The 68,002-nt window shown below is 39.9% G+C and overlaps 1 protein-coding gene across 1 annotated transcript; it reads right to left on the bottom strand.

The window, feature by feature from the left end:
- Positions 1–30,584: 30,584 nt before the first annotated feature.
- On the bottom strand, positions 30,585–53,974 carry GPI (glucose-6-phosphate isomerase; the record flags this gene model as incomplete). Its single annotated transcript, XM_082005505.1, has 18 exons — positions 53,750–53,974; positions 48,634–48,724; positions 47,662–47,730; positions 44,666–44,785; positions 42,521–42,604; positions 42,285–42,431; positions 40,484–40,555; positions 39,404–39,448; positions 38,521–38,574; positions 37,526–37,586; positions 35,813–35,856; positions 35,431–35,583; positions 34,942–35,071; positions 34,489–34,565; positions 33,018–33,146; positions 32,404–32,479; positions 32,255–32,321; positions 30,585–30,708 (listed from the first exon to the last, which is right to left on the bottom strand). Exons 1-18 carry the CDS (start codon positions 53,866–53,868, stop codon positions 30,585–30,587), a joined length of 1,662 nt encoding a protein of 553 aa, XP_081861631.1. The 5' UTR covers positions 53,869–53,974.
- Positions 53,975–68,002: the final 14,028 nt, after the last annotated feature.

The raw sequence follows: 68,002 nt of genomic DNA, 5'->3' as shown, positions 1-68,002 counted from the left end.
AGAACCAGTGGGGTATCAGCTCCAGCTGCCTCTGATTCCTTGGGCAGCCAGGCACCCTTCCACCAAATGAATCAAGCAGGGGTGGATTCAAGTTACTCCAGAGCAAGGCTCAAACTGCTCTATTCCACAGCGAAGGCACTGACCTACTCCAGCTGCTGTCCCAGGAGGATGTAATGCACAAGCTCCTGCTAACTTGAAAACTTGCCAGGCAGTAGTTGTTCAGCCTGATCAAGGAATGCAGTACATCACAGGGCAACTGGCAAACTGGAACATCTATTTATTGAATTAAGCCGCAAAACAGAGGAGATTTTGTTCACTTAATGTGAAATTTCAAACTGGCCTCAAGTCCAAGCTATTCAAGAAACAGTTCTCTGGATTTCAAACAGTAATCCAAACAAGGAGATGAAAACCATTTAGGTACCATTAGCTCTTTTCCCTCCATCACTCTGCCTGCAGGTAATTAAACAAGGGGAAGAGAGGGATGAAGAGAACAGAAAGAGTCAGGGCAGAGTCACTATAGATTTTTTTGTTTTAACCTAAGTTCTTACCAAACAACTCCACTGCAATGCTCCTGTTACACTAAAAGTACTTACTCGCCAAGAAACAAAGAAAAGCTGCATGGCTATGTTTGTCCCTGGGGAAAAAAGAAAGAAAAAAAAAAAAGACTGCTTCTCTTGCCCTACAAAGTTTTTCCCTTATACCTTCCCATGCCTTTATTTTCATTATAATCTTTGTCTTCCTACAATGTCTGAGATTTTTCTTAATCTTTCAACTACTCCCCAATATCCATTGTCCCAACTGTCTACAATTATCCTGCTTTACATGCAACCCATGCCCTGCAAGCATGTGAGGAGGCCAAATACCAAGCATCTTGGCACAAGCTAGTACTTTACACCTATTCACAAAGGGAAAACATTCCTCTTTTCTTAAGGAAAAAGAAAGAATAAAAAGAAGGGGAAGCAGAGCTCCACTGAGTACTCATAGCAAAGACATGAAGTAATGTTTACTCACCCTTTCTAAAACATGTCTAGTCCTTTAATAATGACCTGTCAAAGCTGAAAATTAAGAGCAGCCTCTGATACAGTGAATCTATTACTATTAATTATTATGCAGACTGTAGTTATTTCCTTAGGTGATAGCTGCTGCATATCTGCAGAACAAGAGGATTTCCACAGGCAAGGTACAGCCCAGTGCAGGAGACGGCTGCACCTGGGCTGGCCTGGTGTCTACAGCCATCAGTGCAGCACAGCGGCACCTGAGAGGCTCTCAAAGTTCTCCAGAAATTTAGTCCCTGACCCAAACCCCCAGAGCTGCCAGGGAAAGTGCAGAGGAGTCAGCAGATAGCACTGACGCAGCGTTGGAGAAAGGGTCTCCAACAGGGAAGGTTAGATGGGCAGCAGCAGCTCTGGGCCAGCCGGGAGGGGGTGATGCCAAGCACAGAGCAGGAGGAGCATTTGTTTCAAGTAAGGCTCAACTAATAAATGAGGTTGGTACCCTCCACCCTGGACTGTGGCTGACTGTTGGGTACAGACATCCTCTTTCAGACACTGACCTGAACACCATGCCCTGTAGAGAGCTGACAAACACAGGTCCCACACTGCTGCCCTCACCAGCAGGCAGCCCTCCAGAGAGAGGAGGGTGGAAAGCTCAGCTCAAGAAGCAGCACTGTGCAAAGGAGCACAGAGCAGCTCTGCCAGGCTTTGGCTTGGCATGCAACCGAGAGTTTTCTTCCTCTATCCTACTCCGCCAAAGAAGCTACCATGAGCAACAAGCCACAGCCACAGCAGAGGAAGATCTTTGACCCAAAGCGTGAGGGTTTTTACTGTCATAGCACCCTTTTATTTCAGAATTGCTTCTTATGAAAGAATTAGTTACTTGCTATGAAATCATGAGCTGTATTTGGAGAACAGTAAGCACTATGCTATTCCTCAAGATTTAACAGGTTATTTTTAACTTACACCAAATTCTCATTATAATCTTAATGTTTTATCATGCTTTTAAAAATCAGATACTTCACACACATGAACCTGGTTAAGGCCTCCTGTGGGCACAGACAGCATTAGCTCATTGACTTGCACAGCTGAGGATGATGTACTCTAGACATGATGGAAAGCAACTTATTAAGTGCAAGCTTTCTCAGGCAGGAAACCTGTGATAGAAATATTTACCAGTGTCTATTTGTCCTTTTTCAGCTCTGAATTTTCAAGCCACTAGGTCAACAAAAATTATAATATATGATATATTCTACTTCTCTTAGATCGCAAGACAGATCCAGCCTCTCGTCTGAAGAATTTACAATGTAATCATCTTATACCTTGGTTTTATTTTTTATCACCACCAAAACACACAACAATTACCATTTTGACATAAAGCACCATCCATGAACACAGATCAGTACAATTTATTTTTTTATGATCAAATTAATACCACATCAGAATAATTCCTCTTTACATATTTCCACAACTCCATCCTCCCAAGCAAACTTGTCCATTCTCATGGTTACTCAAACCAAAAGGAGAGTAATTTATTCTCAACAGAGAGAGGGGAAAAAAAAACCCAACAAGCCAAAAAAACGTACCTGGGAGCAACAAGATCTTTGCTCAAGGAGGCAAGCCAGGAGCCAGGGGCAAAGCAAGGCAGGCAGGGACCTCACAAGGAAGCAACACAGTCTCTGAGCAAGTAGAGCAGGTCCAGTGGCATTAACTGGGGTCAGCCACAGTCCTGCACTCACCAGACAAGTCTGCAGTGATGAAGCAGTTCCAAGGTCGAGCCAGGAAGGCAAGGTCAGGGTCAGCAAAGCACACAGCCAAGTACAGGTACATACACAGTGTAGCTCAGGCAGGGAACTGAGCTTAAATGGGACTCTTGAACAAAGGCAGAAAGCTCCCAACAAGCCCTCTCACAGCTTTTATTTCACACCAGCCTGATCCAAGGTTACACAGCTGCCCCATATCAAAGCTGGCCTTGATCATAGCGGGGGGGGGGGGGGGGGGGGGGGATGGGGATGGGGATGGGGATGGGGATGGGGATGGGGGGAAGGGAAGGGAAGGGAAGGGAAAAGAGGTTGCAGACCCTGCTGCCACACTCAACACCTGACATCCACCTCCTGAGCAGAGAAGCAAGCCCATTGCTGTACAGTTCTCTCATCCTTCTTTCCTGCTCCCATGATCACTACAACTGTGCTTCTCAAACAACCTCCTTCTGTATTGCATAGATTTTCAGTATGAAAATTTATTAAGCAGGATAGCTTTTGTATTTGTATTGCATACCTACTGGCTGAGTTTTTGAAAGCAGTGTGACTGGCGCAACAAATATGAATGTGAGTTTACCAATTACACTGAAGTGATTGCAGTGAAGGATTCTTATCCATATACTTTAAGTTAGGTATATGCTCAGGTTAATGGCAAATTTGTCAAAGCAAGAATTTGTCCAGCTGACATTCATGGGTATTTTGGGCAAATATAAATAGGATTAGCTACTCGCATATAAAAAATAAAGACAGAATTAATATTTAAATATGAAAGACATATTCTGAATATCAGCCTGATTTTATAAAAACCCTAACACTCTAGTTCACATATGCAAAATTCAGTTGTATTCTCCTGTAATAGCTACATGCAAGGGCCTATGGTCTGCAAATACACTGTGGTATCTGAGAAAGCCTGCAGTTACACATTTGACTTTTACAAAAAGCACAACCATATTCTCCAACATCTACTAGAAGAAAAGCAACACTGAGAACAAGCCAGGTTTTATTCTTGGGTCAGGCTAACTCGGCAGAGGAAGATGTCTCCTCCAGCACAGCCCCCAGGCAGGCACTGGCTGAGCACAGCTGCAAGAGAGCGAGGCAATGCTCAGGTGATGCAAACCAGCCAAAATGAGGGCACAGGCACCGGCCTGGTGTCTCCATTTGCCCTGGGCAGCAAATTGAAATTTGAAACATGCTACTTGGAAGAGATTTCTGCCTACTCCTATTTTCTAGTATTGAAGGAGGTTTTTTGTTCAAAGAACATGGACTTTGTTCAAACCTGACATTTCTGCAAAGCTGTACATTGTTGTGGTCTTGAAAATAAATAGCTTAAAAGGTTAAAAGAAGAGATTCCTTGCCAACTGGGATTTATTACTATGTGTTTTTAAAAATATTCTCTGAAAGCCTGCTGATAGACTTGTGGCTATGAGAACTGAATAGTTACTATAAACGATACAACTGACAGAGTGCACCGCTCCAGGACAGATACTAGTTTTGCATAGTCAGATGTCTGCAGACCTGTTTCAATTTATCCTCTCATTAAATTTTTTGTACTACTGTTCCCACCTTAACAGCTCTGTGTTATTGAAGTGAAAGTCAGTTGAGCACAATAAAGTAGTGAATTTTAAATATGTAGTGGATGTCATGTGTCACAGTCACAACAGCTTATTAGCTGACAGTCAAAAACCTCTCCTGGCTAGGCCTTTCCTCAGGATAAACTGGTGAGTCTTAAATTCCCTCATCGCTACATCTTGCGGTTAGAGCTTTCCTGCAAGCAGTGCAGAGGAGGAAAGGTCAGCATGAGAGGCTGTGCCAGCCCTTCTCCTCTGAACCTATCACTCAGATTAATGTTTTCTCTTCCTCTCCTGCCTGAATGAGCATACCTGGGCAAGGGTTTGCTCATTTCCAAATTGTTCACATTGGCCTCACTCATAGCCCCACTTGTAATGCACAGTTTGTATTGTTAACTACAGCCTCTTTCAATAAAGGTTTGGGGTTTTTGATTGTGCATGCGAACTAAAGAGCCCACCAAGATTTTAAGGACCAAATGTATCGAATTACCTAAGACAATTTCAGCAGACTTCAAGCAGTGGTGATACAAGTTTTCTCTTAAACTAAGCTCTTATAATTACAGCTAGCCAGATAAGGATCACAGAAAAAGCCTTCCTGCTGTTTCCGCCCTGTAAGATGTCAGGTTCAATACAGCTCTGGAGCTGCTGCTGCGCAAGTACAGCACACTCCTGAAACTTCGAAGCAAGCACTCATGAAATACCTCTTCCCAAAACAAGACCCATTCCTGCAGTTTGCACATACAGATACAATGGACAAAATGTCATAGAATACATGCAGTTTATCCTTAATAAAAAAATTGGTTTTTTGTTTTTTAAGCCCACCTACCTTGTATCAGTTTACAAGCAAAATGATCTCTACCAGCAAGTGTTTTTGTTAATACAGTTATGTCTGCAGTCTGACCTTTGCTTGCATAGAGCCTGACTTGAAGAGAACAATAAAAGCATTCTACAATCACCATTGCAGGGGGAGAACTCAAATTCAGTTGAATAATATAGAAGTTTGTATTTGTATTCTTTAATCATATGATCCAATACACAAAGCTGACCATATTTTAAAAAGCTACAGAACTGTAGAGGCCAAAACCAGAAAGCTAAAGTGGTCACATCTGATATTCTTTATGTTGATGTATGGTCACCTTCCAGCTGACAAACATTTACCGTTCATGTCTGCTGTGTCAGGAGCTAGCTGGCAGACGAAAAAACCCAGAAAATAAGCATCATGCTAGCCCAAAGGCAAAGACCTACAAGAACAAAAATTTAGTATATAGTCTTTGTCTGCCATTTTACTCCTGTGAAAGATTTCTAGTATGCACAAGTCAGCAAGATGTACAGACTGCTGCACCATGTTATACTTTAAAGAGTATTTGTCAGCTGGGGAAGGAGGAGGGTTTTTTAAAATTTTTTTGTTTTTTAGAAAAAGAGTAATTTCATTTTAATACAACAGTGTCTGAAAGATAATGAATATACAATTGCTAATAAAAAGCCTTTGTTCAAGGATTACAGCAAAAATGAGTCCCTAAACAACACCCTGTTTCTTCTAAAAGTTAATACTGTAGCAAAGCTGGATAGCATTTGTAATTTTTCTCAAATCTATTTCCCTGTGTGTTTGGGGAAAGAAAACCATTGGAAAAAGCATTAATAACATAGCCAAATGCACATTTGCACTGTAACAGTAAAACAACTATTTTAAGAAATGTTATGCTTTTTTCCTCCCAGAAAGTGTAAATCAAAATGATTTTTGGAAGAACTTGGTTTTGTGCTTCCAGGTACTTCATACACAAATACAGCTTAAAAAAAAAAAAAATATCCCTAAGTCCCTGCCAGATATTAAGTATATATTGTCAACAGATGGTTTTGATAAAACCAGACCCAGTCTCCATACACAGCACTTACACGCTCAGTACCAGCCTGGCTCCTAACGGATTTTTATCTTTAAAGTCTGAAAGTCTTTTGATGTGCATTTTGTACACAAGGAAGAGGATGGCTAAATGAGACATTCAAAGCCACAGGATAGTCATCCCACATTCCACCCAGCACTGTAACCACCCTGCTGGTCTGCTTTTCCATATAGGAACACCCCAGCATCGTTGTCACTAGTTTATTATAACTAGTCCACTTGTCACTACCAATCTCACAGGGCATGATTTCTAACCAGTCAGTGTAAATTAACATTTCCATTAACATTGCAGGTCCAGGACTCACTCATATAAAAACACCCATCCTGATATATATGCTCTGCTGTAAATGTCCTTTAATGCAGAACTCCTGGTACAGCAATACCAGGAGCAGAGCGCCCAGGCATCCTGAGAGGAGAAATACTGCAAAATGAGTTTTCCAGAGTGACTCCCATCAACCAAGACAAAGCTACTGATTAGCCTCTGCACAGCAATCAATGAAAACTTCCTTGTGGTAGAGAACTCAAGGCTGGCCTGACTTCACTTTGAAACACGAACATGCACATGTATACCCATCATAAGGGGCATGCACGTTGATGTTGCTGTTTTTTCAAGCACTTTTCAAGATACAGTCTGTGTACTCTTTTTGTGGAAAGATAAGTTTCTTTAGAGCTCCCTCTATTGTAAAACAGAAGAAAAAAATTAAATTTTAATTCTCAGAGCAATTTACCCAAGAACTGATCATTTTTATATAGCAGAGGAAAACAAATTATAAGAAACGTAAAAGTAAGAGTTAAATTAAATTGTCTCAGGAGCTACTAACCACAAGGGAATATGTAATTCTTGTGTTAAAAAAAAAAAAAGTTTCAAAGCTCTGAGCATTGGTTTGTTTGGGTTTTAATTTTAAATTTAGAAAATTGCAGTAGGAAAGTCAGAGGCATTTCAGCAGCTGTTTGAAGCTCTTTCCACAATTAAAAAAAAAACCCTTTTCTCAGTGGCAGACTGTCCATACTGAGATAAGCTCAGCTTTGGTTTTCCATTCATACTTTATGTAGGTCACAGCAGGGATGAATATGACCCTATGTTTGACGTAGATGACCAATTCAAATTAACAATTTGAGTGAAATATTAGCGAAGTCCTGAGAACACTACAAGTATGAGCAATGAGCGTATTGAAGTGGACTTAGTAAGCCAAACCAGAACAACATGACAAGTTGTGATAGTAACTGGTGAGACATTTTAAAAGGACCACAAGATACCCAGTTCTGTACTAAAGGCAACAGAACAGAGATGTCACCTTGAAGACAAAGTAGCTAAAGCATGCCTAGCAGTAGATGATAAAAAGTCAACTGGATTGGAGGAGATTTACTATGCAATATACCTTGATACCTAGCATTTTTAACCTTGGAACTTAAAAAAAAAATTTTTTATATGGATTTATGCTGTACACAGATATTGACCATATCTCATATACACAGAAGGTAGGCTCACTCAAGCCTACCTTCTGTGTCAGTATGTTTAAGTTTCACAAGCATGTAAGGAAACCCAGTTCAACTGTGCTCAGCTCTTGTTTCTCCCTCCTCTCATCAGGTAGACTTCCCTACCAAACAGAGACTTGCACCTATCCCATCCCAAATACTGCCTTCCACCCATTTTCTCTCCAGAAAAAAAAAAGACAACCAAGATCACCCCTATGAGTGGGACAAGGGACAGGCACACTTTCAATTTATAGTTGTTGAATTAGAAGCTTCTACCTCATATCTCTTCCCAGGATAAAAAAATAAATTATTTTTCTTCATCCAAAAGCCTTCTAGGACAGCCAAGGTCTGGCAACAGCTCCTACCCCATTCCCCAACCATGCACACACACAGATTGAACACCACCATGTACCCATACAAAACTTCAAGTTAGCTATTCCAGCTCAGTTTAATGTCTGGTAAACTGTTATAACAGTTATCACCCAGATTTATGAAGGTAAAAGGGGAAACCAAGAGATACTATCACTGACTAACACCTCATGGTCACAACAAAAAAAAAAAGGTGAAGGCATGACAGAAAACTTGTGTGACGCCTTGGAGCAGCACTGCCACCTCAGCCCTGTACCACGCAGGGCCATTGCACTTAAGATTTGAGTCCTGCAAGCACCGTCCTAAACGGCTGTCTGGTATAGGTGTTCTCAAGCACACTTCATTACATGGCAGATTCACTGTTCACAGATCACTTTTTCTTTCACCTTCCACCACAAGCTCAGGGTTCAAATACTCCTTGGTCATTCACTCAAACACCATACTTTTAATTTTCTGATTAGAGATCATTAGCTCAGACCCACTCTCGCTCTGGGAAACACTGGGGGCAGAGCCCAAAGAACCAGGGAAATGGGCTGCTGGGACCACACATGAACTATCCAAAAGGAAAACCAGAGGCCAAATTAGAATTAGTCTCTATTTCTCAAAAAAGGATGACTCTGGAGATTACAATGACTCTACCAGCTCCCTGAGCTTCTTGTGGTGGCCTAAGAGGCTGTGAGTGCCCCTCTCAGCAGTGGTGCATCGCCACTGCCACCCTACAAGCCAGGGAGAGCAAACAGAAACCCTCATTGTCACGGGGCCAAATTTTACTGGAAAAGCAGCATTAACATTTCTGCTATCCCCAGGGTAATGCAAGCATGTTTTTAACAGGCAAATAATTAGCAGATCAGAGCACACAGTGCAAATTATCATTCAGGTGCAGCTTGGTTAAAAACAGGAATCCAGTAACATTATATGGCAAGAGTCTCATCTCAAAGCCCACCCCACTTGATTAAGTTATAGGGATATTTGCAAGGGTGTAAACAAGCCAGCCAAATCTTTATTCTGAAAGCAGCTCATGCATCAGGTTCCACCACTGCTGTGAAATTTTGCTGCTGCTGCATCACTGCAGCTGAAGTATTTCAGTGCACCTCTGTAAACTTAGGTGAAAGACACAGGAAATGAGGTGAATGCAAACATTGTAGAGAGGCTTGAGATTCTTTCTCTCTGCTGTGGAAGAGGCACAAATAGCTGAAGGCTGGAGGTCACTGGAGCCCCCCAGCAAGTCTTTGGAATAATAGACAGCAATCTCCAGGTCTGCAGGTGATAAGCTATCATTTTTCAGAAATATTTTGTATACCTCCTGCTGAGCTTTTCTGGCATTCAAAGGACAGATCAATATTTGGTATTTTCACTGCGCTTGAGGTGCTATTGTTCTTTGTAACTGTTCAGATGTTTCTAAAGGTAGCCAGGGCTGCGTCAGAAGGAATGTGAACCAGAAAGAAACTAAAATATATTAAAACAAGTAAAAAAAATCTTCAAATTCAGGTTAGTCCAAAGGGTTCTACCAAATCAAAGAAACAATACAACATTTACCGGGCAACACATAGAGCAACTATCAAGTGGCCACAACTAGAAGCCAACATCTCCCTTAGTGAAATTATATCTAAAAAACTGAATACTCAAGTGAAGTCAAAACAAAGACCATGAAATAAGGGTGTTTATGTCTTCAGACACCATTATTAAAACGGTATTTTTATAAATAAAAGAACAAGTGTATTAGAAAGGCTTACATATTTCCCATATCCATGCTAATAGACTTTGGGAATTTCTCTCACTTTTGAATGAATTAAGGCTAAGCCTGTAACACAGGTTACATATCTGTGTGCATGAAGTGTGTTTAGGTGCAGTAGACAGAAGAAGGACCAACCATGCTTATCTGTGAGATCAGAAAATCAAAATAATTGCCAGTTCTACAGGATTTTTTCCTCTAAAAAAAAACCCAAGAGAAAAACAAAACGGTCAATTGCATAATTGCTTACTTTCTAAAATGTCTGTGTTGCCTGAAGAAATTTCAATCTACAAAAGTTAATTTTGCTCTATATCTGTTTTGGTCTGTCTTCAACCACTCAGCACTGGGCTGCATCACTCCAGAGTAAGAAGCTGAAAATGGAGATCGGGTATTTCTTTGGTGCAACTCTCCTTCTTTAAAAGGAACATACCCAAACGCTGCTCCTGTGAGATACATACCTGGTGCTAATAACAACAAACAGCCGCTTACCTTGCAAATCCGAAGTCCACCTTTTTAGTCAGGCCTGTGTCTCAGGAAATCCTATCTCTCCGCTTCTGCCCAGAATCTCTCCCCCTACCTCCTACCTCCTCTTCCCCTGCTGTGCACACTCACCACACAGCTGCAGCCCAGCAGTCCCTGACCCAGTATACTTTCCACCACTCCCAGAGAAATTCTGTAGCAACCCCCCAGCTTGACTTCAGCTCATCCCATTGCCTCCAGCTCCCTATTGCTTTCTGCTATGACTCTAGAAAAGACTTTTAATTTATTTTTCTGCTTGCTATGAAAGAAGGCATTTACCCTACTCACCAGCATTAACAAGGCCTATGATTGTCCACATATCAAACAGCTGTGGCTGCTATAGTCCTAAGGATACAAGAAGAGAATCAAAGTAAATGGAAAAAAATGGGATTCACAAAGTGTCTGTAGGCTGACTGCTCCATCACCATTCCCCACATGTCCTCTGCAAGCCTGCAAAATCAGATTCTGGCTGTAGACACACATGTGTTTGTTTTCTGCTGTACTAGGGAAGAAAAACACCTACCTGCCAGCCTGCTCCAGGCTCTTTGTTATCATACTTGATACTACATTTTCTTCACCTGCTTTTGACAAAAGCACCCACGTTTTCATTAATGTACAGTCAAAAGCTACACTGTTGGGAAAAAAACCCACCAAAAACCAAAACAAGCAAAGGGTTCTGCAGATCGCAGGCCAGTCATCGAACTATGTTGTACTGCCTGGGCTTTCTGCAGACAAAAATAGCACCAAAAATGTTTGTTTCTTTACTAATGTGTAGTTACCACAGCAACAATGCTATCACCTTGTCAGTCAGCAGCCACCACTCAGCCTCACAGTTTCACATGGCATCGATAACAATCTGGACTTGGCTCTAGTCAGCAGTAGCTTCAGTTGTTTTAAAGAAGTGGCAGGACTACATATAAAATATAACCATACATAAAAATGGTTACAGGCCTCTGTTACAGGTCTGAGGACTATAATGAGTATGTAACAGTACAGGTCAGCCTTTCGGTTCAGGATCCACTCTTGCTCAGTCTCCTGTCTCCTAGGCATCCTGTTCATTGTGGTAGCACAGGAATGATGCCAAAACCTCAGTTCTGAGGAGTACAGACTTCAATAGATGGTTAACAGAGAAGATAATATGTTAATTTTTCAGAAATTACCCTCATTTCAACAGTATTGTGTCATCCCATCCTTTCTTCTGTCTACATTCAGCTCTATAGAATATGCAAACACAAGGGTAAAACAAGGTATAAAGGGATTAAATGGCTTATCAGATGCTGCAGCAGAGCAGTAACCCAACCTGGTCACACCACAGTCCCCTAAAGTCTATGGTCTCTAGGGCTTTCTGGCCTTGACCCTGCATCTGACATGAGAGCTGCTCTTCTCTACAGCGAGTCAGCGAATAGTCCAGAGTCATTCCCCTCAGTTACACAGCCTAGATCTGCATTATGTGGCATGGGCCTCTCTGGAGGAAACCAGTATTTATTCTCTTGAGGTCTCTTGTGTGTTGAAGGTGATCAGTAAACCATACAGCACAATATCACTCTGCATTTGTCAGTCCACAGCTCTTCCCTAAGCACTGAAGAGATTTATGTCTTCAGCAACGTGCTAATTATACACTGACGAGGTAGGCTGAGTGACCTGGCTGGGTAAAAACACTTCACCTGCCTGTTAAGGACCGTGCAAACAACCTGAGCCAAAGGAACACAGTAATCCATTACCAGTGCTTGGTAATCAGTGGAACAGCTGATTCAAGCCATCCCAAGCACCGAGGAGAAATGGTTGTGTCTCACCAGGCCAAGGCAGGCACAGCACTTGCACTAGACTGGTTCTCTTGGTCATTTGAGAGGCCATGGAGATGGGTCAGCCTCTCCCTACTGTTTGGATGGGGGCTAGAGCCCAAGCCCCAAGAAGCAACAGAATTGGTAATGCAGCTGGTAACAAGCAGGAAGATTTTCACAAGGGTGAGAAGCAAACAGCTAAAATGACTTCCAGCAATGATGCAGCTGCAGCAACAGTCACTGACACTAACCTGACTGGAGTTCAGTCCTTTTAGCCACTTCACTGATGGGTCCACACAGACAATTGTAAATGGAGACTCATCATTAATTGACTGTATTTTTAATGGTGTAACACAGGGTTGGTTCTTTACACTGAGCTGCTTAGTATCTTTACCTATAAACTGTTTCCTATACCTGGAAAAAATATAAACTGTTTGGATATGAAATCCACAGATGACACATCTGTTTGAGAATGGTAAATGGTAATAACAGCAGGGCTCTGAGACAAAGCAATTGCTTGGTAAACTGTCTGTGTATACTGCAAGTAGTCAGATGTAAGTCTATGTGTTTAGCCTGAAAACTGCAGGCCATAACTCCCTCCATGACAGGGTGGTCTGCAGGGGAAGGAGGAATCAACTTTAGCACCACATGAAACACTATGGCCAAAAGGACTTACCCAATTCCCAGGTCGCTAAGTGGGAACACTGGATAAAAGCAGAGATGATACGTTCCTGCTGCATATTCTGTTGGTGTGAACCCTGATGGCCTCAATTCAAGAAGGAAATAGAAAAAAAGAAGATTCAAAAAGAATTATGAGACAATGTCATGTACCCATACAAGAGACCAAGTGAGAGGCTGAGGGAGGTTGGTCTGCTTAGTTTGCTCTTGTCTGATTTGAATGTGCTGTTTTAAACTTAAGGAGATTGTGCTTGTTGCACCATGTTTGTGCCATATACCTATTGTCCAAAATAGGCTAGGAAACTATAGATAGTTCTCCCTTTTATATATAACTTGACTTTTTAGGACTTGTGTTGGAAGAAGGAAAATTGATGCCTTTTCCCTGAAGTAGAAAACATTAGGTATAGCCATGGTATTCATGCTCTTTTTGGTATTAAACATCGTTGATGCGCAAAATCAGGAAAGCTTTTAATTCAGATCATATTGTTAAGGAACATGATAATAATTGTTTTGTCTTCTTGTGTACTGTAGAGCATAGTTTGCTTTCCAGATAACCTGGGAATGTCACTTAACAAGTTCCATGTTAATGTGAGGATCTAAGAGCAGAATGAAGTTCTTACTCCAGATCTCTTCCAGTGGGACATGGCAGTTTGTGGCTTTTGATCTTTTACATAAGATTAATAGTTTTAAGTTTTTTATAGGGTGTGTTTTGCAATGTGCGGTTTGTAGAAGCATGCGGAGTGGGTGTTGTGAAGACCATTCTGGACTTCCCAGACATACTACGACACAGTGGCAGCAGGCAAGGCTTGATGAAAAGGTGATTCCTTCTAATCTTATGGTCCTACCTACACGAGCAGAACAGAATTATGATGTTCATTGTAATAGCAAGTCCTCTGGAGGTTTTGAGCAAACTGCCTCATTTCACCCCTATTGTTTCTGCATCCAGTCAAATCAGGAAAAAATAGAGCTCCTTTATTCCACAGAAGAGAGTGGAATCAACGAATGCCAGTGAAGCTCCTGAAGATGGTATATGTTGGGTAATGAAGACACAGGCAAAGAATTTGATTCTCATAAAGGGAGTTCCCTTTGCAGCACTGTGAGAAACACAAAGAAATCCTGTTTTGACTAGTTAATTGAGCAAACATTCCATCCTGCCCTAAAATATGCTTGCTATGCTTTTTCAGATTTTTTTTTTTTTTGGAAGTGTATCATCCCTTAGCATGTTCATGTCTCCACCAGTCTGAAGAGCAACTGCCTGTTCCAGCCCCTGGGGCTCAGCTGCTGCTCCCCCACTCCTGTCAGGTTGGATTTCTTTAAAGAGCATGTTGGTTGCAGCAAATCGTTTCATGCACTGGGAAAGGGAAGACTTTTGTATTTACCACCAGATTGGTTGTGCTGTCTACTCCTCCACCAAGCTTCTACCTTCCTTGACCGTTCTCTGTAGTGCCATTTGTGGCACATTGTCAGCCCTACCTTTGCTTGCCCGCCTCTCCCAGAAACACTGGCTGAGCGCTTTTCCACTGGGTGCTGCTTCAGCTGTGCCAGACTACCCTCCTGCCCTCCTCCACACAAAATCCAAGTCTCTCCCGCCACTGGCAAAACTATTCTGAAGTCTCCCCTCATCTCTGTGATGCTCTGATTTCTCCCGCTCTCCTTGCTGTGCTTTTCCATTATATGCAAGCCCCCTTCACCAGCTCCCTGGCCTGGGCCCTCAGCCTGCTGTTCCCATGCCATGCCACCCCGTGTCTGCATTCCTGGCACCTCCCTGCAGCACTATATCCCAATAGACATGCCAGGCCTGGACCGTGTTGTCAGGCTCTCTTTTCTGTAATGCACTCTTGATGTGTTTTCAGCCTGATGCAAATCTCATTCAATCAACAGAAAGAGCTACTTTGACTTTAATGGATTTCAAATGAAGACTTTAGACTATGTCTCCACAGCAGCACAGAAATAACAACAGTGTTGTGTAGAGATACCCAAGCCAGCTTTAAACTAATTAGGTTGGATCCCAATATCCATCTAATCATAGAAACAGGGAGCTCAGTACTGGATAATTTACCCTAATGAGACTGTAAGCTTGTCAAAGGAGAAAGCCTGTGTTCGCTTTAGTCCAGGTCCAATTTAACATCATATGCCCATTGCCTTTTAAGAAACACCATTTTACTATGTAAAATCAAACAGCACATGCCAAGATAATCTCTCCTTTCATAGTAATGCAGATATACAGAGCAACTGTCTAAAAACATTCAATGTCTCGCGGTAGTTTTCTCCTCTCTCATCTGCCTGCTGCACGCTAAACAAACATCACATGTACCTACAAAAGTAATGTTTTACAAACATACAGGAAATGCAGAGTACAAGAGAATATGTGATTTATCAACTTGCTGGCGGGGGGGGAACAGTACATACAGAGATAGCTATACTTTTCCTTGTAAAAAATGTAAATGTTGGTGAGTATTATTGTATCCTTTCAAAATGCACAAACAAGATACAGGACTCTCCAGCCAGAAGCATAGGTTTTCCCTTGGAAACCAGAGGTAATCACACCTGCAGTCTTCAGACACAGGAAAATCTGCTAAATGCCACCTAAGAAGAAAAGCATGTTAAGTGGACAAATACAGTTTTTTTCGTATATTTCAGCATGTACTCCAAAGGCCAGTTATGCAAGACCTACAGCTTAGGCTTCACTTCAAAATTTCATTTTCTATCTTACATTTGAATATAATTTTCTGATTTTTCCCCATTCTGATTTAAGGAGAACTTTCATTCTGTTTTAAGTCCATAGACAAGCGTCATTGCCACATTCATTCTGCCAAAATTGTCTGAAACAAGCACCTACATTTCTGAAAGGAGACGTCTGACTTCTTATAGTGCTTTGCATTCAGCAGCCACCATTAAAGCCAAAGGTACCTCCATACTGTTGAAAACCAGCCAACATAAGCAGCAGCCTAAACATGTATTTGGGAGTTTAACATTGGGTTTCCAGCTTTGAAAGGTGTGATTTGACTTTTCTAAGTACTCCTTAAACCAAATACCATGTGTTCCCCACAAATGCCTTAATTCCTGAAAGCAAAGCAGAAGAGGAAGGCATAACATTAGAGGAATGTATATGAGCATCTTCCATATGATACTCTTAGGCCTGAGAAGGTTAGCAGCTATTCTTGCAAAAATCAAATTTCCTCTGAAATAGCAGGCTGTGGGCAAAGACAGACACAAGTATCAGTATGCTGGCAGAAGCTGGAGAGCTCTGGCTTGTATTGCCTTGTTTGATTTTGTTACCCAAAACCCTTTGGTGCCTTCCCAAAATTGATTCCTTTCCTTCAATGTGAAGTTAAGGGAAAGCTTTAAATGAAGAATATTTGTGAATTTTCCATGAGCTTTAGGAAGCGAAAGTTAAGCCTCTAGCTAGGCTACAAACAAGTTCCCTCTCATTCCCCCCCCAAAAATAGAGTTTGTAAGCAACTACAAGTTAAGACACTGTCCTTTGGAATTGATCCCTTTCCTCAAGGTGAGACCTATTAAAGGTTGCTGGTGGTTTTGGAGTTCCTGCTACTCATCAACTATAGCCTCTCTGATCAGTGAGAGCCAAAACTTGGGAAAATAAAAAATGGGGTGTGCTGAATAAATGCCTGCTAAACCCCAAATATTTCTCTAAACTTGTGCTTCTACAGTCTCACCGTCCCACAGAAAATTACTTCTACACAGGACCATGGCCAGCCTGCGACAGCAGCTGTACAACACCAAGTCAGCAGGACCTTATGGACACTGCCACATCTTCAGCGTGCCCTTCCAGGTCTTCATGCGCTGACACAGGTCAGGGAGTGGAGGGTTTCCCAAATGGCAGAGGCCAAATTCAGAGCTGCTCAGCTTTGTCCTCCTCGCATCTCCTCAGAGGGTTTGTGGCAGTCTTGTAGATCTGAATGCATTTAATGTTAATACCAGGTGTATTTTTTTGAACTATTAAAACTTCAATTTTTTTCCTGTTTGGGATTTTTTTTCCTCCCGATTGAAAATAATAAGGTTTTATTTAAAATTTTCTGGAGAAAACTGTTCAAATATTTTGGGAAGCTTATCCTAAAGAGTGAAATCCTGTATTTGTCAGAGCTGTACACATCTTCACAAAACTGAGACTGTTGCATCTATTTTTCAAATCCCCTTCACACACAAAGCACTTACGTATTTTTAAAATACAGAAATATATGCCAAAAAGATAAAATAATTAATTTTCCATAATCCTGAATCAGTCTCAAGAGCTTTAATAAAGTTAATTATTATCTCTCTCCATAATTAACCTATTAGGCAATGTGCCTCATTTCACCTAACGTTAATGTTTTACTTTTGAGGGAGAAGTGTAAGAATGCGAAAATATAACTGATTTCTTAAGGGACTTGTTTTTTTATTTTCCCTAGTGATACAAACATAAGGTATTAGAGATCAGTTTAAATTAGCAAATGACAATTACATCAAATACAGCTAATAAGAGACTTAAGTAAATACAGATAAGGGGAAAAAAGTATATAACAGTGATTTTTTGTGTTTTTTTTAAGCTGGGGAAAAAAAAGATTTCCCATGGAGAGATAAATTGTATTTTTCTTAGAGTCAAAATGCAGTTGGTTGGCTAGTGGGCAAGGCAAGGTATGTTATAGATCTGACAGACATATTTCCCACTCCAAGTGAATCCTAGCAAATACAGCCCTTGACCATGGCACTGATTTGCCCACTGAAACTATTATACAAAGAGATGCATTTAAAGTAGTGGGCTCTATGCCAACCCAAAATCCAATCTTTATGGGCAAGATTGCAGGATCAAGAACATGAAAACCAAGTGTTAGTGTTCTTGCTACAATGACAGGCTTAGTAAAATTAGATGTAGTTACATAGCACAGCTTGACAAGAAATATAATTGAGGAGGGCAGAAATTGCATGCATTTAACAGTTTGCTTCTGTAGAAATATAAAATCTGCTTCAAAACAGGAAATATGAGTCATCTCCATTGCAGCATTAAAATAGTAATATCTATTGTCCTAGTAAAGCCTTAATTTATGCCTGTGACATTACTGCATTGTTTTGAGTCTAGAGTTAATACTGAGTAAATGTACTTTGAACTATAATGACACTTGAAGGGAGATAAACAGCTGATTGAGAGAGAAAAGGCAAGGTGATGAAAGCAGCAATCACACAGCATGCCTCCAGACTGAGTTCAAGCTGTGGGGAAAAAATAAAATACAGCCAATCCCCCTGAAATGTATTGACATAGTGGGTCTCCCCCACCTCTTGCTTGCAATTTTGCTCATTACCTAGAACTGTGTCAGCCTCTATAGACTTATCATAACCTTAATTTTGGTATGACATAAGGCTATTTGGCTGCTTTACAGCTGAAAGATCACAGTGGCTGCAATACAAGAGCACAGCCTACCCACTGCCTCTCCTGCGGTGGCCACATGGCACCTGCAGACAGGACCTGGCACAGCTGCATTCCCTTCTCCAGCAACCCTGCCTACTCTCAAAGCTCAAGTGAAACCAGGGCTCCTACTGCAAGGCAGGGCTGCCCAGTGCCTGCTGTGCCCATCCATACTCTCCCAATATTGGAGGCAGAAGTTGCCTCCCCACTGCCCCAGTAAAGGTTGCTAATGTTTGGAAATCAGATACTCTTGTCTCTTCTTTCTCATCCTCTGTCCATCTCAAATGAATGCTACAGATTAACATGGAGACCACTCCTGAACTCCCTGAGCAAAACATGGACCAGATGACCCAGAATACAACGCTGAAATTTAGTATTTGTGAGTTGAAAGCTAATTTTTTTTTCATTATTAACTATTCATACCCAACTTCAAAATTAGAATTATTTTTCAGGTTGATACTCCCAAACTCATTGTTCAGAACTTTTTAAAATTCTGTCAAAATAATTCCAGAATTTTTACTTTGTACCCCAGTGTAAGTTGGGGTTGCAACCACTTCAGGGACAGACCTTCATAGTTTTGCCCTTGTGTATCTATTATCCTACTAGATATTGGCTTGTTTCATAGACATGCCAATGAAAAGTAGGATGAAACTGCTCTGTATTTGAGCAGGAGTTTTCTAGTGGGAACCTCTAGATTTTTCAGGAAGGAGTAATGGTACTCAGTTAATCTTTGAGTCCTGAAAGACCCAGTGTTTGATCTTGGTGCTACAAAATATTTTGCTTCTGGAAACTCTATCTTCTTGAAAAGGTATAGAAATGTAGCTGATTTCTAGAGTCAAGAGATTCAATGAAATTTTTCTTAACTCATTATCTCAAAATTCTAGACCAAATAATCATTCTTCCCTAAATTCCCTTTTCAGTTTGGGTTACTTTCTAGCCTGACACTGTTTCAGTCCTAGACACCATGATATACTGATAAACAAAGGCTACATCATACAGCTTGCTGTACTTAATTTTAAGTGCCTCTTGGCTTTTTTCCCCCTAAACTGCCTTGGGTGGCAAATTCACCTTCAAATTGAAGCCAATAACAACATTTTATCATCCAGTCATTCCTTCAGTTTCATATGTCGTTTGGGCCAAAGATTATAATTTACTATGATGAAGTTTTTTTAAATAACTAGAGATAGCAGGTGCTGAATGTGGTTATTGTAGAGTGGATGCTCAACAATTTCAGAAGTCATCCCAAAACTTACATAGAGACATTATAGACATGTACCCCTGGTTGAGGCACAGCTATACAAGGCTTTGGTGCCCTGCCACATTTTAAACCTTAAGCCTTACTAAGTCCTATTTTCCTTGAAAACCCTGTAGATTCTCAGATCTGAAGTTTCTCATTAATTAGTGTCCAAAGTTTCCTTCCAGATGAAAGGAGCAAGGAGGCCCCAGCAGGCCAGAGGGAGCCTGGCACTGCGTGAACAGGATCAGCAACCAGCATTACCACCTAGCTGAGACAGGCTGCTCCTCCTGCAGCTCCACTCCAGTCCTCTCATCTCCAGCCGCACGGGGTAACCTAATGTTGCCCTTTATTGATGTATTAATCAACAAGTAAACTGCTGTATCTGTGCTTGGATCATAATTGTTTGTTCTTAGTATACTACCACCACAGCCCCACATGTAATGAACCACAAAAAGACCCATTAAAACTTCAAGCACAGTATAACTCCAACCTCCCAAAGTTATTCAGTCTCAGCTTGACACTCCCTGTCATTTTTCAACCTTTTCTTAATGCTTTCTACTTCGTATTAAAACACTTGGCATTTCAGAACTCTGAAAAATCCCAAGATATCCTTCAAGACTCTTCATTTTATAAATATATTAAGGACACTATTAACATGCTTTGGTTCAAAGGAAATGAGTGCCCTGTTAAATTTAAAACCACACGAAGCCGAAAGGGAAAAGTCCAAAGTAAAGCATCTGGGACTAGACTGCAAAGCTATTCAGGTACCAGACTCCTGCTGATTTAGGAACCAACATACCTTGTAGGCTAAAGCTGATTTATGATTCCCTCAGGGAATTCTGCGTTTCATCACTGAATTTTCTGTTACCATAACACTTTGTCAACATCCTCATTCCCCCCTTTGCACCTCTCCCTGAATTGTTAATCTTCATTCTGCAAAGTCCATTAAAGGACCCTCTTTTTCTTCCATTTCCTTTCATACTGTTTGACTGCTTTGAGTACCTTGAATTTCTGCTACATTCCAATCCTATCACGCTCCTGCTATGTCTGTAGGATTATGGTGTTGTATATATTAAAGGATTACACAAATATCACTAAATCAATTTACAACTCCAGATTTTGCTGTTTTGGACGTGGCCTATTTTTTCCTGCACTTTTATAATGTAGGAACCTCTGTCCAGATGGACTCATTAGTATCCCTCACAACTTCAGCAGGATTTAGACATTTCTGTCTCCTATTGAGATCCCCAAAAATCCCTATTTTTCTACTACCCAATCACTACTCATTTTTCCAATCAGCATCTGCCTTTCTCCAATGACTGTATTTTATTGCAGAAGAGTAGCTCCATGCCATATCTAAAATTCAGCAAAAAATCCAGTGTTTTAACTAGACAGATAAATCTCATAGAGAACAACCTGCCCCTTCTAAATCTGAAAGTTGAGAGAAGCATATTAGGGCATATTTCCCAACTGAACCCAAGTCTAGCAAGGGAGTTAACAGGGCCTAAGTGGTTGCAGAAGTAGATGTCTCTGGGAGATGTGCTGTTACAATGACCACACAGAAGCACTTCAGGTATTTGAGGAGCCTTCAGTCTTTTTTCTGTCTGAATGCTGCACATTTCTGACTTAGAAGTAAGTTTACTTAGAGCCTACCAATCATGAAAACTAACAGACTGGCAGCCCAGGAGGCTCCATGGAATGCAACCAAATACAGAAAATGAGACAATGTTCAAAATCAATCCAGGTTGTCATCTTCCCATATGCTGTTCTCAGCTGTTGGCTTAATAGCACTGCACCCCCAGGGTCATCTATCCTGAAACTGTATCCTGACCGAAGTGATCCTCACTGCATCCAGAACAGCAGCCCTTCATACAATCTGCCATGTGGCTTTTAATCAGGAACCTTAGATAAGGCATGTGTACTAGCAGCAAACAACAGTGCAGTATGTAAAATTTTGGCTTAGAGCCACATGCACCAGGAGAGAGCAGCTCCGCTCAGACACAGCACAGGCAGTGAAAAGGAATGCTTTTTCCCACTGGTCCATGTTAGTCAAAGCCAGTGCTGTTTCTAACATGCCTTTGAGGCTCACAAACTTTCCTCAGTTTCCTAAATGCAAACTAACCTGCTCTTCCCATTTTTTTTACTTTGCCCCAATAGTTTAGGTAACTTTATTTTACTGAATACTTTGGTTTTGTAGAGTCATCACTCATTTACCTGACTGCAAGACAAGAATAAAAAAATACGATAAAAATACATTTCTCTAATGAAGTATGATTATTGCCTCTGTTGTAGTAATAAGCAAGGTGCTGAGCACAAGCTACTTCTGTTAAGGCCATACCAAAACCTGCTATTTTGATTTAACATGATTGTATTTAAAAAAAAAAATACAATTATTGCTTGCACCATGTTAAATAACATATCTAACTATCGGAGTGCTACTCTCCATTAAGGCTGCAGAAACCCCCAGTGCTGAAGGAGGACCTGTGTGCATACTTGTGTAGAGCAGAAAGCTAATGCTACTAGCCCTTTCATTTGCGGAACGAACCAAGTATTGTTTCTTTGGGCCCAATCCTGCACCTTTGCCTGAAAACATCCTTTCAGGCAGAGGAGGTTTCCTGCTAATGGAGACAAAGTCACACAAAATTCTCGCGAATTTGTTTGTTTTCTTCACCTGTGAAGATACATGGGGAGATCAAGCTCTGTGCAACTACAAAATCACCTATCATAGAAAGGAAATTGGCTTGTTTTCTTGTGACTGCCCTCAAATTAGCTTCTAGCTACGTCACGCAGAAGGGTGATTTCTTATTAGAAGAAGGGGGTATTTTATAAAGCACCTTACTTCTGATATATGTATGCCAAAGACTACCACGCATCCACCACAACCTGCATGCCAAAGATCGCAAGGAGGCCAGCGAGCCTGTTTCAGTTAGTGTTGTCACTCTAACGTCTCAAGGAAATAAACTCTATCCAATTATAGCAGCTTTGTACCAATAAAACTGCATCCAAACTGAAGGGGATATATTAATTTCATTGTACTGGTTTAATTACAGTGACACAACCTGTGAGCACGCAAGGCTTCAATATATATAAAGAAAATACGTTTCCTCTTGAGACAGTGGGGTAAGATTTAATTCCCTTAAAGTCAGCAAAATGACACTGGTGGTGATTGAGGCCCAGTGCCTCTGATAATTAATATTCCTGTAGCTGAATCCCCTTGCAGGCCAATTAATTACCTCCATACCCTGGCTGGTGCGCTCCAAATTTTATTTTTATTTCAAAATCAAAGCTAAATAACTAGAAAAATCATGTGGCTGAGCCAAACTGTGACTTTATAGGTTTTAATTTTTGAGATTAAAGTGAAGTACAAAGACACACCCAGTCAGCAAAGTCTGGAGACAATAAGATGTAAAGCAATCCTCCTTCTGACCTCACATTAACACAGAAATCACCCTACAGCATGCAAGTGTCAGCCAACAACGGCACCTACTTATTTCCTGTCAGCTTGTCCCTTTGATCTAACCTGATCCTTCTTCACTTTATTAAAAACGTTCTAATCTTTTGTCTTTGATCTCCCTGTAGGATTCTTCAAAGAGCTTCAAATTAGCAAACATGCAAACAACAAAAAAATTTACTCTGTATCTGTATCGTCAAGAAACAATGATGTGGGGAGCCGTTTCCTTCCTCAACACACAAGTTTAACGAGGGGCAGCATTTTAAAGCCAAAAGATGCCATAGTTATCTGTTGTTTATTGGCATTAGGGTGGATGACAGAGTCCAAGCTTTTTTACTGGGGGGTGGTTTGCTCTGAAGGTGTAACAAGGCAGCCCAGCAGGGGTAGCAAAAAAGCCATGTGCATACTTCATTCAGCATGCCAGATGAAAGGATTATGTCACATTCAAGAGCAACAAAGAGCTCTGTTTAAGTTTGTACCAGGCTGGAACTGTGGGGCAGCCGTTAAAGACCACCAAGGTTTTAAATAAAACCGGACACTTTTAAGTTTCCTCTAGCTTTCCTTGCAGTAAATCCACCCAATATGAAGGGGATGTCAGTATGTCCCAGGAGGAAGATCTCTGTGGCTTTAAAGAGAAAAACAAGTTTAATGTATTTTTATATACGTAAACCCCCTATGTATATTTTAAATATGTATCTATATATGCATATTTTTCTTATTAAAGGTACCATCAAATTTAAGGACATCACCATATTAATTTTGTTCCTGCTTAGACTTACTCAATGGCAAAATGTTTTTAGCAAGGATGAGTGCTGCTCTAGGATCTCTTCTACCACATCAAACAGCAAGCATGATTCCTCCCCTATAACTTTAATTTAGCCCCAAAAGTACAAGTTCCAAATAAAATTGGTGCTTTTTATTGTTCAATACTGCTCACCTCTGAAAAGAGTTATGAAGCCAGGTTAGAAAGATTCTATAGACTACACTGTTAAGTTCCTTGCACATGTGTCTGCCTCTTAGCATGGAGACTTGTTTTTAACTCTCACTCCATGGAAAAGTAGATCTGTATCCAGTCTAAAATAGCCCAAAATATCTTTGCCCAGTAACCCAGGTCACCCAAATCCCCTCATGATTGCAGTTGATAATCCAAGGCCCAGACCAATGTCTGATGAAGTCAATGAGACATTTTCAGTGTCCACGAAATCCTAGTTATGAATTGTGAGACTACAATTCTGCTCAGTAAAATCTCAATCCTGTGGAAATATAACTAAGCAGGATTTGACCCAAGCTGGTACACATGTACCTTGGCCAGTAGTCCTTATACCATGCTCCATACTTCTAAGATTAGAATAGATGAAGTCCCCATACCCATTCTTTTTTCACTTCTCCATCATCCTGAAGTCTACTATGATTACAGGTAGCAGGTATATATCCTGAGAATTAAACATGACTTAGGCAATAGATCATTATAACTCTTCCAACTCAAAATGATGTAATTTATGTTAAAAGGCTATTGAAGATCAACACTGATATAATTATTTATGGAGAACTCAGTGAGGCTCCAGATGATGCCCTGTTACTGTCTCTCGTAATACTGGTTTTCTTAAGTGGTTCAGGAAACACTGCTGCTAGAATACAGACTATCCAGCCACGAAGCTATGCCAACAGCCCTTTTGTTGTCTATGTTAATATCTAGAATGGATTGGAGAAAGTAAAGCAAACATTAAAAAGACATATTAGATAATAATGTATCAAGAGCAAAAAAGCAAAACTGCACAGAAATTTGTCTGTATAGTTAAAAAATGGTACATCTATACACATGTTTCTTGAAGAGGCTGGAAACACAGTCCTAAAATGAGCAGCCCTGCTAGCACAGCAAAGCACTTCAGTTAACCTAGGAGTCCCTGCGTAAAATTTAAGAATAAATTATGCCAACTGTAAATTGAAATCTTTATGAAAAGTCATATTCAAGGTTTGAACTTCTCAAACTCATTAAATGCTTCTAGAGATTGCTTACCCACTTTACTGACAAAGACAAAAGCAGTGTTTTTAATTAATCCAAAACCACAAAGGAATATTCAATAACAAACTATTAGAATTGTTACTCAAGTTTTTGGGTTTTTTTTACAATTCGCTAGCACTCAAAATCTAGCCAACAACAAATCATATGCTATGCTATGCTTTTATCCTGTGTAAGTGAGAGGGACCTTTCTACCAGATATTGCCCCTTGTATCTGTTGTTAATGATGAAAGGCAGAGCTCAGCCTTTCTAGGAATTGCTGTGTGCTTGAGAATGCTCCAGATGCATGGTCCCAGGCCAACTTCTTAGCAGGCTTCTTGACATCTAGCTCTTACCTCAGCTGAATCCACTGTGAAGGCTGCTTCCAGACTCTGCAAGGATTATCCATTCCCCAGCTCCTTTCATTTCTCACAGCCTGGGACAGCCCCATTCAGCAGGGACTAAATGGAAAGCCACACTGAGTGTCTTCTCCACATGAGACTCATTGGTTCACAAGTCTGGGCTTAACATTTCCTTAGATGAAACATTACATAAATCTCAAAAAATACACTTCAGAGAAATAGCGAGGAACATATGTACTTGTGAAACCATCAAGTAAAATCCAGATACCATGACTCTGACAACCTGAATACAAAATACTTTTGAGAGTATACTTTTTGAAATTCCACATACATTCAGCAGGTTTGGAAACTGTTTTGTTTTGTTTTACGAGAACCTCAGAATTTTGTATTTGTCTTCTGTCAGAAAACTCAAGATGAGAAAGAACACAGAAGAGAAAAATTGAGGGCACAAAAAAGTTATCTGGACATTACCAGCCTTCTGGAAATATTTAGCTCTGGGACTATTTTTTATCTGATCTGTTTTGACAATCTCCACATGCCACAAAACTAACAAGAACTTGAAAAGCCTCTCTCAAAGAGGGTAGAGCAATACAGTTACTAGCATTCAAGTTTGACTGAGACAGCAGCTAAAAAGTGTGCTCTTCTCTGCTGAATTTTCATTAATAATCTAAGTTGCTCATCACAACTCTGGAAGCCAAACTGCTTTCTATTTATCACACTTTGTAGTCCCTAAAATAGTGTTATTAACATAGCCTGCAAGCCAGTTCACTTTTATCTACATAAGAGTTGACAGGATACACACCCTGTCAATATCTACCGAAACTTCACAAAACCAGATTTCTGCAAAACTTTAATGCTCTAGACTTCGCTACTCTATTGTACGTTGTACTTATGAACCTAACTCTCCAAAATCCATTTCCTTTTAACAAAAACTAACAGCAGGAATTGCTAAAGCAGAATATTTTTAATAACATCTAAATATAAGCACTTTGCCTGGAAGAATGTAAAGATAAAAATGAATGAATGAGGTAAAACTATCTTCTTTTTACTTGACTGATCTATACAGACTCATTGCCTGGCTGCTTCAGCACTGATGCTGCAGATCTGTAAGTGCTTTTAGCTCCCTCAAAACAGCAACAGGTTCAACTGAAGCTCTTAGTGTGACTTGGGAAATTTTGCTCATCTTATCCTCCTTCAAGCAGCCTAAACCCAAACTGTTACCATCGAGTCTGCAGGAACTCTGCATGTAGTGCTGGATAGTTTGGAAATTAGAACAATCCTAACAGATCAGATCACTGTGAATTGGGCCAACTTATTGATTATTCCTGCCAAATTCTCTTTAAACAAAGGAACTGGAAGACATCTTCACCGCAATTGTAGCTCTCAAGAGACAGTGTTTTTAGACCAGCTACAATACAAACATATTGCTTGTTTAATCTCATACCCATACAGCCTATATTAAAGTGCATGTCCAGTAGGAATACAGTATGAATTTAACACAGTTTTCTTTAAAAAATTGGATTTTTTTCTTGAACACAGTAATTACCTTCTCAAGAACTCTTAAGATATATTCATAATTTTTATTTTGAAAAGTTATCACGATTATAGAGCCAAATTGGTATTGCAAGTTCAAACATGGTATTTTATATACGTATATCATCAACTTTACTTACACTGACTGAAGCATCCCCACACTTGTATTTCCTCAGGGGCCTTGAACAGGAACGTGTGTCTTGTGGCTAACGCACTGGGCTGAGGATCAGGGATCTTGTTCCAGCTCAAGGGGCTGACAAGTTTCTGCTTATTTTAGGCACATTACTACCTTTTTATTCTCTCTTGTAGTATGACAATACAGTTTCATCAGGGAGTTCAGCCATGCCCGTTACACTTGCCCAATTAGAACTGACTACATTGGACCTTCTCATTACTAAAGCACTATTTATGAAGAAATCTGTTTTATTCTTGCAGGAGTTGGCTGGCTTGATATCATACAGAAGGATTTACAATGATTCACTGGAGCTCAAGTATGAGAAACTTGAGTCAAAAACTTCTGGTTTTTTATTCAACAGGATGTACGTCATGGCTGAAGGTAAGAAGAGCAGTACTGGGTCAGCACAAGGACCTAGCTGGGTCACTATCCACCTTTAACATGGCTGTAAGGAAAGACTCAGGGAAGAGTGAGACCTGGGCAGGCATACAATTTATTTTCTTGGCTCTTAGCCTCCACCTCTTGTCACTGAAAATGGCTTCCTGAACCATGTGTCGTTTTCATGCCATCTCATCTTCAAAACGTAGCCACAGTCTTTTCCCTTGCGTGTTATTTGTGACCTTTCTGATCATGCCCTCTTCAACTGCTGCAGTAGGAAAAAAATCACCTTTAAAGCTTCTTCACCATTTTTACCTCATGTTTGACTACAGCCATAAGCTGTTATGCCATGGAGCACACTCCGTAAATCCTAAAATAATAATTTTGGCATCCAGGTTGATGAACCGGCAAGATGATGATAAGTGGTGCTTCACCTGTCCCAGCAATTTCACCATCAATTAGCAAATAACATCTGCACCTAAGGGGCAGTCTGAGAGCTCTTACACGGGCAAAGGACTTGCTGGAGTGAGGGAAGACTTGTAAAAATCAAGCCCTGAGGGCACCTCTGAGGAGGCCGAGGCCTGCCCACCCGCCCATCCAGAGCAGGCCGTTACCTGAGAGAAGACCCGGACCTCGCGCCGCCAGGGGGCGTCCCGCCCGCCCGGCGCGCGGCTGAAGCGTGCTGGGTACAGAGGCAGCGCGGGTCTCCGCGGGCGCGGGCCGGCTGGCAGCGGCGCTGAGCCCTCCGTGGCGGAGAGCAGCCTTTGCCGTCGGCGCTGGGGGACTGCTGTCGACAAGTGACGTTACACACTCAGACCCACAGAATCATTAAGGTTGGAAAAGACCTTTAAGATCAAGTCCAACCGTTAACCCAACACCACCGTGCCCCCTAAACCATGTCCTGAAGCGCCACGTCCACACGTTTTTTGAACACTTCCAGAGATGGTGACTCCACCACCTCCCTGGGCAGTCTGTGCCAATGCTTGACCACTCCCTCTCAGTGAAGAAATTTTTCCTAATATCCAATCTAAACCTCCCCTGGCGCAACTTGAGGCCATCCCCTCTTGTCCTATCACTAGTTACTTGGGAGAAGAGACCAACACCCTCGTCACCACAACGCCCTTTGAGGTAGTTGTAGAGCGATAAGGTCTCCCCTCAGCCTCCTCTTCTCCAGACTAAACCACCCCAGTTCCCTCAGCCGCTCCTCATAAGACTGTGCTCCAGCCCCCTCACCAGCTTTGTTGCCCTTCTCTGGACACGCTCCAGCACCTCAACATCCTTCTTGTAGTGAGGGGCCCAAAACAGAACACAGTATTCAAGCTGCGGCCTCACCAGTGCCGAGTACAGGGGCACAATCACTGCCAGCCACACTATTGCTGATACAGGCCAGGACGCTGTTGGCCTTCTTGGCCACCTGGGCACACTGCCGGCTCCTATTCAGCCGGCTGTCAACCAGCACCCCCAGGTCCTTTTCCCCCAAGCAGCTCTCCAGCTACTACTGCCCTAGGGAGCTGAGGGCCATCCAGTGCCTGTTTTGCTTTTCTCTGCATAGAAATGGTGTATGTTATTTATTTTTTTGTAAAGCCTTGAGGACTGGGTCTGAAAACCCCTCTGGAGGAATAGTTTCATTACACAGAAACAGTGCCTTGATCCTTCTACATTGCTGTCCGGCTTTGTGTTTTGAGTTAAAGGGCACAGGCAAGAACACCTGACATGTTATTATCAGGTGTTAAATTTCACATCAGTAAACACACTGCAAGAAAAAGATGTTTTGGGAACAATAACCAAGGTTAGAGAATAACCAAACAGTTACAATACATATTGCTTCCTTTCTGCTCCAAGAAAAGTTGCTGGGGTCTAATGTGCAAGTGAAGAACAGACTAAAAGGTGAAACAATAGCACTGAGACAAAACAGTGGGCTTTACCCCTCAAACCATGATAGGCATCTACACACAGATATGTTGCTATTAGAGAGAGGATGAAGTTGCACTTTAGCAGATGCTTTTACACAGCTGGATGAAAGATTTAAAACCTCATATGAAAATACAATGCCTCCCTCTAGTGGGTTCTCTCTTTGTGACCATGTTTTATGCAAAGAAATTGCTTTATATAGCTGATCAAAGCCAAAGCATCTGAGCACTATGTATACTTTGTCTGGGTTTAACAGCTCAAATCCATGCAGCCAGATTGTCAAGCAGTATAGAGTTCTTAGTGTGCCACATCTGAGATCAAGCTTTTGATCCTGCCAGTGAATCTGTGCAAACGTGCATTAAAAGCTACCAGCTCAGACTTTGTAGCCACATTGGCATCTGTCATGATGACTTTGGGGCATGAGAACCACAGTTAACATCTTATTTTTCCTTTCAATGCTTGTGTCTTGCCTTTATTCAAGGTGTTACAGAACAATAGCCACAGCATGCCAGTCTGCTAGCAGAGAGGGGTTAACAGTGGTAGAGAATGAAAGAAGATATAAGCAACTTGTTTACAAATAGTTAAGTTCTTTTTTTTGTTGCAACAGTGATGCTCATTTAAGAGTAAAACTGCCTCTGGAGGATACCAAAAAATACATTTCTTCTGCAAGTGATCCAAAGCTTTTGCTTCAAACATTCTTGAAAACTGTTTGGAAAATTAGGATACCACTGTCACTCCAGGAACTTCCTTCCTTTTTGGGTAACGGTCCACAAAGGGCTTCCATAGCTTACGGAGAGGTCAGGAAATCTTTTACCTAACATTCCTTTTCACAGTAGCATTGGAAAAAATCTGTATCTTACTCAAATACAGATTATGCAATCTGAACAACCTATAGCTGTAGAGTCAAGTCTTTGAACACATTCTAGTTTCCCCCTTACAGCACAACCAGTCCAAAAAGACAGAAGTTAGTTTACTTGGCTTCAGAGGACCTTACACAGTGAGGCAAGTGTTACTAGGTCTGCATGTTAAAGATAGAGTGAAGAACTTTTACTCATCCATTTTACTTTTTATTTTCTAATATCTGTATGTGATCACCTTTAAGGAAGTTGAGGGATAAGAACTCAGGAACATACCAGCTGCACTTTACAGATTAACAGCCACAAAAATAGAAAGCAACTATACAATCTCTGGGTTTCACAAAACTAGTTTTCATCTGTAACACTTGACACAACAAGACTAACTGCAACAAGTGAAAAAGCTACATCTGTAAAGTGCTGTTTTTGTTAGAAGTGGCTAAAAAAGCACAACTACAACAGATTTGGGTATTCGGTGGCTAGATTGTCGATGTCCTCCAAAACTTGCATTTCAGGCTCTGTGTTTTTTGATGAAATTGATGAGCCCATTTGTTGAGCTATCATGAGATGTCACTGGAGCATCTGACTCCAGTTCAGGCTCAATTTTCTTGGCAAGTTGTTTTCCAAGTTCAACTCTGCATTTATAAAAGCAGAAGAAAGAAAAACATTAGTGCTAACAACTTACAGTATTTACTACAATCCATTGATGTTAAAAATAGGTGCCAGTAAAAAGCAACTTGACAGTGACCGTTACAATGAATGTTTATCCCTTCACAAATTACTGACAAAGGTAATGTTATTCAACTCAGTGCCATTCATGAACAACTGGAGTTCTCACAGCTGCTTAGCTGAACAGTCAGCTCTCAAATTACAGGATGTCTAAAGAGAGGAAGTTTTGTTTTAGAAGTTAAGAGGAGTCTTTTCCCCTTCACTACTCATTTGTGTTATGCAGCCTGCCCCAATGCAGAATGCATTCAGCTTGCTGCTGTTCACTGTTGAACATGACATCACTCATAACACTGATTTGTAGCACCAAGACAAGGAAACCACAGCTGAGGTGCAGGCCTGGAAGCCTTTCCTTACACTACAGCATGCTATCCAGGAGTTACAGCCACAGACAGGATAAGAATCTAGGATATTCCAACAGCTGCAAGAAACTAGCCTGGTCCTGCACCATCCCCACATTCCATAGTTAGTTTTAGATACCATTCTAGATTTTCGTGTGTTGCAGTAAAAGCTGTACTTACTCCTATTCCACTCCTGATTTCAGAGTTTATAGCAGACAGCTTTTATTAGCTAGTCTTCCATCTTCAGTTTCTACTACAAAATTTTAGTTAAACAGTGTGCTGTGGTAGCACAGCTCTAAGAAAACACACACAAAGACCTATCCTTCAGCCTTTGAGAGCTTCATATAAACTGCTATTCTAGACCTGTAGAGCAAACTTGCTCTTCAAAATAACCCCTCACAGCATAAGTAGGTTTCACATGAGAAATCTTACTCATTTCCATTCCCTCTCCCCTGCATACGTCTTCATATATTATGTAGTACAGTTAACATTACTACAGATTAAAAAGAATCTCATTAGCTCCTAATTGTCTTCCATTTTTAAAAGTAAAAAAAGACAAACTCCTCATAAGGCTGCTGTTCTCCACATGGAGCTCTACCATGAGTCTTGGTCACACGTGCAGCCTTGTGTTAGACCTAGGGCTCGTATATATAAAGACATCTGCCAAGAATGTTCTTGCATCTCCAGCATAACAAAAGAGGTGGTCAGCCTTTTGCTTAACAGATGCCATTCAAACTGCCTACTTAATGTCTCTAGAGGAAAAATAATTATTTTTCCTCTTCCATATGGGAAATTTTCCCTTTCTAATTCTCAGAACATGTATTCAGCCTGCTTGACTATTTTACTCATTACTACTGCCTCTATTCTGCATTCATAGAATTTTTTATCAAACTAAACACAACTTTAAGGAGTTATCTTTATCTACAGAGTCATCATGCATGGCTGAACAAGGATACATGGTGACTTATCCCCCCCCAAATCTGTTTTCATTTAAAGCAAATTATTATATGATCATTTTAAGTATAACACTTTTTTCATTGTCTCCTCCAAGTCATGACAGATTAACAAATACCACAGTCAATAAGTATACAAGAAACAGATCAAGGAGACTTACCCCCACTGGTCATAACTGTTAATATCCCAGACAATTCCTTGAACAAATATCTTGTGCTCATACATGGCTGTAAGCAGAAAGAGATTTATCAGTAAGCTTTATCAGAAAGTCTTAATAAACATTCACAGATGAGAGATCAATCTACTTACCAATGATGGCTCCCAGAGTGAAAGGGTTGAGTTTTGTAAACACAATGGAATTGGTTGGTCGATTTCCCTCAAAGACCTTTCAAAACAAGAGTTCCATTGTTACCCAGTACATGGTAAAACTCACATCAGAAACTTGCAGTTAATATTCCTTATAGCTCACATTGAATTATCTGTATTAGCAGCAAATACAAAATCCTGAAAGCTTTAAAGGCTAACGACTTCAACAATAAAAACATTTTCATGTTTTATTACAAACACAATGGCAAAATTTTGTCTCCAAGCACTGTTACTGGCTACTATAGGCTACAGGAAGGAGTAAAATACAAGTCAGTATCCCAGGGGCAGGGATACAATAGCTCATCTTTTCTGAAATGCCGCAAAAGGCTTCCAGATCAGCATGCTTTAGCAAGAGCGCCATTCACAGACCGCTCCACTAGACCTGACAAGGCAAAACCTGTAACACAACCTTCAGGGCTGTCAAGACAGTAGCACTTGACAGCCACCGGAGGGCACTGCCCCACTGGCAAACTCCGTCGAGCAGCAGACCAACACAATGCCCTCACCACCGCTGTATCTAACTAGAGCAAAGCTGTCAAGTGCCGAAAACTGGTTACCTTATGGGGAAGAAGCTTCTCCAGAGCATCTCCGCTCAGTCCTGCCGCTTGAAGTTCCTTACGAGCTTCATCAGCAGTCTTTCCTTTCATCAAGGCCTCAGTCTGAGCAAGGAAATTGGCCAAAAGGATCTAGCAAGTAGAAATAAAAACCATCAACTGAAGCTACTGTTTCCTTAGCTGGAATAGTGATACCCAGGTGCTTGAATCTAGACCGAGAACAAGTCCAGAGTTACAACCCTTGTTCTTAACACTATGGCAGTAAAATGTGCAGTAGTTTTAAACTGTATATTGCCCACTACTGCTTTTTACCTCAGTGCTGGAAGACTCTATTACTATTTTAATAGTGCATGTATCCACAGCCAGCCAGGATGGTTTTGCAGAATCCTGTCCCTGCTGAAACCGAGAGCATGCCTCCCAGTGACCACAAAGGAGTTGGGGTTTCACACACCCCTTTCATCCACTATAGTCTGTACTTTCATCCCATGCTACACCATATACGTGGAAAGCAAAGATTAGTCAAAAGTAACCAGCTAAGATCTACCTACTCTATATGAAGGTAAACCCCCCCAGCATACCATATACCAATCCCTACCAATACAGTAGTTTAGTTTCCTATTCCCTGCCTCATGTTAGCTTGCAAAATCATATGTGGTTTTGTCCTACCAGTTACACTGAAGATAAACTTCTACTGTATTGACACTTGAATGAAACCTTTTCTCCCCTTCTTTTGCAAAAAGTCATCTAAAACTTTCACCTGTACTTGGTGTTACTTGACAAAAAATTACTATTACACCATTTAAATAGCACTTGCAATCTGAAATCATGACAAGATTGATATGTAGTTAGGAAAGACACTTTTTCTGAAGTATGCAGTAAGTAGTAGTAAGAGATTTTTTCTACCTATGGAACTTAAAAAACTGTTAGACACAGTTCATTGGAAATCCTTAGCTGGATGATACGTTACATGTAATAATTTGATATTAATTGGATATTTTTAAAGAAAATATCTGTGTACAGATGGCTATTACCCTAACCATGCTAGCATACTCACTAAATTTTGTCCTAGATTTTAAGACTTGCAACAGCACCTCTGAGGAAGTTTTTGTAAGCTCCGAGAACTTGCTGCTTCCTACTCTGCAAGAATTACACTCCTTACAATTCTTCTTACAAGGAATTTTCTTTCCAAACACCTAATTGCTCAACTCTTCCCAGCCTCAGCAGGCCAACAGGCCACACCATTGATCTGCCTCAAGAGCTGTGGCTGCAATTTCTTCAAGAACAAAAATATCACTGTATTACATATAAAATGTAACTATAATTTAGATATTTTCAAACCTATTGTGAATGCGCACAGAGTCTATGTGCATAGTTTCAAATGGACATTGAGAAATCTCACACATTGCAATACTGAATAAGCTTCAGTGCCTTCACCCACAAGAAAATATGGGTGCCCTGACAAAGGACTTATTACCTTGTGATGCAAGCCATTTCTGACTGGATGCTGGGTCTGGACTGGGATCAAAAAGTCACAGGGAATCATGCGAGTTCCTGTAAGAAAAGCCATGTTAATAAGCCTGCAACAGGAAAGTCTTAAAACAACCTTCAATTCTCACCCCACTTTCAGAGTTACTGGAAGATTCAGCCACTTTAAAAAGCTTTTTAAAAAAGCTTTTTTTGTTAACAGCAGGGGGAAGTGGCAACACAGCTCTGTAGTTTCAGCTTTAGTCGACCCTCCTTATCGTAGGGTTAAAACCTGCATCTTGTAGCCTTCTAAAGGCACTAATTAAGAGCACCATAGCAAAGTGATGCTACTTTAGGCAAGAGTCCAATGTCTAAACCAATGTCAATTCTGTAGGCTCTTTTGCAGCTTTGTAGCCATTCAGAATTTAATTCCAAAAGAAGGTATAGAATAGTTTCAGTTTACCTTGATGAATGAGCTGGTAAAAAGCATGCTGCCCATTGGTGCCAGGCTCTCCCCACACAATAGGGCCAGTACTGTAGTCCACACGAGAGCCTTTCTTGGTAATGTATTTGCCATTAGATTCCATATCACCCTAGAAAAGGGAATGTCAGTATCACTGTTCTTGCAGAAGCACACAGTATCAGTAGAAGTTTCCATACATACTTCAACTATAATGAAATTTCTATAAACAAGCAGCACTCATAAGTATCAGTGATATAGCTGCTTAATTTATGGACACCAAGATAATGGACATTTTATAAAACAAAATCTGTAGATTAACTGAGCAAATAAGCCGATATCAACCTTGGCACCAGTCTCTTTAGGCCCTTGATTACATGAATTTATGTGATTGCAATTTTAACCTAGAAACATCCATTCAGGTCCTAGAACCAGGGCAGATGCATATCTACAAATTTGCTTCTTGAAATCTTTACTCTGTCTGACTCTTACCTGCTGGAAGTAGGCAGCAAAGCGGTGCATGTATTGGTCATAGGGCAGGAGGGCATGGGTTTCACATCCATAGCAATTTATATACCAGACCCCTAGCATGGCCAACAGAACAGGCATGTTCTTCTCCAGTGGGGCAGTGTGGAAATGATTATCCTATATGACACAAAGGAAAAGAATTACCCTTTCGATAAAGCAATTGTCACCCTTCCCAACTCTTAAATTGTTTTTGTTGTTGTTTTGATCCAGAGAGAGCATCCTAAGCGGTCATTTTAGAAACACTGAGAAGACACGGGGAGCTGAACTTTAGAAACCAACCTGCTTTCAGTTATCTTACTAACAACTCTTAAAAGGAACAAATCTGAAATAGGCATCTATCACTCACCATCCAGTGGGCTCCTGCAAGCAGGCTTTCAAAGTTGTCAAAACCTAACAATAGAAAAAGTCAGTTTGTATTTACTATTATAACTCAAACTTGATTATTCTCAGACACAATCATAAAACAGTTGAGATTCCTCATATGCAGCAAGGCTCCCAACTACTAGTTGCATTTAAAGTTGCACTTTAACTTCTCCTGAAATTTGCATCCCACAGCCAGATATATTTAGCTATGATTAAAGCCTGGACTTCAGAGCAAGTCCAACTTCATGAAACAAACTTTTACTTAAAATCCCCATTGAAACAGAATGAGCAACTGGAAGACAGAGGCGTTAAAACCAGGCTCTGTATTAAAGGCTACATAGTTTCCAGCAAGTCTGAACACCTAGTCACTTCACAGCCAGTGGGAGACATGCCCTCAAATAACAGTGTAAAGTTAGTACACCAGGGATTTCTGTGTTCGTCTGAGGAGAAACAACTGTAATAAGGTCTTCTCAAAGAAAAAGGTCCCCCCCTTCCCTGTTGTCTTCACAATTAATCTGATTTTTCTTTGCTCTGTAATTAGGGTATTTAAATCACCATTTGTTTTCACTAATGAGTAGTTTAACTAGTACCATCCTTTCCTGCAAAGCCAGAAATCTCAATTCTGATATGGAAAAGTGGACATGAAGTGTTTGGCAATCCAGGCAGCATCTCTACCTGTGGTCAGAAGCCAGCTTTGGGAGACAAAGACATAAGAGCAAAAAGCACAGATACACTGGCATGTCAGCAGTCAGCACTAAATCTGTGTGACAGCAGAGATGAGTAGTTTATTGCAGACAAAACAGTAAGTGCCTAACTGAAGTTTATTTTGCTGTTCACATAGCTTTTTCTACACATAACTCCTATTCGTATTACAAAAACATCAAATCCAATGTTTTTCTAACCTCAGCCTAAGGGAATTCTAGCTTTTATTTAGAAAAATAAGTGACATTATGGTTTCACACTAAGTATCTGAAAGAAATGATGAGGCAACAAATGCAAGGCTGCTGAACAGTCTGCTCACCAAGAAACAGCAGTTCTTAGAGCTCTTTGACATTCACTGTGTAGTCTCCACCTGCACTTGAGATCAGAAATGCCAATGCTACCCCATAACAATACAAGTGGGTGGGGATCAATGTGGAGGGTCTATGTTTGCTCTATGATCAACTGCAGACAGAAACAGCATTCCTGTATCATTAGGCTCTACAGCCTAGAAGAACAAGTACTGTGGACAAAAAGTATTAACAGGGGAAGGAGATAGCAAACTGCTAAACAGAGCTTGTATGCAGAACTGGAGACATAGATTTTGATGTGTTGTGTGTATGTATTCACAGAAACTAAATACCCTACTCAAATAGTTTAGTTATGTCAAGCTGCAAGGTCTAGTTTTCAACACTACACAGCTTTATATAAATCAAGTACTTCTGGCTATGCAAGTGACTATGCCAGAGATGCAATTTGACTATTTTTACCTAAGTATGAGTAATTTCCAAAACCGCATTTACAGTACTAAAATTCCAACATTTCCACTGCATTAGAGATAGCTTTTTAGCACAAACATCCAACCACAGTAGGCTGGTTAAAAATAGTATTTGTCCCAAATCTGATCCACAGTCCACTATTGTTAATCCATTCCATAATTATATTCCTGAAGCAAACAGATTAATTCTTGACATTGTTACGCCATAGGGATACCTACCAATATGCAGGGCAATGGAGAGACCAATAGCAGACCACAGAGAGTAGCGACCACCAACCCACTGAAAACAAGAGATTGGTTTAGACAGGACAAATGCAAGGCTTTTAAATTCAAACTATTAGAAAATAGCACCATGTATTTAGACCACTGTCAGCAAAATCAATATTCCTTCTAGTGATAATTCACTATGTATTATATGGCATGGTTAAGGGAACCTGCACCTTACAGTAGCCCCCTAATGAATCCTCAAGTATGCATTTTTTGAGACTTCAGAGTTATCCTACTTGTCCAATTTATATAACATCTGTTGAAGCAGATCCCTTGATGATTCCAGTTCACTTCCAAATACTGAATTTGCAGCTTGTATTAACCGCTTTCTTAATATCACTCCTCTATAGGTAAAGCCTGCTTCAGCAAGATTATGATACTAAGGAAAGGTAATGCTCTAGGTTATTTCTAAACAGCAGCTTTAAGATCTAGTTTGTCAGGCATATAGTCAATGAGACCTAAAGCAACCTGTTTCTGATTAAGTATAAGGGCCAGGACTAAAGGCAGTATACTTACAATATGCATCTGCTATAAAATATCCAATTAGGCTCCTGTTTCTGACTGTTGACCTTTACAGGCCTAGGTTATATACAGTAGACTCAACCAGTCAAATGTCACAGCTTATAATAACTACTTACACAGCGAAATAAGCTAAGATTTGTATCTCCTGTTACCCAACAGCTGATTAGACAGCCAAGAATATAGAGGGCTCCTCTTCAGACCTTTGACTACAAGTTTTTAATGGAATGGCCAAGAGAAAGACTGTCTTGCTTGCCTGTTCTCAGTTTGCCTTTAGTTATGAGTCTTCAGGTGTTTCAGTACAGAGAATGTAACTACTACAGTTTAGGGGTTTTGGCAGTTTCTTCACATCTTGTTAACATTTTCTGAAGCAAGTTAGATTATTCTAATACTTAACATCTACCACAGAAAATTAGACATTTACTTACATCCCAAAACTCAAACATGTTCTCTGGGTCAATTCCAAAATCTTTAACTTTAGGCTAGAATAAAAACGTACGTAAGAACGTCATAAGCAAACCCAACATTCTTAAAAAGCTTTATGTCTAGCAAGTTAAAAAATTCAGTACCTATTAATACACAATTCCCCAATTACAGCCTCTATTTTAAAAATACATAGCATACATCAGAAAACAGTATACCTTCATTTCCAGAGATCACTATCACTATTCAGTATTCTCAAATAAAATCACTGACATACACTCATTTTCTGATCAATCTAAGTGGCAATATAGTTAAGAGTTGGACTGACATTCAGTTTACATTTAACAGAACCAGAATGGAAGGGAGGAACTTCACACCACAGTACCTGACAGCCCCTCAATTATTGCAGAGTCTTCTTCTAATTGCTATTGGTCTTTCTACTTCATATGTTTGAAAGAAACACCATACCAAGGTACATTATGATCATATGGTACAGATTATTCACACCTGCATCACTTCAGCACTTCCTTGGAGTCTAGGAGAGTAGTATTTATTTACATAATAACTACATTCACTCACACTTAAGCAGGTAACACTCATTAATAACAGGATAGTCATTTCAAGTATAAGAGATCTTGATTTCACATTTAAAGCTCTAACAGAAAAAGCACAAATCTATAATGAAGGTCCTATCTTGCTACAGTTCATTACTCTAGAAATGTTTCAGTTATTTCTTTAGCAGAAAAAAATATGCTTCCTTTCAAGAGGAAGGTTTACTATTGGTATTCAAGTAATGGTGTCTTAAAAGATAGGCTTCCTTACTGGATTTTAAAATGAGACCATCTTAAAAGGTACACAGGAAAAATAAAATAGATTTGTTATACTTACACCATTGGTAGACAAGGCAACAAAATGCTTGGCCACAGCTGAAGGCTTAATAAAAATAAACAGATTGTTAGATCTAGAATGCTAATTATTTGATTTCTAGTCATAAAGTTGACCTGCTACCATATACATTTAAAGAAAATACTGTTGACTATCAGTTATTTTTGCCCTCATTCACATCATTCACATTCAGTGTGGTATCTAGCAGCATGCTTGTCTGAAGATAACATTCTGATAACATTCTCAGGAAGCCCTCTGGAAGCAGTCACTGCTTGGAGCAGCACACTATTTCCTTAAGAGTATGTTATCAGTTTGGAACATCACTACCACCACTTTGGAGCAGATGGAGTTTGTTGTACATGCACTACCCTTCCGGCTAGAGTCAAAAGATCAAGATAACTGGAGTTACTGATAAGTCTCCATTTCCAGATTTAGACTTTGGTCTTTCAGTAAGTGTTCTGGTGAACAAAGACGAGTTGTCTGCAACAGTAGTGTAAAGAGGAATTTCAAAGCCCAGCTTTCAAACCAAGCACAGCTACCCTGACTACAACAGGTTAAAGACCATCTTAGTTACCTCAGCAGGCAGTATCTGCTTTTTTCTTAGAAATAAGAGAGAATGATCCAAATACAAGGTTTCTATTTATATCATAGCCATCTGCCATAGAAGTATCATTATATCCCTCCAACCATAGCTTCATTTCTAGTTTTTAAAGATTTGCCAAGAATTGGAAGGTAATATCACACAGACACCATATTCTTGGATTTCTGTATCAGTGGTTCCACCAAATTAAGCCAGCTCCAAGGCAAATGGTACACTATTACTGAACAGGCAGGATTTGGGAGAATAATGCATGACAACCATTTATAATGAAAAACTAGTGGTTTTATCACTTTGATCAGACATAACAGCCTGTCACTAACCATGAAGTACTGAAATGTCATATCTATAGCATTTGCTGAACTATACAGCTTACGTTTGGGCAGCTATTGGCTCTGCTCCAAAGCACACAGAATGACCAGGGAGAAACCACACAATGGAAAGCTGTTGCATTCTGTTACGTAACCTAAAAATATCAGACTTACATCATTAGCAGCATGTAAGAACCACTCTTTAGCTGTTTCTGCATTGGTGATAGTTTCTTGCGTGGTGAAAGTCTGCACATTGGAAAACAAGGAAGTATGTAAAACACTGTACTTAAACCTGAAAGAAGCTCAGGCTACTGAAATGTATGTTCCAGATAATCAGAGCAGAATTATTCTACATGTTCATAATAGGCAGCTGCTTGCAAAAATGCAAGCTTATAAATCCAGTGAAGACTATTGTTTCTGAATTTATCTATCTAGCTTTAAACTAGCATATATCTGGAATTCAAATAATTATTCCCTAGTTCCTACCGTCCCTCCCCTAAACTGTTATGCAAAACCTTGAGACTAAAATTTTCTACTTTAGTCTTTCACTAAATACGAAGTTTTACCATTCAACTAAAAAGGAACTAATTGAGTATCAACCTATCTGGATTGTCCTCTTGTTCAACTCCTACTTTTTCATGTAGGAACACTCATTTCTGCTAAGCTTCATTTTGCTGATTAGAGGAAAACATTTTCCTGCTTCATGAAGTGTGCACAGAAGTTCAGTCATGCAGTTTTGCAAGTATCTACAACCATTCTGATTTACTCAACCATCAAAATTTAGCTTTAAGGGGGAACACTAGATTCAACCTAGTCTCATCCATCTCCAGAAATATTTCATTATGAAACACAGGTCTGTTATGGAAAACAAAAAAACACCATTCATCCTCTTCCAAATATATCCAATTATCTAACTACAGTCTGGCAAACAGAAATTGAAGTGTTACTCTTTCAATTTGGCAGTCTTCCAAGCCTTTGAACCGTGATCCTTGAACTCAATTATTCAAAGTGGCCATTAGTATTACTTTGTGAAGTTTCCTTATTATTCCATAAGCTGTTGCTCAGCTGCAGTATTGCCAAGATAAGATAATGAGCACCACTGCAGAGCATGGCCAGCATTACACACATGTTCATTTGTTGCAGATTTTCAACAGCAAAAAGGTTCTACTGTGCTTTACAAATGAAGGCAACCCAAGTTACATAACTATGAAGTTTCCTCTGCTGAGACAGAAGCATTCTTCAAAGGAAGATGGCAGCTAGCAGTTACACTTACAGAATAAGTTATTAACAAGGCAAGACTTAAAAAAGGCAGCTATTAAATCTGCATTCAGAAATGTGTCATCTTATAAACTACCAGCAGACTATCTTTACCTCTTTAACTACAGAATTTTAGTATTTATAGTGCTCAAGGAACTCAGCATTTAAGTTACTTAGGTGAAGATACTTTGCTACTACCCTAAAACAGACTGAAGATTCCCAAACTACATACAATTCATTAATTCAAAACATTAATGCAAAAACCAGAACACTTAACAAGTAACACTGTACTTTATCTAAAGGACGAAAAGTAACTTCAAATAAAAGGAAGGAATGAAACAACAGGATCTTGAATTTCAAAGAATTAACTACATAGGATCCTACCTTCCACCCAGAGAGAAGTACAGTAAAATAAACTTTTGTGAATAATACTTAAACTTGTGTTGACTGAGAAATACACACTAGACAACATGAAATTGCTCATGTGTCTTACTTGTTTAGGTTAAGTAATTTTCAGCACTTGACTTCTGGATTCCTACGTCTTTCTGTAGCAACACAAGCTTGTACTGCAAGTTTAGGATGAATCACAACAGGTCTGTTTAGAAATATTCTATACTAGAAGTCCCTAATCTAGATCTTCCTGTGGATAGATCTCTATTCTGACTCAGTCCTTTACAGTTAGAGAAAGTCACAACCCCAGTGCTTGTATTAGACATACCTTTGATGCAATGATGAAGAGCGTTGTGTCTGGTTTAAGCTCAGCCAGGGTTTTGGCTATATGAGTACCATCAATGTTGGATACAAACCAAACACGAGGGCCTCCCTTGGAATATGGTTTCAGGGCTTCAGTTACCATCAGAGGGCCCTGGATAGAAGCAACAATTATATTTTATCTTCATTGCAAGCATGTAAACACAAAAAGATGTTGGAGATGTATGGAATTCAGGAGCTTACCAGGTCAGAGCCACCAATCCCAATATTGACCACATCAGTGATAGCCTTTCCAGTGTAGCCTTTCCATTCACCGCTACGGACTCTCTGCAGCAAAAAAAAACCTGCCATGACTATTTTATACTTACAGTAAAATTAGTGATTCTAACATTGGAAATAGGTTGTGTTTTCAGGCATTGATGTAGAAAGTCTCCAAAGACAACTTTCAAACTTCTAGATTTTAAAGCCCACACTCAAAGCTACCTTCTCAGCTAGACATTTGGTTATGTCTAAGACGACACTTCATTAAGTGTTAGAAGTCTAATGCACAAATCTAGAAAACACACTGCAAGATCAAACTCTCCTTCTCTGTGGACTGCTATAGCATTCACAACAGAGTTTTGGCAAAGGCAAAAGAAATCAAGCTAAAAATGAAAAAATCTTGGGTATTAAACTATTTGTGACAAATACTTGAACCTTAAAGGGTTCTTTAATTAGAAGCAACATCACTAACTAAACCGGAAGACATTAAGATATGAATAAAGCCATGCAGGTAGATATTTATTGGCAATCCAAACATTCAAAAAGCTTTCCTATTGCACGTATGTTTTGCACTAAGATTTATTTCTGGGCTTCACCTTTAACAGCACATAGCAAGAATAGAGCAGAAACCTGTACTGTTTTAACAGTCACTGATACTTCTAACAAACAAAATTACAATCATTAAGTAATACCAAAAGACTGCATTGAATTTTGTCTATTATGTACCACCATTTAATTGGAACATTAAATTTGTTCCAATCACAAAAGGAATCTTTCTATTATCATGCACACTTCTACATACATTCCCCAATCCTAAAGCAGTTTTTCTACAACAAATCACCTGGTTATGCTGATAATTGCTCTCCTTCCCTACAGATGTTTAAATTAAAGCTTTCTATTTTTCTAAACAGAAAATCCATTCCTGTAGCCGTAGATGATGTTGCCATAGTTTTAAAGTCTCATCTGTCTTAGTGAGTCGACTGAAACAAGCATCTTGTTAGTCTTTCCAAAGGAACTGCTTAACATGATTTTTGTTTTGCAGAGAAGATACATCTGCATGTAAAGTGATATTCACAGGCTCTGATGATTGAAACCATCTAGCAATGGAGAGAGTGGCAGCAGTGAAAACTCTTGTTTTGCACTACCAAATCTTAATCAGCTAAAAACTCTACAGCAGAAAACAGACCATTGAATCCCTGTGGCAATTCAATTCTTTCTGAAGAAACTACCAAATTCAGACCAATTAGTGTCAGTTATTGTGGTTTTGGCATTTATCCATTAGGAAATGGACATAATCCAGGCTCATTTTGTATAGGTTAACAAGTATGAGTTGGCAGTGATACTGGCCACTACCACCTGGATAAGACTCACAATAGCAACCAAGCAGGTCCAGTTCCTCACGGACATGTTTAAAATATACTAAAACTATTTGGTGAGCTTTTACCGATTTGTTTTATCACACAAATTTGACATTGTTAGAGGGCTCTAAGTTCTTTAGAGCATTTCCTTGACTAATCTGACAGATGTCTATTTTAAAGACGTACAGAATCAAAGAACAATTAATGATCTTTGAAGATAATGGTTAATTGCTGTATCTAACTAGGGAACAAAAAAAACTTTCATGCTGCTAAAGCTGCAAACAGAATAGAATCATAAAGCAATCTGACCTAAATGCACAAGATATTTAGGAAACTATTGAAGTAGACCATAATCAAGTTGCAAGTGATCTGTGAGCTTCCACCTCTCTCTTGATTTCACACAAATTTTAAGATGGAGTTTCTACTTGACAGAGTCTTGTTGTTGAAAAATTAGCAAGAAGAATTAAGACAATATTTGAATGGTACTTAATGATTTACAAGACTTCTGAAGTAAATACAAGGTTACTGCTAAAAGAGCAAGGTCCAGAGATTCCATTAAAGAAAAATCCAACTGGCAACGAAGAGAAAAGCCAACATACTAAAACCAGCTCTAACTCCATGCTTGAGCCATAACTATTATAACCCTCAAACAAGGACATTAATAATTCATGTCAACCAGCCTACCATCAATGCTTCACAATACACATGTCAGAACCTGGCTGAGTATAGAACAAATACATCAAAAATAAGCTATGGTGCTACTTTATACCTGGCAGAAGTGTTTCATTTTGTCCAACACTTTGTTTACTTCTGGAACAACATCCTTCCCATCTACAAGTATTGGCACATTGGAACGATTTCTTAGAGCAATATGAAGCACAGCTCGGTTCTGAAACAAGAAGAGGAAAAAAATAGATGAAGCTAGTCCCAAATTATACTCAGGGGCCTCAGGTGCCTCATCCAGAGGGCAGTACAATCTTCAAGACTTAGAAGTCCTTTAGATTAACTGGAATTAGCAGAGCAGTAGTTTGTGTGCGTACGTGTATACAAACACACTCATCACCAGCTAAGTCACCCTCTCACTTCACAGAATCAATGGAGAGGGCTTAAAAAGCATATAATATGCACAGAAAACAAATAGCTTATTTGTTTACTTCAAAAAGAAAACTCAAGATCCCTTGAAAAGCATTTAATGATTGAGGTTCAGAGTTCTGCAATATTCAGTGTTCTGATCTTAATCAATTTGGCATGCTTCAGGTATACAAGGATGAAGTTGTTTCCTATTAATGATGATACTGAAAATCAATTATAACAAGCAAAGTTATTTTCTCTAGTATTTTCTCAATTGTCCCCAGTACTTCATTTCCTATAGGAAGAGAAAAAAATATGTATTTAAAACATTTGACAAAGGAATACAATAGCCACGTTTTTCTATCCACTGCCCACACTTAAAAGTTCCCTGAATATTTGCACACCAGGTATGTAGGTGATAGTTGTGTTATGAGAAAAAAATCTGTTAGCATGTACCATCTTATACAGTTATACACAAGCCAAAAGCACTGAAATTTGGCCTGTGATTTGCCTGTTCAGGAGCTTAACAGCTTTAATCTAGAATGAAGGAGTTATTCAATACTAATGAACAAATTAAAAAATTAGTCTGCTCTACCTCATTGTTCCTCGCTACAATGAGAGGCATTGTGAGACAAAGACAACACAGACAATATGCACTGCCAAGTTATGATTTAAATACCAAATGCTAATTCAAAAATCATTGAGTTTGTGGTTACTGACTTGGAATATGAAAAAGCCCATTCAGCTGGTAATTGTCAAAGTGTACCCACTTAAGTTTGGGGTGAACAGAGGCAATTTTTTTGCAACACTCAGCCATGGAACACTATTATTTGGTAAATAATGCTCACTATCAGGCTTGAAGGAAGCTTTGTCTTGATCAAGAGAAGCAATCGTATTTGACCTGATGTCTACTGTTAAACCAAAGTATTTTCTAAATATGGGCTGGGCTATGAAGATTGTCCCCATAACGAGTGGTCAGATATGAGTTACCTTGTAATGCACTGTCTTTGTGCCATATCAAGCTGCAAGTTTTAACTCAGCTGGGACAAACACCTGGCAATGACACACTTGGGTGTACTATAAAGAATTTCCACATAAGCACACCTCCATGCAGCCAATGCCTGCAGCATCAAATACAGACAAGTCTTAAATACTTAAGACAAATAGGTAAAAAATGTTCTAAATCAGAACAAGAGTAGTGGACAAGTCAGTTCTTGCCATTAAGCAGTTCCCTTCTGTCTTACTGCTTTAGGTTTATTCATTCGTGCTGTTTGATAGCATCCTGTTTTTAAGGTCTCATGATAATTTCACATTGTCCACAGTCATATCCCAGAGTCAAACCAACATGATTTGATATTCTATACAAACAGAAAAATTAAACAAACCAAATCTAATTTCAAGTCAACTTCTGAATGTAAATGAGAAACAGCCTGATAATGAAACAGAGGTTTCTAGACTCATCATGCAGGTAATAGCTACATGAAGTTGCCGTATCAAGACAGCAGGAAAATGAGCAAGCAGGAAAAACCAAACACATCACAGTTTAATATTGTCTTTAAGTGCTTTCTGTGAAAACTGCACCCTTCTGAGAAGACTTCAGCTGCTATGTTTGCTCTCATGTAGACAATGAAGAGTAGCTCCATAACATATGGCCAGAGATGGGCTAACCCTGTAATAATTTGTGTTACGTGGGGCTAGTAAGAGGCAGTATCTGAGAAAACAATCCTCCAGGTAGATTTAAGACTTATTGCCCTCTTTTCCCACTAGCTAGAATTACATCTGTGAATTGAAGGCATTAATACAGAAGGAAGAGGAATCATTTTTCCAGTGAAGCTTTGTCTGTTTCTGCCCGTGCATTTTTACAAACACATAGCATTCAAACAATACAATGTCCAACTGCTGAGTTGCTTTAAGCAAACAGCTTGTGCAACAGCTAAATCAGTCAATAACCAAGCCAAAGGAAATACTGAGCTCTGATTTTACCTCAAACATACTAAATAGTCTTTAATGTTTAAGGCAGGCTAATAAATCACATTATACTGTTGAGTTTACAGTTTTCATCCTATTTTTAATTTCAGGGAAGAGGTACAGTTGGTTTTCTGTATGTTTTAGTGAAGATTTAACCATAATTACAACCTTCAGATCTACAAAAAGAGCAAGATATTCATCCTCTTACTGAAATTGGTGGCTAATTTCCCAAGACTGTTTATAGTCTCTACTGTTAAACGTACACAAAGAGAAGCAGCATCAAAAACCCAAAGCAGAAAGTCTTATACAATCCTCACTAAAACTTTGCAGGCAGTTTACTAAGCTTTATGAACATTGACATTAGGCAAAAGCAGCATGTAAGGGACACCTGGAATGCAATACTCTGCTCCACGCCCTTTGCAAGATCTAACTCATCTTCCCATCTACAAAAAAGGGAAGAGAAGATAAATTTTTTTTTAGAGATTTTGGTGGTATTTTTTAAGATGTGTGTTGAAGGGAGGATTGAATAGCTTTATTCACACACACTTTCTTTTGTCTGTCAAAGCTGTAAGAATTCCTCATGTAAGTAGTTCAACAAACATTGCAACCACTCACTATTTCAGAGTAACAATTAGAACAAGTTTTTTCAAGACTTAGAGATGCGTGAACATCTATAATATATAGGCACAACTGAGGGGAAAGAAGCATGGACAGAAATAGCCTTACCTCAGTGAAGTTGATCTTCTCTCCACTGAACATGCACTCTCTGGCACTCTCCACACCCCTTGACTTTGCCTGAGAAATGTAAAAATAGATTCCTCTTAAAAATAGTAGGAAGTCAACATGCACTACAAAGGTCCAGCTACACTGAAGAGTATGAACATCCACCACAAGACAGTGAAACAAGAATCATTGTATTGGATTAAAAGACTAGATTCCAGATTTAAAATTTATTCTCTTATTTTAAAGCAAGTATTTTTATGCAGGCTGTTTATTTCCTTAAGAGGTTACACAGTAACATGCACTGAATGACCAAGATGCAATGAATCCTTCTCAATTACTCAGTTTCATCTTGTCATACTGCTACAGGATTCATTAATGATTCTTTGTACCAGCTTAATTTTTTTTTCAACTGAAATGTAGCAGAAGTAATTTTGCTATAGCCATTTTTGCTAGTTCTTCCCATTTTAAAAATCTGTCCCCTACCTGGTCTAAGCTGTTGGCTGATCCAATAGTTAAGGAAGGGTTGTAAATACGGATACCATGCTAAATTGAAGTTAGTGACACAAACTACTTCCTTAAAATACATCCAACTGCAAATGAATCTCAAAACTAAGACTACATGACATATGAAGCATTGTTTCAACTGCAGGTATAGAAGACATGACTTTCTCTTACAACTTCATATGAATCTCTCCTATTTTACTGCAGACCTCAATAATAGAGCCATATGCCAGCTGGTCCATTACACAGACAAAAATCTTTTCAGTGAGCACAAGAAACAGATCTGCACATTGAAAAATTGCTTTGTACCTTGTGGCTAAAGGAAAATGCAAGACTTTGAACAGTGCCAAGATTTGTAAACAGATGCCTTTTAACTTTGATGGTCTCTCAGAGCTAAATGTATAAGCAATGCCGGAATAATCAGTTGCAGGTAAAAGTTAACTTTAAAAAAATTTTTATTAATTCAAGAGTTACCAGTTCCATCAGCATTTTCATCACTTCTTCTGTAACAAGGTTCTTTGAATAATCCAGTAAGATATCCCCATGATCAGTATTCAAAGTCAAGCTGTCAAAACAAACAGGTTGTTTAATTGCACATTCCTAAAGAGTGACTCTTTCAAACAAGACAATGATAACTCCTCTACAGATTACAAAATAATTGGAATCCTAATTATACTAAGTTAGCAAAGATGACCCGAGGGACCAATTTGCCCCACAAGTTTCATAAAATGACTTAGTGTGTTGTTTTAATTAAAGACCATGGTTTTCAACAAGCTAAATTACAGTGTCCACTTTCTACTTGTGAAAGTCCAAATACAATGAAGTATATTTAATGCACAGTTGGACAACCACATTCTGTTTTCACTGAGCAATTGCATTATTGCATTCTGTAGCAATAATTGGCCTTCTCCTAATATATCATAGATAAAAAGCTTACCACATTATTTTGTTGCTAAAAAATTAAACTTTCTTCCTAACAGGTCTTCTCAACAAAGAGTCATTCTTTTATATGGAAACTTGAACAAGCCTGATTTAAAAATCTATACAGCTTCACGTACAGAAGCATTCTGTCAACTACTATGCAGAATTAAACCCTATTTGTGCATGGTGTAGTCTCACTGTCCTCACTGACTCAGTGGAAGTGTCCAAATGATTTAACTAATCCTCATCTGAAGGTTATAGCCTAAGACTTCAAAATACAAGCACTTTTAGATTTACAATGGAGCTGGAACATGAAAATGGTAGCACAATATAAAGCAAGTGAGTCCGTTTGTATTCATTAGCCTGGTATTTATGTGAAAAGTTCTACAGTCCCTCTAGTCCTTTACTACCCATTTCTTTGCGCTAATTGACAGCCAAATATACACATTTACTCTAAACTGACAAATTGAAGTTCTGTTTCAGTAGTCCTTCTCTAAAAGCACAGAAGGCCTTTTACATCTTACTCTCACTTTTGCTTCACATACAAAAGCCACAGGAAATTGCATGCATCTACATTCTCAATGTTTCCACATTGTTCATTATCTCCCCTGCTTTTTCTTTCCCAATACTTGAGCACAGAAGTACGCGCTGTTATTTTAGTGACCACATATACCAGAGACTTCACAGGGACAAACCATGGCGTAATTGCTATTCCAAACAGATATAATATGACAGTATAGGCAAGATTCTATGAAGGAAGAATGGAGCTGACCTTGCAATAACAGTAATAATCAGCGAGGCCTAGACATTTGGGTGGTTTCATTAACTTGAGGAAAAACACAGTAACATGTCCTTTTTCTGGTCTTAAAATACAAGAGACACTAAATAAGGAAAGAAAGGTGTCTTCAAGCACAATCTTAGAAGAGTGTTTCTTTTATAGGCAAGAACATGAGGCAAGTAAGAAAAAACAGTATCAACACTGTTAATCGCCCTTCTCTTCAGTGGGCAGCAAACAGTAATCCTGAAATCCTGACCATCCAGCACAAGGATACCTGGAATACGGCTAGCTAAGGGAAGGACTGTTACCTCTCACCTGCCAAATTTGCTATTTATTGACACATTACAGAAGAATAATAAGAACAAATCCTTAGTCTTTCTATTTGAGATTTCAAGTCTTTTTATTTGAGATTTGACACAATTTATTTACAGACAGGTCTCAGATTTGAACACATTTTACTAATGATACAAGGCCATTGGTATACTAATACTTCTTCAGTTTAGAGAAACAGAACTCTTAAAATCCTCATCTACAGTTTAATATAGAACACTGGGAAAGACTATCTTTCTACTTCACGAACATGAAATCCTTACAATCTTTTCTTTATGTTTACCTGACCTATGCCTTACTTCTACAATTCACTGTTACTTTACTTACATCAATTAAAAAAAAAAAAAAAAATCAATCTCATTAGACCCAGAAGGCAAAATATCCCATTGAATTCTGGCTGGAATTAAATCACTACTTATCTGAAAAAACTGCAGAAAGACAGCCTCCCAAGACATGTCATGCGAAAAAGCAAGCAATAGCTACCAGATATAACTTGACACACACAAGGTTGAACACACAGCATGCAATGTAATCTCATCTTAAACCCCTAAACCAAGGGATCCATGCTTCAAACAGAAGCCCCAAACGCTGCAGCTCGGTTGCTTTCTGCTACACTACCCATTCTGCAATGCAGCAGCTAATGGTAGTGCTACCCAGGTGGAACAAGAGCCTTGTCACGTAAGCCACATCCACATTTCAGTAATGCAGCCCTTGACTGGAAGGTCACCTGCAGCATCTCAGAATTATTTTATCTCCCATCCAAATACAAACTAACACAACTGTATACAACCCCTATATGTATTATTACACACAGATTCCCCCATGGTAAGTTTTCCATTTAGTTTTCCATTTAGACTGGAGGCTCTTTCTGATCCTGCATAATGGACAAGCCAACTAGCAGGAATGTAACACTAGTGCTTTATATCTTGCACTAGCTATTTACATCAAGAGTACCTTCACCAGCATCCAGGTATCTATTATCTGATGAGTTTTATCATGGCTGCACCAGATCAGTTCTAACCCCTTCAAAACTAGTATAGAGTTTTTCTAGTGAACAACCAAGTTGTTAAGACCCACTGTTCCTACCAGACCTTGCATCTGGGTGGCAAAGCAAGCCAAAAGTGTGCCCTACAGGTTTGACTACACTCCCAATCAGGAAAACAGGATATACACATTCTGAGGAATAAAAGGACAAAAGGAAGAAAGGATTTTCTATTGATATCTGTAGGACACAATCAGTGAGTGTAAGGTTCTTATAACATTAAATACATACTTGTGCTCAGAGAGAAAATACTCAGATTAAAAATTTTTCACACCAGTCTGAAATTTCTCCAGAACCAGTATCAGGAATCACTTTTACATGGATATGAATTTCCCTTTTCCTTCTAAGAGAGATAGTCAATGATTTTATAACACCACCTAGCAAAATTAACTGAAATTTGTTCATAAAGATTAATTTCACATGAGTAGGGAGTGCAAACTAGAGAGGACCTTATGGCTAAGCCTCCAGACTGCTTAGGCTTTCAACAAATGTTAACTACCATTATCCTGCTGATCTGGCTCATAAAGTCGCAATCAGTGAGAAGTATACAAGCAGATCTGCCAACCCAGGTTGTCAGTTCTGCAACTGTATTTTGCTATGAGAAAGTTCTCCTGGTAGTCTAGAATGTATTGGTTTATCCGGAAACAGGACTGAAATAATGAAAAGAAAGGATTAAGATAGATTAAGTAAACTTAAAACACTTCAACTGTTTCCTATCCTTATGGGCAGCACAAAAGGACATTAATCTGGGCAGCTATTTGAACGAGAGAACCTTGGTAAAGAACATTTCACAAAAAATCTGATAAACACATTCTAGGAGACACAGTGACTACTTTCAGCATAGAGAAAACACATTAGAGATGAGCATATGCCTGTCAAATATCTCCTCCTTGGTTAACTGTACACAGTGACAGTGTAACACTCAAAAAAGTTTAAGTATGTTACACATTCACAAGAGCAATTAGATACACACTATATGAGACTGAGAAAATATATTTTATGGTTAAAGTAGCTTGGATAATAAAGTGACAGCCAATGAGATTAAGATGCAGTGCCATCCCCAGTAAGAATACTCACTTAAGCCATTCAGGAAGGAACATTATATATATACACACATATACATATATATACACCTTTTGATTTTAGCTAGCTTGCTTCAGCTTTCCTTTGTTCCAAGGATATTACCAAATTCAGTCTCTTGGGATACGCTAGAGATAAGGAAAACTTGCAACCAGAACTAGCTCTATTAGAGAAGAGCTAGTAGATTTAGAAGACAACATTAATGAAGTTCTTTAACAGTATAAAAAGTCCTGTTAGAAGAGCAGATGAAGTCAATACTCCAAAAATTTCATATACTTTTCCCATCAATCCAAACAATCTTTTCACTCTTGTATACTGGTATGCTGGACTTCATATGTGATGTTTAATTACAATTTAAGAAGTATCAAATGAGCTCAGAATGAAAGAAAAGTCGGTTTACCTCGGATGCTAATGAAAAGCTTGATACATGCAACAAGTCTTGTCTCAACACTTGAGAACAGAAGCTCATTGTAGCTATATTACCCAGGCTCACTTTAAAACTCAAGTCAGGGATGCATCTACACAGTATTAGACTTCTCTGATTGCTGGTATAGCCCAACAGTGTAGCCACACACATGACTTCCCAGACCACTGTCTCCACTGCACAGAAAACATTAGTCCCACTTAACAGGATGAAGCCGCTGAACGTTATCATACTGCTTCCACTTCTTACTTCCTCCTCCAGCAAAAATACGCTGCAACGCCTTTTCTGTAATACGGACAGCATGAGGCAAGGGAGGGCTACACCTGCTAAACATCCCCCCCGTTCCCCATCTCAGGGCAGGGGTAGGCACCGCCGCACTACTGACAGGTAGGAGCACACGGATGACGGCTCCTCGCGATCCTATCGCGGAGCTTATCATGACTAAGCACACGGGGACGAGAGACTGAGAAACGAAGGACCCATAATGCCGCTGCGCGAGCCGCAGCCCGGCGCTGTGCTTCCCGGCACGTACCCTGCTGCAAGGATGAGTCAAGGACAAGCGCGCACGGCCGCCCTCCTCTACGGGGGCTGCCGAGGAGCGCCCCCCCCGACCCGGGCGGGTGTGCTCGGCCCGCCATCGGCCTCCGGCCGGCCGGCGCGGCTTCAGCCAGCGGCAGCCGCCCTTCCCCAGCCCCCCCGCACGCCGGCGGGAGCGGCAGCCATCCGAGCAGCCGCGTGTGTGCACGCCGCTCCCCCGCGCTGGGCCCCGCTCCCGCTCCACCGCCGGCAGGGCGCATCCCCCCGCCCACGGCGAGGCCCCGTCGCTCCCGTGGCGCCCACCTGAGGGAGGACAGAGGGAGCCAGCCCCGCACAGCCCCGGGCCTCACACGCGGAAGCGCCCGGCGTGCCGGCAGCTGGAGGGCCCGGCAGGCTGCGGCGGTCGCTGGGGAGGGCAGGGGCGGCTGCTGCCCCGCTCAGCCGCGGGGGAAGGCGGGCGGGGGCCGCCCAGCCTCACCTGAGCTTCTGGAACCGATCCTTGTCGGCCTCGAATAGCTGCCGCAGGACGAGCTTGGAGGAGTTCGCCTTGTGCCACTCCACCAGCTTCTTGAAATGGGGGTCGCCGGACAGCGCCATGTTAGCGGCCAGGGAGGGCTGAGGCGGACACGGACTAGCGCACGGAAGCAACCACCGCGAGCAGAGCTACTGCTGCCGCCTCCGCTTTTATAGCGGCGACGCGGCCTCTTGCCGCCGGCCCCGCCCCGCCCCGGCCCTGGCCCCCCTCTCCTGTGCGGGCCTCTCCGCCGGGCGCTGGGATTCCCTCACTGCCGTGCCAGCGGGGAGGGAGGAGCGCTCAACCCGCCCGCGGGTCACTGTGAGAGGGAGGCGGTGGCGGCAGGGGCCGAGGCTGCCGGCCCGCAGGGTTCTGTACGGCTGGGCGTCGCGCGGGGCAGGAAACGCTAGTGGCCGCCGCGGAGGGGTCGCCGGCCCTCGGGGCTGCGCAGCGCACCCCGGCTGTAAATCCCGTCTTGCGGGAAGAGCGGTTTCCCCGTCACGGGGCACCTGTGCGAGGCGGCGGGCGCAGCGGTGCGGCTGGCCTTGCCACGCCGGCCGCCCCGCTCTCCCGCCCGCCCGCCGCGGGCAGCCGCCGCGGGCAGCCGCCGCGGTTGCGTCAGGGCTGCTGCTCGTGTCGGTACATAGGGAGTTGACCAGGTTAAAAATACTGTCTCTTCGCGGGGTTATTTTCATCCTGGGTCGGCCCCACGGCCTGGTCCTGCGTGGCGCAGCCCAGCTGAGGGGTTGGGGGAGCGTGGTGAGGGAAGCGCCGTGCTCTCTCTGGTCCCAGCACCGGGCCTCAGGGTAGGGATGCGGCTCTGAACCCCATCAACGCCACCCGACATCTAACCCCCCACAAGGGGAGCCCGCCCTTTTTGCCAGCATCATCGACCCGCTACTTCAGATGGCCCTTGCACGACACGTAGACCGCTCTGGTTTGCGCTGCGAGAACCTTGGCCTCCCCGCGGCCTTCGCACAAGAGCTTACGCGGCTGAGCGCGCCGCCGGGCCCGCGCCCGGGCGGTGGCACGCTCGCTCTGCAGGCAGGGCGGGCAGGCCGCGCGGGCAGGCCAGGGCAGGCAGGCGATCAGCTGTGCCTTTCTTCAGGGGAAAAAAAGTCAGTTCTGGGCATGAAGCAGAATGTTGTTTAAACACGGGCGTGTAAAGGAGTATGTCAGATTCCAGAGATTGCACTCTGCGGCTTAGGGGAATAAATCCCAGTGAAGTCATATTTTAAGCACCTAAGCCCCTTTATGGATCTGGGCCTAAATCAGAGTCACAGAGCATGAACTTGGCTCAGATCGCTAAAATCACAGCCCAAGTCTTAAGCAGCAGAATCAGCATTTTTTCATGCTGCAAAACAAAAAACAATCTTAATTGATGCTTAATTACATTGACAAATGTTTACCTCTGGTATCAGTGATAATACACTGTCCAAAAAAGGTCCTTCCTTACCTCACACTTGATTGTTTCTAAGGTTTGCTTTTTCACACTTAAAATAACTGTTTAACAGACCAAAGACTTTTTTTTCAGCAAAATAAATCTTAATCACTTTATATGTTTTCTTTTTTATTACATTTTTGGAGGCCACTCTCATCTCTGCCAATCATAGCTTTGGGCAATTCCTCCAAGGCAAAGCTGCTTCTCTCATGCTTCCTGAATCTACCTGACCATCCATCAGTGCATGTGGGTCCCCACATACCTTCATGTAAGGATGGAAAATTAAATGACAAGTAACAATTAGATTATTCCACAAAGAAGCACACAAGTGCCCAGTAAGTCTTCAAGAAGTCACGTAGGTCATCATGCATGCTGCCATGTAAACTTCACACATTTTCCTTCCTTCTCAAGGCCTTTAGGATAAAACCCTCAATAATCCTAGACTCCTGTTCATAGTCACGCTGTAACCCAGGATGTAAAGTTCTTTGGCCCAATAAATTATCTCCTATTAGTCATAGGGAGAGAACGAATATCCTTTTTATAATGTTAGCCTTACTGATAGCATTTGATAGTCAGCCATGAAATGCTCCTCACGCGCCTGCCTGATTTTCCTCAAATAAGGGCAAATGGGTTTTCATTAAAGTGGTTTCATCACATCCAAGGATCCCTTACATACATTTTTCCTGAGTTTCTCTCCTGCTATCAGCAGCAGTCATTGTTCTCAGAGCACCTTCACCTCTTTCTACTGATTAGCCTCAAGCCAAAGGTCTGCCATGTATACAAATTTACATTCACTTCTCTTGCAGGTCCTCCCAGATATCCTGTTGTTTTCTTAAATGGTGACGATGTCTCAATTTTGCTTCTACTTCTCCACTTCTATTATTTCAAAATTTACAATTCTCCTGCCCAGTCTTTCACTGTAAAACTTAGGCGGTATCTGAGATGTTACTCTCTTCACATTCAGGATTTCACTGCCTCTTGTACCTGACCTGCTAAAATGTCTTCTGACAATTCCTTTCTTAAATCCTCATTCATTACTATAGTTCTTTTTTCTGTCCACCTCACTTTTCCACTTCCTTTCCAAACTACCTAACCATAGTATAGCTCTATAGCTGCTTACTGCTCTGATCATGGAGCAATCGTGAATCTTGTAATTGTTCTTTTCCATTCCATATGAAATTTTAATCCCATGTCCTTATGGAGGACAACAGCCCAACTGTACCTCAGTCCAAGTTTCAACACAGCTCTCTTCAATTTTGTTTCTCCTTTCCTGTCTTTTTTTATCATGGTCCTTGTACTACTTGAATTGTCTCCAACTCCTCAAGTTCTTAAACTTTGAAGATCTTCAAGTTTATCTGACCTAAATCCAAAGTCAGCAGGATTTTGTTGGCTTCACATCGCAAATCTACAAGCATTCTTGTCATACTTAATTGTATCTGTGCAAGAATGTATAGGGTCAGGTAATCAATAGCGTAATCAATAATGTATTAATTCTAGTTCACAGTACGGACACACTGTGATTGTAACATCACTGTCTTGCTACCAATTCTGCTTTCTAAAACACTGATTTTGTTACCCATAACTAATGTGCTTGCTGCTCACATTTACTTTCTTTTGTAATACTTCATTCTAAGATTTTGAGATGTTATCTCCCATGTCATTAACCTTAAAGTTGATAAATTATCTGCTATTCATATTTTCTTTTCTTAGACCTCCTCCTTTTTTACTTCCTCTTTTCTTTCCCTAGGATATCAGGAATACACACCTCAGAGAATTCTATATTCCAGACTATATTTGTATAGCAGACTGTGCAAATTTTATGACATATGAGAAAGATATCAAGGGCAAGGTCCTAATTGTAATCTCTAAGGAGCACAGGATAAGGTTTGTAGCTGTTCCAGGAGTTGCTTGTCTCTCCATAAACTGTGCAACAGCTGACCACTACAGGGACAGTAAGGCCTTGTCTACATTGAAAAGACCAATTCATTTCATTGTAGAATGTAGAAGGAGGATTTGGACCTTGGGGGTTCAGCAGTTGAGACAGCTGTTTCTTTGACAGCTGATGGCTGTCATACCAATTTCCCTCAAGATTAATTTTAAGGCAGCTCTAATGTAGATGGGAATGATAATGTAGAGTCAAGGCAAAACCTTAAACTAATGGAAGACAGATAGTGTGACCATAGTGGTGCTTCAGCTCTTGCAAAATAACCGGCTGAAACACATTCCCATTCCAAAAAGGCCAAAGGCTATCATAGCGAGGGATGATACCCTTTGGAGTTGAGAAAGGGCATTTTAGTAAAGGATATTTTGTAATTGATGGAAATCAATTTTGTGACCTATAGGGTACAATGGTGGATTTACCATTTTACAAATGCCAGCCTCTATTAACAACAGCTGCATGATGACCTACTTATAAAAAAGACAAGTGAAAATTACATTTTGGAAGACAGCTGCATAGAAATTAATATTTCCAAATGAATGTGTAGAGCCTAAATACTACTGCCTCAGGCACTTAAGCCAGAAAGGTTAAGTGGCACATTTAATAGATAATCTCAATGATTAATTTATCAGAAAGAACAAAGTGGCTAATTTCCCATAATTGAAATTTTCTGGCGTGATAAAAAATTTTCATATATAATTCTACTTCCATTTAAATCCATTGTACTAACTTATTTTATTATATGAAAGCAAACAAAACTACATTCTTGAATCCCGCTTTCATTTTCCACTAATGAAACAAAATACTTGAGTGGCCACAGAGAAGGTAGTAGAATGGATTCTTCTGAGGACTGATAATAAGAAATGAGACCAGATTTTCAAATCCAGTCCCAGGTTTCAAACACAGAAAAGGAGCCAGATTTGCAGAGTTCTTCACAGCCATCGGCTTTTGGTTTTAGCAGTGGGAGAAACCCAATCGCACACTCACTACAGTGAATTGGGTGGAATAGCGCTCACATCAGCAAAGAAACTCCTACTTTTTGTAAGATTGGAGCAGGTTTCAGGAAAAAAGCACATAGCAATCTGAGGTCAGTTCTGACTGCATCAATGTACTAATTCAGAAATTTTTGAGCTGATAGTCTATACCTACATTCTTAAGTATTTCTAATAAATTTAAAGTGACGTAAATTTTTAAGAAAGGGATGGCTTGCAAGGAGAGGTAGTCTTTTTACTCAGACTGTGATAGATACAAACTCTTCTTCAGATCTGGCACAGAGAGAGCAAACCTCCTGCTAAGGATAGACAAAAAGAAATTGCTCTGAACTTTGCTAGGTGAATCAGTTAATTTGAGGGGAAAAAGGGTACCTGGCATATGCAACAGTGGAGGAAACTTGCAAGTAATAGGGGTCTTATACAGAACAGAGAACAGCAGTTACCCATTTCTTTTGGGCCATGAAGTAGTATGTGTGTGGAAAATGTCAATGTATGGTAAAATCAATGTTGCCATTATATCAATGTTTTTTCTGCCCTGTCATTTTTTTTCCTGGGCTTGTCTTTTCAGAATACTTTTTAAGTCTTTCTTGATGGTCAGGACAGCAGGTGATAAAATTTGTTTAAGCCTCCCACTGCTAATTCTTTCTATGTCTTATCACTTGTCTATTGGAATTAATTTCTCTGTGTAGTAATTGTTTAGTTGTATGGTTCACACAGCCCTCATAAAGACTTTTTGTTTATTAGAAAAAACAAGATTTTGGAATGTGCACATTTAGGAAACATGGATATTGATGGACCTTGTGCAGATGTATCAGATCTTGAATCCACCGTACAGATGCTTGGCATTCCTGAAACGTGCTGTAGAACATCTCAGTTTAGCAGTGCTAAAAAATTGAACCTCTGCATGGTTCTCTGAGGGTTTCCCAATGAGTCGCTGGAACTGGAACTCCACACTCCTAATTCCAGGTCTTCAGCTGTACCTTTTGTACTAAAAAGTACTGCCGTTGACTAGATTCACGATATGCAAACACTTCTTGGCTAGAAAGTAGAACTGTGTTTTTAATATACTTTTTATCCATTGCAGGTTTTACAGGTTTTAAAATTCATGCAGAGAAATTTCAGATTCCACTCTGAAACTTTCCTCCTCGGAGGCGTGGGGACGATTCTTAAATATTCCTGCTACAGACCTGCCTGGCTTCATAGCCTTTGCCCTGGCTAGTAGCTTCAGATGTGAAGAGGGTCTGAACTGTCTGGGCCAGAGCTGGGAGCCAGAGGCCCCCTGACCTGTTCAGCCAGTTCCCCAGCGATGCAGCCGTACAGGGTGAATGCCCTGCCAAGGAAACGCAGCCTCTCGGAAGCAGAAAGTAGTAATAATCTACAGCAAGTCAGTGTGGCAGTTCATCGTCCAAGGCTTGGTAGTTCTTCTGCAGCTTTGCGAAGCAGTTACCAACAGATGGCAATACTGCACCGAGTATTCGGTATCTGGATGTGGTCCTATGGACTTCCCCCTGTCCTTACCAGGGAATTGCAAAATGGTTACTACCTTATTTTAAACTCCTCTCATAATGATGTCACACAAACATAATCGTTCTGAAAAAAAGAATTATGAACATCACTTGTTTTGATGATTATTCACAGGGGCAGTGCTTTTGAATGCCATCAGTGGTGGCCCATCTCTTTACCCATTGAAGGTAATGGGAAATTCAGTGGTTTCACTGGAGGGTCTGTTAAGAATCAACATTTTTGAAAGATGTCACCCTTAGTATACTAGAGATTTGCCCAAAGCACCAAATTAAATTTTTTTATACGTGTAAACCACAAATTTCCAGAGTCTGAAATTACATTTTTTTTAATAAGGCATCTTTTTCCCTTTAAGGAATAATTGTGTGAGCCAAAACCCTCACAACACAGGCATCAGAACATAAATTGTACTATAGTGAGGGAAAAACATTTCAATTATGTCAGAAGTATGGTCCGTAATAGAGATATTTTCTATAAGTAATTGTTACAAATAGCTTTTCTGCTACGAAAAAGGGAGACAGAGTATAAATAAGCATTAAACCACCACTTTTTAATTACTTGGCATTCGAAATTGAGTAATTCTAAATAAAGTTTAAAACAGAGGTGGGAAGTGCACTAACTTACTCAGAGACAAAAAAATTGTTAATACTAGAGCTTTTTCTATTAGCAGCTTTACCAAGTAAAATATTAGTTCTCTGTGAATTAATAAATTTATTAGCGATCTGGAAAGAAAGCAAAGACCTGAAAGAGGAGCAGTAAAACCTGTAGATGACAGGTTATTTATACTACAGTTAGAGGGGACTACAAAGAAATTAAAAAAACCTAATTAGACAATATCACATGGGCATACTGATGGCAAGCAAAACTCAGTTTTGGTAAGTACTGTGCTATGTAAGGAAAGAAAAGAAGTTATTTATATGATTCACAGCATTCTAAAAAAATGTACCAGCTTAGAAAACAGACTCAGGTCATGTTTAGCTGTGGTCAAAACCAGTAAACAAAATGTTGGGATGCATAAAAAAAGGGATAATGAATAAGTTGGAGAATATTAGAGCAATCAATATTGGTATCTTCATCTGGAAGAAAGTGTAATGATACAGGCTGCAAAGATCTCAATAAAAGATACTTCAGAGCTAGATGAAATTAAAAGAAGGATGAGAAGAATGACCTGGGCCAGGCAAAAGGCAAGCTGGAAGATGTTTGGTTTTTACTCTTAAAACAAAGCAGGCACAAAAGGCCTGTGATTAAAAAAAATGCATAAAAGTATTAATATTACAGAAAAGGTAAATTTTGAGCTTCAGTTCTTGCTGTCCTCTAAAAGGAAAACGAGAGGAAATTTGTTGTGAAATGCAATAATAACAATAATAAGCATGTAATTACATTACAAAACTTATTATTAAGGGAAATCATTGAGACCAACCTTTTCACAAGATTCAAAAAGAGATTTGGTGGTTAAATTGTTACCAGTAATACTCAAAAGTAGTGATTTCTGAGTAAAAAAATGTGGGAAGTATATGAAAATGCCATGCTTCAGGTTTTTAATGTTCAAAACAGATTTAAGATCAGGCTGAGATCTAATACGTACAGCAGATGATTTGTTACCTATGGGTCTTCTACACCTTCCTCCAAATCATCTTCTAAAGGTTTCTGCTGGAAATGAGACATTAGGCTCAATGTGTATTACCTGAACAATTCCTATACCCACACTGCACGGAATTTCTATTGTGGGTCATATTCTGCAGTGATCATATTCTTTAATTATACTGAAATCACAAATAGATTTCAGCAAGCCTGTGCAGAGATACATTTCAATAGACCTAACAGCAGCTTCCTAATTTGCACATTATTTACCATAGTTATAGCAGGCAACTTTCTGAAAAAGAAAAAAAAAAAAAAAAAAAATTAAGTGATGTAAACATTTACCTACCTGCAGAACAGCCAACGGTGTGTCTGTTGTTTCCTTGAATATGCAAGTGCTTCATATCCTTAAGAACACTGCCTGGCTTCTTAGCCATCATATTTGGGCTTCCAAGTGTCCAACACAAAGCTTCAAGGCTGCATTAACATCCTGCTTTGGGTATGACTGAAGTTGTTCACAGTCTCTCCCAAAATTGTTCCTGCTCCTTTTGGGCTAACTTGATGGAAGATCCACAGAGGTCACCACTGCATAAGCAGTTAACATCTCTGTAAATACCTGAAAGGGAATACACATGGAAGAGAACCCCAATCTCATCCTTTCTGAAGAACTTAATATTTCCATCCTTCAGTTATCAGCCCACAAAATGACTGTAATGCTAACACTTTACATGAATGGTAACTAGTTAATTAACATTTCTTAAAGTCCTGAAACCTCAGATTAATAGTGCTCTGGAGTATAAAGACATAATATTATTTCATTGAGCATTTGTCATTTAAAAAGCTCTATGCCTAAAGCTTTAATCAAACTCTATAAGATGAGAGCAATTTCCTTTTTGTCACATTTGGTTCTCTTGTCTCCGCTAAGATGCATGTGTAGTTAAACTATGTATTTCTTTTGAGAGGAGCACAGGTACTACTGTTTGTATGATCACGGAAGCCAAACCCAGCAGTAGAATCCTACACTTGAGAGAGATGTACAGTTGTTTTAGGAGTTATTTTTAGAAGACGTTTCTTGAGTTTACAAACTGTGACACTATATCACTTCTATTAGCACAGAAAAAAATCTCCTCTTCAGTTAACTATTCTTTTGCTAAAGCTGCCAAGTCACAGTGTCTCTAAAATGCCTTGGTTCTAACAGAGACAGCTATTTTTTGTTATATGAAGCAATTACTGGCTACCAGATTTAAATCTGTTTCGGTAGCATAGGAATACACTCATCTTGGGTACAATTCCTCTATACGCAATGGATTTTAACAAGGCAGGAAATTAATTTACAGTTTACCATTATGTTATATCAAATAGTACAGAAAGCAAGGGTATTCTTTTGAATAATGAGAAAAGAACGGTGAATTTTCAATAATGTCCCCTGCTACAGAAATCAGAGCTTTTAAAAAAATGGTGGTCAAGAACACTTACCTGAACAGCACAAAATCACTTCAGATATATATGTGTAACTTGAGGCTAGAATTTCATGGTCAATTGGCAATTCTGCCATAAACATTAATATCTGAAAATGTTGAGATGCTAATGACCTCAATGGCAATAAAATCGGGCCCCATGCAATTGTTGTTTTCAAGCTGCAGATGACACTATGGAGCATTAGACTGCTTACTTGTACTCCAGTTTAATGTCCATGCAAAAAATCTTTCTCTTTTGGAAGAGACCTCTGGCAAAAAAGATATCACACAATAGAGGATTGTTACCTGAGCCTCATCATCTGGGTTAGCACATCGCATCAGGAACATTACTGCATGTACAGCGCAAGCAGCAGCGAAGTCTGAGACTGAGGGCATGGTGGGACTGCAAAAGTCTCTTGCAACTCTGTGCTTCTTTCCCTTTAGAAGCATAGGAGCTGAAATAAGATTTTTACTCTGAAAGGTGACTGGAAAAACAGCAGTAGTGCCTCCTCTGATTTTTATATTACATTTGGTTTACAACTTCAGTAAAGATCTATTTATTTACTAGTTGTCAGCCTTGCCCATTTAATATCAAAAGTTACTATTGCTGACAAAATATGAAAATGAATATAAATTCAGGAAGCACAATTAATAATTCTGTTAATGATGCAATAGCTAGGAAGCTTACTCTTTCGTAACTGCATGAGTGGTGTCACAATAATAAGATAAACCAGCGGGAAAAATACTTATCTAAAAAGAAAACAAGCAGATTTCTTTTTTCATGTAGAAGGATAGTGAGGTTGTTATATTCACAGTCAAAGCGCTTGACAAGTTTGTGGAGGAAGTCATTGCGCAAGCCTGGTTTGCAGGTCTGTGATCCAGCCATCGTTGTCTCTTGTTTTTATAAGGTGAGCCAATCAGTTAGGTAAGACATGGTTCCGCTGAAAACAATTGGAAAGTCATTTTGATGTTAGTGGAATTATGTCAGTTCCCATAACGATTACTTTTTCAGGTAATTGTTATATTTATTATACATTATATTAGCATTAATTAAATATTAATTATTATGATGACGTGCAATTATATTTATAGAAATATTACATATTGTACTTATTTTGCACATACTCTACAATAGAGAGGAAATGTCTTAAAACATACTATTTGGAGAAGATACTACATATTTCTAGGTTACAAGTACTTTTCACAATGAAAATGGTTTAATACAGACATTTAAGTTACTTTGGTTCCTAGAAAAATACATTTTTTACAGTCATAGGGTCTGATTTATTCCCATTAAGTTTAAAACAAAGATTGCTGCTCATATTAAAAGAAGCAGAACCAAGTTCTCAAGCATATTTTACAGAATATATTCTACTACAAATGTTCATCATTGCTGCAGTGAATAGCATACATGTCTGAGGATTAGGAATTTGCAGTATCAAATAGGAGGTGACTTTAACTTATGCTGTTTCGGTAATGTGCACATTAATTCAAAGTTCTAGCAAATTCCCCATGTATGATTTTTAGATTGTAAGTCGAGTCCCTAATGGGAAGCAAAGACAGCCTTAAAGTACCGACACACGTAGTAATTCTTGGCAGCTGACCCACTAAAGCAGAGTTTTGAGACTTGTGCTTTGCACCGCTATCATTTCTGCGAGTAGTTTCCTTCCTCCCCTCTCAGTGGGGCTCCTGCTGGGAGTGTAACACACATCACTGGGGCAAGCAGTGATGTGCCAGCCTGCATCTGCTGCAAAGCAGCCTAAAAATAAAACCCAATTGGACAATGCCATTTGGTGTACAGCAGCACATAGTCTAGTAATGTAAACCAGGCTGTCAGCAAAGATAAATGATTGTTCAGCTGCATGCCAAACAAATCTCAGGGTCTTAAAAAAACTCAGAAACAGTCCTTTGATATTCATTTATAAATTTAATCTCTCAAGATTTATTATCATTGCAATTTAATGAATTTGCATCAGTGAAAGCATGATGAGAATCTCATCAAAATTGACTACTAATATTTTAAGAAATCAGCCTATCTTGCAGCTTGTTTCAGTTCAAGGAAGTTCTCTGATAATGTAGATTTTGTTTTAGGAGATGTCTACCCTTCAAGTTGACATTTTTTCCTATGCATATCAGATGAGCCCAATTCTTTTGCCAGTATCTCTCTTTAAAATCCTGAATAGACTGAATCTTTTCAAAAAGATCTACATGTTAATGTTCTTCTGTCTACAGATTCTGTTTGAAATACCTGCCTGTATTTTTTTGCTTGTGTGTATTATCGGACTCCTTGAATTTAAAAGGGTATGGTCATACAGAGGGCACAAATGCAATGACTGCAGTGCAAATAGTTGCAGGCTATTAAACTACAGATACAACTTTGTACCTCATCCTTCATGCTACCATGCAATTTTGCAGGTAGAAATCTCTCCAGACCTTTGCGTTTTTGAGGTTTTCAAATTCCTATTGAATTGGATCTTGAGGATATTTAAAATTTTATTCTTACTTAATAAATGGCTGACCTTGAAACAAATGCCCACATTTATTTTATGTAAAATGGGAGTGCAATTAGACACCGAATGGAATCATATTAACTGCAGGTCCTGGGCCCTCAATGACATTTATGTGTAAATGGATCTCACTGCAAGATCAGCAGCATGATTTTGGAAATCATTAAGTAAAAACATGACTGAAGCTACCAGGCTTTAAATATCTTTTCTTACTGCTACTATAGTTATGGCTGGAAATCCCCAAATTACATGTATGCCATTGTACAGCTGGAGAAATGAGTTTTACAAAGATTTTTGTTTATATATTTTAAGAAAAAATATTACACACTCTTAAAAACATAGGGTATAAAACCACTACAGATTGAACTTCATTCTTATTATGTACTGCGCTGGCTTGCCAATTCTATATACAGAAACACCATGAGAGAGTGTCCCAAAGTATTATGAGCTTGATTTGCTCAGGAAACCACCATTCCTAGAATTGTGAGATGAAGCAAAACATGAAGTTGCATGGAACTTGCAATCAGAAGGCCAAAATTAGCAACTCCTGAATATTGTCAGTATGTTATTTAATCTACATGAGGAGAAAAACACAACTCCTGTCAGGGACAAATGTGGCTAAACCACAGATCTTACTTTTCTGAAACTATCATTGGAGTCACCCTGGGTACATAGTCAGGAGTTTGTTAGTTGGCGCAGGGGTCATACTCACATGTTTGTGGGCAATTATTCCAGGAAATAGCAAATCATGTTACTCAATAACTCTACAGAAGTTCTTCTCTAGAAGCAATATTGAGTAGACTGGGGGACAGATGTGCATGTTGTACATTTTACCTTAAGAGCACAATAATAGATGTTTTTCTCTACTTTTATGATTATTATCTGATACAGTCTCTATGACAGGACAGAATTGTCTCCAAATTTGTACAGAGGAGAACATATTTAGATCTGCATTGTGTCCACCAACTCACAAAGTTATTTATAAGCCCCAATACTATGCAGTTCATTTCCCATCCTATTCTATTTGTAGCCTTTGGTATGGTGAAAAACAAAGATAAATATGACAAATCAACTCTGTATTTTTATCAGATCCATCTTTGTAAAAACGGGTAATTCATTTATTTCTCACAATATCTGTGCTAACAATTAAAGATAAGATAAATACGTGTGTGTACCTCTGCATGTACATATGTGTTTCTTGGCATGTTTTAAGGTTGTCTTTGAGCTGGATAAAAACTGGTTATAGTTAGCATTAGTGAAATATCAAAAATGATGGGCTTATCATTCTATATTACCTTTATTTTGTATTGAGGCAGCATGTATTTAGCTTGCTTAGAAGAAGCTAAGCATAAGCTACCTTATTGTGATAAAATAGGTTCCCTTAGTAATTAGTTCTCTTACTAATTAGTTTTTTTTATTTCCAATATGAGTATGCATTTCAATCCCTTTTCTTCTCCTTTTTCTTTTATGCTAAATTGAACATCTGTCAACTACATCACTGTCTGAAATGTTCTCCCATTAAAAAGGAAAGAGAGTATACTCTGTATCCTATTATTTATTGCCTTCTCATCTTCCAGCTCTTGGAATTACAAAGATCCTTGAGATGTATTACACAGTGTGTTCACACTCAATATCACTATCAAAGCTTAACTTTGAAAGATCTATATCATATAATTTTCCCACCCTAACTCTTGGAATTCCAAAAGAAAACTAACATATGCAAAATCCAACAACAGAAAACAACTGATGTATAGAATTTGTATGGCCTACAGATTGTTTTACTACTCCCTTATCTTTTAGTAACTGTAGGCTTGATGTTGTGTGCCTAAAAGGATCTGAAGAATATATATATTTGGGTTATAGTATCTTGATTCATCAGTGTGAAATTAAAAAAAAAATGCACCTGTAGGTACTCTTTATCTGCTGCTTTGAATTATTTAGCAGTGCACACACAAAGCTGAAAATCTTTCTTCCTCTCAAACCTCAGTTGTCAGTTGCTACCAAAGGGCTGTTGTCTCACAGTCCCTTGTGCTGACAGATACGACAACTCACACAAGAGTTGCATACTGCATATGTGCAGTTCTTGTGGGACTGATGTTTTGTTTCCTGCCGCTCACACCAGCGAGAGCTGTGATCTGATAGTCTGGTACAGACTTGGTAGCTTTTTGTAACTCCTTTTACAATACTCCAATTGATTAAATGTCATGCAAAAGAGCTGGGAACCACCATTATCAATTTCAACAAAGCTACACACAATTTATATTAATGACAGATGAATCGGGACCTTTGGAGCCAAGCGACAGTAAAGAGGTTTGCATGTGCTTCTTGAAACAAGGAGGACATAGAAATTGAGACAGGGGATGCAGAGAGCACCTTTAACTAGGCTACTCAGACATAAAGGGCATCTGTCTGCCTTAGATGCCCTGGCGCATTTGGAAGATGGTGAAGGATCTAAAATTATTGTGGAACACTGCTGAAATAACTTCTGGTAGCCCTTAAACTTCAAGCAAATGAGTACCCAACCAATGAATTTCTGAGCTGTGACAAAGACAACAGTAGAGTGAACCATAAACACTGTGAGACCTGCTCCTTCATCCTTGGCATGTCCAGCAGTACAGGATATTTGCATCTAATAACACAGCCAGTTGTGTACCATTTTGGTTGAGGAAGTTTAAAAAGCAAACAAACAAAAAATCACTGGGCACTGTATCATCAACTTTAGCTTAGTGATGGCCAGAGTGAGCTCAAACCTGATGTCAGATTTATCAAGGAGAACCAGGCC

This window comes from Phaethon aethereus (assembly GCF_964289735.1).
Source record: "Phaethon aethereus genome assembly, chromosome: 13".
Taxonomy (NCBI): domain Eukaryota; kingdom Metazoa; phylum Chordata; class Aves; order Phaethontiformes; family Phaethontidae; genus Phaethon; species Phaethon aethereus.
The sequence above is the reverse complement of the archived record's forward strand: the minus strand, read 5'-3'. Positions and strand labels throughout refer to the sequence as shown.